The sequence below is a fragment of the Canis lupus genome, chromosome 3 (assembly GCF_003254725.2).
Source record: "Canis lupus dingo isolate Sandy chromosome 3, ASM325472v2, whole genome shotgun sequence".
In the NCBI taxonomy this organism is placed as follows: domain Eukaryota; kingdom Metazoa; phylum Chordata; class Mammalia; order Carnivora; family Canidae; genus Canis; species Canis lupus.
This window is the reverse complement of record NC_064245.1, coordinates 19,044,735-19,116,823: the sequence shown is the minus strand read 5'-3', so window position 1 is coordinate 19,116,823 and position 72,089 is coordinate 19,044,735. Positions and strand designations below refer to the sequence as shown.

The following is a 72,089-nucleotide window of genomic DNA, read 5'->3' as shown; positions in this document are numbered from 1 at the left end:
TACTACTTTCTCCTTCATTCATAATATTCAATTTACTACAATACTGGTTCTTGAAGTGTAATCCCCTTGACAGTAGCATAAACATCACCCAGAAACTTGTCAGAAAAGTGAATTCTCAGGGTTCACGCTAGACCTTCTACATCAGAAACTGCCTTTAAGGCCCACTAATACATAAGTTATGATGAAGTTTGAGATTTTCTGATTCAACCTTTCAAACAACTCTGGAATTGGTTAACTTTTCTCAATATCCCTGCCATCTACCTAATCAAAATGTTACTTTCCCTAGTCAGGACTTCAGAGTAGCATAACTGATTATCATAAGTATAAATATTACCTCTACTGCACTTTATTTTTCACAGAGAAGACCATCTATACTACCTCCATTTTAATTAATGACCTGATTCATCCTCTGTCACCTGGCATATATGAAGATCCAGTCAGAAATGCTGTGTCCTACTCTTGAAGACAGTCTGAAAGCTCTCCAATGTTCAGAATCCCCTCCAAACACTGGCACGTTTCTCAGGAGGATTCTCTGGGTTATAGCCAAAGGAATTTTTTTTTTAAGATTTTATTTATTTATTCATGAGAGACACAGAGAGAGAGGCAGAGATACAGGCAGAGGGAGAAACAGGCTCCATGCAGGGAGCCCGATGCGGGACTCGATCCCGGGACTCCAGGATCACGCCTTGGGCTGAAGGCAGTGCTAAACCACTGAGCTGCCCGGGCTACCCTGCCAAAGGAATTTAGAGTCCTGCTTTAGCTGCAACTGCTTCGATTAGCAGGCAGCACAATTTCTTTCATTTATTCATTCATCCATTCATTCGTTCATTCATTCAACAAACATTTAGCACCTACTACATGGCACACATAATGTTCAGTTCTTAGAGTCCAGAGGTAATACAGATATGAGATTTGCCTACACTAAGTTTCTAGTCTCACTGAAGGAGACAGTAAACTGGCACTAAGAGCTAAGAGGATAAGTGATATGTGGAAAAGTCTTCTGAGGGAAATAAACCATCTACAGCATATAGGGGATGCATCTTTACATAGAGCAAAGAGGAAAGGCCTCAAAAAGATGGGACCAGATATGTGAACTGCAAGGAAAGAAAGACAGGATAATAGATGCAGATGTCCTGAGACACTTTAAAACTTGATGCTAACGAACTACAAAAAGGCCAGTGAGGCTGAGAAGAAACAAATATGGACAAAGAGATGAGATGTGCTGTAAAACATGATAGGGCCTCCTAAATCAGTATAAACGGTTTAGATTTTATTCTAAAAGCAAGAGCTACATTACAGTAACTACCCTTCAAGCGAACAGACATGAAGGTGGCAAGAGTAGTAATGGACAACTCAACTTCAAGGTCAGAACTAAGAAAACACAGTTTAGTTTTATTGGGTCAGTACATCAGTTCAGACATAATAACAATCCAGGAAGCTTTTGTGGGCTAACTTGCTGAAGTTATTGTAATTTCTAATTTTCTTTCTATAGTTAAACACATTCCAAAATTGAAAAAAATAAGAAAAAAAACACATTAGAAACATAACGGATAAGGTTGGGGACCATCTCAGCAATTCTAAGCATATTTATAATTAAGTTACTTGTTACCGATACTGCTCCTCTGAAGTTTTTGTTGTTGTTGTTGTTGTTAAAGATTTTATTTATTTATTCGTGAGAGCCACACACAGAGAGGCAGAGAGAGAGGCAGAGACACAGGCAGAAGGAGAAGCAGGCTCCTTGCAGGAGCCCGATGTGGGACTCGATCCTGGACCCTAGGATCGTGCCGAGTCAAAGGCAGATGCTCAACCACTGAGCTGCACAGGTATCCCTGCTCCTCTAAAGTTAAAACTTAAACACTTCAAGTGTTTTTCTAAGTCTGTGATCTCTATCATTCAAAGAATCAATTACTGATGGTTTTCAATCCCACTGTTAGCTCGAACATGTCAACCACATATTGTTTTCATCTATATATTTTTAAGTTTTATTTAGCTTTTCCCTGTTCTTTTTATTTAAATGTGAATACGATCAGTAGACAGGTGTTTGGATTTGTCAAGCCTCCCTCTGGTTTTCTAGAAATAAGTAAATAAAATAGCTCTTATGTGATGGAGAAATAAATTATATAAATTAATTAATCTAGTATTTTCTTTGTACAAAATGTCCTTTCCCAGATTTTCTGCCTCCTTTTAGGTCACATTTTTTGCTGCCGGGAAGGGGAATCTAGAGGTATAAACGATCTGCACACCAGTGACTGGTGTAATTTACACGTCACCAGGCTAATCTGCAGCACGCAGTCCCATTTCTGGTTTCCCTATATGGGCTGAAGGAAATAGATAAAATACTTAATGATCTATCCACACAGGGCAGGGCTCTGGCTTCAACTCACTGTAAGTCACTGGCAAAGCCATGACAGAGTACCATATTTCACAAAGAAGCACGTTCAATAGGCATTTTCTAACTCACTTACAGCTATTTCAGCTGTAGCATTGTTTCCAATTCAGGAAATGTTTTCCAATGCAAGAGAAGAAAAAAGATATTTTTAACAACTCTGCAGAGAAAAACCTTGCTTTTAAACTTTGTTCTGCTCCTGATGTCAATGCAGATTGCCCAACTAATTAGGGCTCTAACTTCTCAGTTCAGAGCCCTAAGCTGTCCTGAAGACTTTGGCTTGACCTTGTTTATGATAGCTCAATCTATGAAAATATTCTAATTATCAACGAGGATAATTCTCAGCTAAATTTCTTCACTCTGACCCAAATAGTCAGTCTCTCTTTAAAATAATATGTAATCAGTAAACCATGGAGGTTAGGATTTGGGTCTCTGTAGGTCAGGCACAGGGTTTGACGCCTGGCTTCTGTGTAACTTTAGGCAAGCTACTTAGCCTCTCTGGGCTGCTCTGAGAGATAAAATACACCATGGCCAGTTATGGAAATTTCAAATAAACAATGAATATTTTTAATTTAAGTGTAACCTATGCCACATTTGACAAACCTCAATGTGGCAACCCTACTTTGAGCCTCAGTTTTCCTAAGTGTACAATTAATATAATATTGGGGGAGTTGTGAAGATTACATAAATTAATCCAGTTAAAGCATTTATTATGGTTCCCAGTACATAAGTCCTCGCCAATTCTTAGCTGCTGTGTTGCTGCTGTTAGCTTGTTCTTTAAGAAATAAAGGAAAGCAATATGATAATATCTAGACAGAATTCCTACATTCTGGGCAAAGAGGAACCTAAATATCAGGAGGAGACAAACTTAGCCAACAGAGGCTTTTTAGATGCAAACATGGGCCGGGGACTACATATTCTCATTTAGTCATACGATCTCATATACTCTGTTTTCAGACCCAATTATGGAGAAAAAATAACTGGGATCTGAGAAGTCCCATAACTTGCTATCAGATACATGGGTAGTAGCTAGACTTTGTTTTGTGAGATTCCAACACTCGGGCTCTTTTCTCTCTTTTGACCATTGTCCCAGAATAAAATAAAAGTATTATTACTCAAAAATAAAATTAAAAAAATCTTCAAATTTAAATCTAAAAAATCAGACAAATTCCTCTTTAGTGATCATCATGAGAAAAGTAATCAGAAATAAGTATACAACTCTTATGAGGGAACAATGTACCGTCACTTAATTTGTGACCTATCTCACAATGATCCCATAAAGGTGTGGCTTTTCGTATACTCTTTTCACAAATGAGGCGGTGCAATTTGGGAACCAGATGTCTCCCCTCTCAGCATGCAGATTTAAGTGTTAAAATCAGAACTAAAACCCAGGTCTACCAGGGCGGCCGTCACAAAATGCCAGACTGGAGGCTTAAACAACAGAAACTTATTTTTTCAAAGTGCTTGAGACTAAAACTCCAAGATCAAGGTGACAGCCGGTTAGTTTTCTTCTGAGGCCTCTACATTTAGCTGTGTTCTCACAGCCTTTTCTCTGTGCCCTGGGGTCCCTTCCCCTTCTTACAAGGACATCAGTCATATTCGATTAAGGCCTCCCCCTTGTGACCTAATTTAACCTATACTACTTCTTTAAAGACCTCATTTCCAAATACACCCACAATGTGTATGTGAACTCAACATAAAAATTCAGTTCACTGATACTAGGCTTTCTCATTTTGGCCCTATTGGTATTATTAGCCATGCTGCTATTCTGGGGGTACTTTAACAATTCTGTTATTTTTGGTGGTGGAAGAAATATGCAAAGTGTGATAAGAGATATACTGAAAAAGATCAATAACAAATCTACAAATACATGTAAGAATTTTCACAATTCAGTAACTTACGTATAGACACTTGGGATTTGGTCCACTATGATACTGTAACAGGACTGGGGACTAAGAGAAAAACAATCTGAGAGAAAAGTTAAACACGGCTGATGCGCTAACTAAATTCAAGTGCTAGTAATATCAGGAATGGAAAATCCCTTCTATACATGTACAAGGCAGAGACAACGATAGGAGTACCCTCTTATCCTAACACTTCTAAATTTGAAACTTTCTAAAGTGAAGGCAGTACTCTATGGGTCAAAACAACCTTCACATGTACATACGAATACCAGGTTAGATTAATAGCTGCTTACGCTGAATGAGTCAATGGATGATTCACTGGACTACAGCTTACTCCGGGTATCAGGTGGATTCTGTGACAGTCTGATTTGTTTGCATTTAGCAACAGTGTGAACCAAGGAAAGGAAGCTATTATGGTAGCAGCTGGAGAAGAAATCTGTAGAAAAGATGCAAAAAAAAAAAAAAAAAAAAAAATCTTTCAACACTTAGCGAACGTAGGTAGAGAGCATTTAATATGGACATCACTATAAATGATTTGAGCTTCAATATTGGTTTTTAAAAACACAGTCTGCACAGTGGTATTTTTATAGTCAGTGTCAAGCACAGTCGTTTTTAGTTACAGCTTGCATAACAGTTCGAGATAAATCAAAGTGAACTGTTCTGAAGAAAGAAAAATAGCACAGATTTGCTAATACTGTAATCATTGCTCTGGCCAAAGGCTACTTTGCACTGTGTCTACATAACACTCATTCAACAAATATTTATTAAGTGTTGATTATTTGCCAAATACTATCCTAGGTGCTGGGAATCTATCAATGAATAAAACATAGTCCCAACGCACAATATGCCTATAGCATCTCCTCGGGAGGAAAGCTATGGCAATACAGATTGCTAAGTGCCCCATGACATCAGAACCACAGGCTCTGTGTTCTGGAGGAGAGAGCAGAGTCTACCCTCATCTTGGTGAGTGGATTAAGGGTAAGTTTCCCAGAGGTGGTGGTAGCTAAAGCTCAGATGAAGGACCAAGAAAGAGACAAGGAGTTGGCAGAGGGGGGCCTTCTGAGACAACGTCTGAGAGTGTTGGGTATACTGAGCTTGGGAAGCCATTTAGCAGGACCGAAAAAAAAGAAGGGAAAGTAAGGAGTGTGGAGAGCTGAAGTGAAAAAAATTCTCAAGAGGATGTGTGCACCATGAAGAGGAGTGTGGATTTCACTCCATTTCACTCTGGGTGTACTACACAGAAATGGATGTAGTGGGAAGACCAGATGGGGCTGATGCAGTAATGGAAACATGAGACTACGGAAGTCTGAACAAAAATATAAAGTTGTCCAATTTCATGTGTTTCAAAGAGGTAATACTGAAAAAACCAGTGACTGGATGAGGAAGATAAAGAACTAAAGGTGTCTAGATTAGGCAATTTGTGAATCATAGTGTCATTAACTAAAGCAAGGGACAAGTGGGATTAAACATGCTCAGTGGTGTGTGGGAAATAGTCTTTCCCTTTTTTTGTTCAAACAATCTTTACCGGATACCTACTGTGTGCTTGGCATGGTGGTGAACACTGGATGTAGTGTAGTGGTACACAATACAAATGAATCCCTGTAGCTCACAGTCTATAATTTCCACAACTAGGTGGAAAGATCTAGGAAGTGGCTCACTACAGAGGTTTGGTGGGTTTTGGTACATGGATAGTATCCATAAGACAGGACAGATAATCCTTAGAAAATGTTGAGCCAAAAGGAAAAGAGGGTTTAAAGTTTTGGGGGGATATCACATGTGATGGACAAATAGAAGATGTGAAGCCTTGAGTCAAAACTGAGAAATAGTCAGGGACATATGAGAAAGAACAGAACAGAATATTGGCTACACAGCAGACTCGTCATTACCTGATCTCTGTAGAGAGCCACCCAGCTTACTAGGATGCAATTATCTAATGCCCATTCTCCGTGAATTGAGCCTCATTAATAAGGCTACATTTAACACTGGGAGCAGGAACAGAGATGTGGACAAATACTGCAGAGGAGATACGGAGAAACATGAGAGGAATGATTCATTCCTCTTATGGTATAAGAAAGAGAATGCTTTTTATTCCCCAGAAGGAAACTGAATTCTAGTCTACACACGATCTTGTAACTAAATAATGGAATAATCATAAAAATAAATCCATCAAACTAATAATTCCTTTGAAATTTTATATATTAGATTTTTCTTTTGTTTCTACCTCAAATGTTTCTGAAAAGAAATTCTTAGCCTCTTTATAATATTGATGAGACAAAATTTTATTAGTGCTGTGTCAGACAGTAATGTCCCAACTTGCATTTATTTGATTCAATCATCACAACAATCTTTTGATATTACAGTTTAAGAAACTAAGGTTCAGAAAAGTGGAGTAACTTGCCTAAGGTCCCATGACAATTATATTAGTGGAAGCTGGGTTTGAACCAAGATACGCCTGACTCCAAATATGTATTACAAGTGGATTTGTTCTGTGGCAATACCTCCGTGGAGATAAAAAAGCTTCGGGGTTTGCCTTTCAATGGGGAAGATCTGTATTATGTTCAGAATCAATTTTAATCTTGTTATAAAACCAAAGAATATATTATTACATTTCATTCATTAAAATTACATAATGCCCTCATCCTGATAAACAGATAACCTCCATAAATGTGAAAACAACTTCATACAGTATTTTTCTCCTATGAATTTTTTAAAGAGCTAATTTATTCATGAGCAAAAATGAATAAAAGCACCTCCTCACAGTAAGGTTGTGTTGTTAACATGAATCATTGTTTGCCTGATGGAGCTAGATAGTATCCACTGGGATTATGTTTTATTTCATGGGCAAGTGCCAATCATAGAAGAAAAGTTACATATTAAAAAAAAATGGTCACTGATCACTAGGTGTCAGTTCTATTTATGAGCAAAACCAGTACTTTCTGTGCTTCCCTTAAATCATTTAGATTTCTCCCTCCAAGTCTTTATTATATTATTCTCCTCTGTATAGCAAGGAGCCCTAATAATGCTTCCTCCTAGACGTATTTGCGTCTCTCTATCCCCCAACATCCCTCCCCCACTGCCAAAATGTTATGAAGTCCTAATCCTACTATCTCAAAATGTGACCTTACTTGGAAATAAGGTAATTGCAGATATAAATAGGGAAGTTGAAACGAGGTCAAAATAGAGTAGTGTGGGCTCCTAATCCAGTATGACTGGTGTCCTTATAAGAAGATAGCCATGTAAGAAGGCATGTGCAATTATGCAGCTGCAAGCCAAGCAACGCCAAAGATGGCCAGCCAACTACCAGAAACTAAGAGAATGGCATGGATCAGATTCTTCCAGAGTCTTCAGAGGTAGCATTGTCAGAGTGGCATCTTTATTTCAGAACTTTATCCCCCAGAATCGTGAGATAACACATTTCCATTGTTTTAACCCACCCAATTTGTGGTACTTTGACACAAAGCTGTTCCAGGAAATCAAAACATCCTTTTTTCCCCACTGTGTTTGCCATCACAGTCAACTTTGCAGCATGGAATACTCTTGCAACATTTACAATGAATAGATTCAGAAAAACTTATTGGTGAGAGGCTGAAGGGGAACTGCAGGTCACATAGTCCAATTTCCATACCTTAAGCACTTGTTTTGGAAGACTTCTTGACAGAGGATTATATGGCCTCTGCTTAAATTAATAACTCAAATGCCAGGAAAGGTACAATAAGAGATAGAGGAGATATAAACCATTCCCCATACTCATAGAATTTAATAATTTATACTGGACAAAATATTTCTAAGCAAATACTTATTAGAATATCCAAATAGAAATAGAATTTGGGGATATGTATGTATGAGAAAACCCTGTTGTGAATGGTTTCAGCAAAAAGGAAAATGATTAACTCACATAACACAACATGCCATGAAAAGGGTCAATTTTGGAAGTGGCTGGACAAAGAAATCAAAACATATCACTAAAATGAATCTCTCATCTCTCTTTCATCAAGATGGGCTCTTAGAAGCATGGGCTTCATCCTCTCATGGTAGAACACACAGATGAAGGACTGTCAGGCATTCCAGAACCAAACAAATAAGAAAAAACCATCAGTACCTTGGCAAAATATATTAATTTAATGAAGAGTACATTTGCCTGATTACACACTCACTTTTTAAATAATCACAGTGATTTCAAGGAACAAAAAACACACTCCTGGAGCACCATGAAAGTGTTAATGACCAAACTGAGAGAAAAAGTAGAACTTGCAAGAAAAATCTGGGTGCTCCTGACATTTTAAGGGGGATACTGCTGGGAAGGCAGCCAATCAATATCCACTAGATAAAAACAAATTCAATCAAATTATGTAGGTACATATATGTAAGGAAGACAATATTTATTCCTCCTGAGCTCCTTGAGAAAGTTTCATAGGCACATTTTTCCCAGGTCTGAAATGATAGAGAAAGATGATAGAAAGAATCTATACAGCTATACAAAATGACTCGAGTACTATAAGCAAATGTGAAGAAACATGAACGAGGTGATTGTTTTAAGGTTAAGTACAAGTTAGTAGGAAGCCAGGATGGAAAGAGAAGTATGCATTGGGTTAGAAAGGGCCAAGAAGGGGATCCCTGAGTGGCTCAGCGGTTTAGGGCCTGCCTCCAGCCCAGGGCATGATCCCAGGGTTCTGAGATCGAGTCCCACATCAGGCTCCCTGCATGGAGCCTGCTTCTCCCTCAGCCTGTGTCTCTGCCTTTCTCTCTCTGTCTCTCTCTGTCTCTCTCTGTCTCTCATGAATAAATAAATAAATAAATCTTGAAAGAAAGAAAGAAAGAAAGAAAGAAAGAAAGAAAGAAAGAAAGAAAGAAAGAAAGAAAAAGAAAGAAAGGGCCAGGAATGCTACTGGAAGCAGTGCTGCCTCTACACTGAGAACCAATATGGTTCAGACCAAGACTGGCTATAATTGATTCTCTAAGAGAGATTTGAAGGATAAACTGACGAAGAAACCAACTGGAGGTTACAACAATCTCTTAAAGTAAAATACGAAGACCTGGATTAGGACTAAGGAGGTGCCAGCGGAGCATCGACTTGGCACTCTGTAGGGCTCGTTGGCAGATGAAGGAGAATAGTAGGAAGTACCTCTAAAATCTCTTGAGTAATCAATGAGATAAGACAGTGCTTTTAACCAAAGGAGGAGCTGATTTAAGGAACAAGAAACAGTGAAGAAGAGATAATGAGTTCAGATTTGGATACATTGATTTTATGGAATATTTAAATACACTCATGTTAAAATACCCCAAAAAAATGTAGTTACAGAAATATACATCTGAAATTCCTGAGAAATCAGGAGATTCAAATATTGGAGTTCTTTCACAGACCAGCATGTAACTTGTAGTGAGAGCAGTCCAAAAGGCAAACTATATGGATCTTTAATTCCTCCTTTGCCACAAACCATAAAACTCCTGCACTGGATTTATTTCACTGAAAATTTCCCCCAACTCAGGGTGTTCTACATTTTTGTCTTTTGTGTCATTCTTTGTTTTTAGACCCCAAGCTCCTTGGGGTAAGGACTTTGTCATTAATTTAGCACAGCTGAATATATTACATGGTGCCATGCGTATTTATAGAAGTTTGCTAAGTAATGATGATTCAGATTTGGTAATCAGCACTTGAGATGATCATATGGTTATGCAGATCAACACTTACTATGCAAAAATCATTTCCTATAGGGGCAGATGTGCTGGTCTCCCTCTCGGTAAATTTTTAGATCCGTAAATTTCTTGCACTCCGAAAGTCAATTTAGGATTATGCCTTTGATTGTCTTCTTGTTGCCTAAGGAACCAAGGATGCAGCATTTTTCTATGATGCTAAGCTGCTGCAGGTAAATAATGCTGATGGATTTAGCAGCAATTAATTCTAATAATTTAAATGATACAAAATGCCTTTACTGATCTAACAGCATAGTGATTTCGCTTCTCCAAGTCAAAGACAGCAGTTGAAACACTTTAAAATATTTAGTATATAGTAGTACAAATGCAGTTCCTATGGTAAGGCATATTGCAATTCCATTCGGAATTGGAAAAAAAAAAGAATTTTTGTTACATTTTTTTGGAAGATGACAAGTGCTTCCAGATTTCCCTCTAAAAATAAGAGGGGGTGTGTTTCATAATCTCTGATTTCTTTTAAGATTCCAGAAACATCTGAACTGTTATTTTAAAAATATTGGTGAAGACTATGCATTAATTTACTCATACTCTATTAAGCAGTGATTCTATCAATCTAAGAGAGGTGGATACCAATCCAAATTAGTAAGAACGCAACAGTGGAATATGGTAGTAAGGTGGGGATAAGAGGAAAGGAGAGAGAGAGAAGTCTGGAGAATTGGAATTTTTATTCTATAATAACAAAATGCAACTGTGACAAAGCGTACTAGAAGGAAGCCTCGTGTTGTAAGGCAATTGTCATGCTTCAATCTTTCAATATGCTCTGAAGTGAAATTTTGCTGTAATTTCCTACCTGACCTCTCAGTTCTTCACCATCCCTCCTTATTTATCATAATCATCAGCACCTGCTGATTGAAATTTTAGTGATAGCTACTGATTTGATAGACAAGTTTAAGTCTGATTTTTTAAAATCTAGCAATTAGGCGACATTATATCACTCATCCACCAAAACCACCTCAACAATAACACAAATATGTTCAAGTATCCAATTATATTCTGGGGTGAAAATAAAAATAAACGCCACAACAGAGAGTATTAACAGCAATGAGGACGGTTCACAGCAATAGCTGCTGCAGGCACCAAACATGATGAAGTCTGAGTTTTAACGGTCTTCTCCTCACTCCAACACAGCAAATGGCTGGTGGGGAGGAAGGCAGTAAATGTGTTTTTTGCTTGTGTATGGGTTTATTTAAATTTCTCTTCTTAATGTTTATCTTTGGAATCAACTAAAGTAAAAACTGTAAAAAAAAAATCCTTTATTACTTACTAGAGTGATTTTCTTCTTTGTTGTCATTGATACTGTTTCACACAGATTCATGTGAAGGAAAAGCTTGCTATTTACATGTTTCTGGAGAACTTAGTTGAAAAATGTAGGTCTACCCATTCTTGATGGGCATAAGTGACTAAAAAGCAATGTGAAAATTCAGAATACCTGCTCCCATGTGCCAATGTGATATAGATTGTAGGGAGATATACTCAGAAAGTGAGGTTTGATCCACTCAATGCCTTTCTTCTCCACTTACCCCAAATTCATCAGATGGAAGATTATAAAAAGGCACACTTTCAAGATCAAAAGACAAAAACAGACAACCTGTGGGTGGCCCCCTAGAGTGGAGTGAGCTAGCCCACAAAACACCAGGAAAGCTAGAATATGACGCCGGAACAAAGAGAAGAAATCTGGCAACTTTCTGATCCTCCCTCCTGAGAACTCCATTCTGCTTATGAGACTATTTCTACAGTAAGGGTGAAGCAGGAGTAGTACACATTGCTCTTGTGTGTGTGTGCTTTTCTAAAGACAACTATGTAGGGAGCATCCATTGTGTCTGAGCACATTTAAATATGTCAATACATGCAACATTATTTTTTTTAATTTCATAAGCATTACATACATAAAAGCAGGAAAGTCCCAGTCTGTTCCTTCTAGTGACTAGAATGCTGGCATGGTAAGGAAGACCTCACAATACTTCAAAACTGAAAACTTTTAAACACAGTGAGAAAGCATTAATGACTTATTCAAGCTCTCAGATGAACAGTCTTAGGGGCTTGTTCAAAAGTCTTAGAATGATAGTTATAAATTTACACACATCAAGGTCATTTATTACCTTCCTTATTTAAAAAGATACAATCCATGACCCTGTAACAGGCTTACTTTGGAATACTCAAAAGCAGTATTATATGAAAACATACTTATTTTGTCAGATTCTCAGAAATACGAAGCTTCAATTGTCATTTGTACCAGTTAGCCTGCTGGGAATTAGACAATCTTGGATTTTATACATCACATTCTTAGCTTGTTATCATAGAAAAGAGGCAAGAAGAGGTGAAACTACTCTAATTTTAAAGTATCTTTGTATTTATTCTGAACCCCCTTCAAATTCCATTCATGGGTTATAATTGTTGGATAACGTGCCCTTGAATTCCTAAGCACAACATAACCAGATCTAGCTGTTTATTAGCAACTTGTCTTCTATACTATAGGTTTCATTAAATAAACATGCGTCCTTTCAGATGGAGAGAAAACTCCTCCTTTTCATCTGTGAAACTAAATCATTAATAAATGAATAAGCAGAGAATCATGTCCACTTATACAATCTCTGCTTATTCATTTATTAATTATTATTATCCCACATATATACAGGCAAGGTAAGAAATGAGACAAATTGTAAGGGAGATTCTCTCTCTAAAGGGGCCAACTAACCTGCATCTCTCAGTAACTGTTGCTATTGCTCAATACAGGCTCAGGATTGCTGGGTGTCTTGACTTTCAGAAGAGTATTTTTTGACTAACTCTCAGAGTATACAAGCAAAATATGTGTCTGGGATTAACTTCTTGTTATCTCTTGTACACAGGTTAATCGGCAAACAACAGCTTGTCAAGTTCACAAACTTAGACTAAATAATCACACCCGAATGCCATGTCAGGAAAAGAGGATTCTTTCTATCTATTAAAGAACTTGTCCTCCTTGGCTCTTGATCCATTTGTTCTCATGGCATATCTTCTTCACTCCCTTTCTCTTCTTTACCTTTCCTTCTGCCTTTTTCGATTTCTCTGCCTATCACTCAATCTTTCTCCTTTAGCTTTCTGACATTGCTTTCTTTCTTACAAATACAGACCATACTGCTACTCCAGTCCATGACCTATTACACACCCTTCTCTTGCAACTTTTCGTCTTTTTCCTGCATCCTCAGTATTTTCCTAATAACTCCTATTTTTGCAAAAATATGTTCCTCTACATTGTAAGAATCTTTCCTCTACCTCTACTTTACCTTTGAACTCTGATTATCTCTCATCACCAAAGTTCTTGAAAGGAGAGTCATGTTCATTGCTTTTACCTGCACATTATTCATTCACTTGTCCTTAAATGAAACAAACAGCCTTTAAGTTTCCTCTCCCAAAAATGTGTTTCTCTGTTTTAAGTTCTTTGACTTTTGTTTTGCATATGACAGCTTAGCGTTCCCAATTTTCCTTCAATCAGTTTCCTGCCTTCAATTTTTGTGGCATACCACTATCTTTCTACATATATTTAAATTTAATTTTGAGAAGTATTTGGCACAATTTTTATGATACTTAGTGTTTTCAATCACTTAACTAATACATGTTAATTAAAAATTGAAGAATGCATTAAGTCTCCTCAACAAATGGTACTGGGATAGCTGGGAATCCACATATAAAAGAGTAAGTTTGGACTCCTTTATCACACCACATACAAAAATTAAGCCAAAATTGACAGTAGACTTAAAAAGTAAGAGTTAAAGCTATAAAACTTTTAGCAGAAAGCATAGATGTAAATCTCCATGATCTTGTATGAGACAGTAGTTTCTCAGATATGACACCAAAAACAAAAGAAAAATAGATAAATTGACCTTTATCAATAAAATCCTTTTTGATGCAAAGGACACCATCAAAACAATAACAACAACAACAACAAAACAAAAAAAAAATCCTATAGAATCTGAGAAAATGTTTTAAGTCATCTATCTGGTAAGGGACTTATATCCAGAATATATAAAGAATGCTTATAACTCAACATAGACAAATATCCCAAATTTAAAACTGGCAGTAAATTTGAGTAGACATTCCTCCAAAGAAGATATAAGTAAATGAAGATACTCAACATCATTAGGCATTTGATGTTAATCAAAACCACAATGATACACCACTATGCACCCACAATAAGTTTAAAATAAAGATGACAAAAACAAGTGTTGACAATAATGTAGAGAAACTGGAATCCTCATTCACTGCCGGTAGGATTATAAAATGGTACAGCCATTTTGAAAAACAGTTTGGCAGTTGTTTGAAATGTTAAGGACAAAAAACAAACAAACAAAAAAAGAAATGTTAAGGACAGAGTTACCATGCAATCAAGCAATTCCATTCCTAGGTGTACATACCCAAGAGAATGAATGTAGATGTTCACACAAAAAATGGGTCCACAAATGTTCATAGCAACATTATTCTTCAGTTAAAAGGTACAAACAATCCAACTGATTAGTGGATAAATAAAATGTAACATATCCATACAACACAATATCATTATTCATCAATAAAAAAAAGAGTACTGATATATGCCACACCATATATAAACCCTGAAAATGTTATACTAAGTTAAAGAAGCCAGTCACAAAAGACCACCTATTCTGTTACTCCATTTATAGAAAATGTCCAGAATGGGTAAATTCATCACTATTCTACTGTTAATAGGATTGAGAATTAGTAATTCCTAGGTGATACGAGGACTAGAAAATAGGAAGTCACTGCTAATGGGATTTTTTTGGATTATGAAAATGCTCTAAAATTAGCTAATGGTGATGGCTGTACATCTTTGTGAATATACTAAAAACCATTAAAATGTCTATTAAAATGTCTTTTTTTTAGTGTGAATGTGTTGTTATATGAATTGAATCTCGATAAAGCTATTAGAAAAAACATGCATTCGAACGTAAAGAAGATAATAAAAATCCCTATGAACTCAGTATCCAAAGATGATTGCTCTCAACTTAGAAAAATAGGACAGGCTTTAGAGTCACCTAGACCTGGATTCAAATCCTGTCCTTTTCATTTACTTACTCTCTTCAGTGCTCTGCGGACCCAGACTCCTTCCAGGATTTTTGACTGTTATCTTCTAGGGCAAGAGTTGATAAACTTTTTCTGTAAGGCTCCAGATAGTAAATATTTTAGCCTTTGTAAGCCATAACATCTCTGTCTGAACTCCACTCCACTGTTGTAGCACAGAGCAGTCACAGGCAATATGTAAATGAACTGGCATACTGCATTGGGATTATTACAAAAAAAAACTCTTTATACAATACATAGGAGGGCAGATTTGGTCAATGGACCATACTTAGTCAATCCCAGCTCCACAGTCTTATGTCCAGACAGCAAAACAAGAAAGAAGGTAAGGAGAAATCTGCCTCTTCAATGCTCAGCCTGTTAGTTATACATATTATTCTGCTCACATTCTCTTGGTGAGAACACATCAAAACCATAAAAGATCGTAACTACCTGTAAGAGGGTCTAGAAAATGCTGATTAAGCATTCACTTTCTAGCTTCAACTCTTACTATGCAAGGGAGATGGATCTGGTGGAGAGTTACTCATCTTTAACACATTCTATGGTGCTGTTGTGATGATTAGTAATAGCATCTGTAAAGTGACTTGAACATGAAAGCATTCAACTTATACTACAGTTTTTCTCATTCTGATCATGTACATTTTTAACAAAATTCTAATCTCCTTTGGGCACAATTTCTCTGTCTTAATTGTGCTTTAATTATTATTCTCTTTCCTTAAAATGTGTTCTACTTTTATTATCCACACAGACCCTTTCTCCACTCTTTTTTTCACTCCATCCTAAAAATCTCTTAATACCCAGTTTGTAAAGCTAGCACTAGTTTCTATATTCTATGGCCTCCCAAGTTCAAGACTTCTGAATCTTTTTTGGCTCACCTTTACACACATATTGACTTCCCATATACATTCCCACCATTTTCCCCTATTTAACTTAGTATTCCTTTCTCTCCAATCTTGTTTCTATTTCCTACTGTCACTTGTATTCATTTCTTAAGGGCTTTTGTAACAAAGTACCACAAACTGTGTGGCTTAAACTAACAGAAATTTATGCCTCAAGGTTCTAGAGGCTAGGAGTCCAAAATCAGTGTGCTGGCAGGGCCATACTTACTCAGAATGGGAGAATCCTTCCATGACTCTTCCTAGTTTCTGGTAGTTTGTTGACAATCTGTAGGGTTCCCTGGCTTGTTGGTGTAACATTAACCAATGCCTCTGTAGTCACATGGTGTGCTCCCTGCATGTTACTGTTCACATGACCATCTTCTTATGAGGATATCACTTATATTGGATTAGAGGCCCACAATACTCTAGTACGACCCCATTTTAATTAATTACATCTGCAGTTACCCTATTTCCCATAAAGAAAGCCACATTTTTGAGGTACTAGGAGTTAGAGCTTCAATAAGGCTTTTTGGAGGAAACACAATTCCACTTATGATACCATGGCTCGAGCTTGCATTATCTATTTGCTGGACCACTATGATAGCCTTTTGCTTGCTTTGTTTTCTTTTTTCTTAATACTTCATTATTTTATTTCAATATTCCCTTCAAGGTCAGAAAACCTTTTCATTTTTTAAGATTTATTTATTTATTTGAGAGAATGAGCACATGTGCACATGGAGGGAGGGGCAGAAGGAGACAATCTTTACGCCAACTCCCCATTGAGTGCAGACTATGGCGCAGGGCTCCATTTCATGATCCATGAGATTGTGACCTTGGCCAAAAGCAAAGAGTTGGACTTTTAACCAACTGAGCCACCCAGGTGCCCCTAGAAAACCTTTTCTAACACAGCATAAATATGACGTACTAGGTTTTGAATTAGAAGTTCAGTAGCCTTTGGTAAATAACTTAACTCCCTAAATCTCAGCTATTTCCTGTATTAAACAAAAATAAATAGTACTTACTTCATAGCATTGTCATGAGGGTTAAAAGAGGTCATGCAGGAGACCATACCTACCATATATAATGCTTCAACTCTTACTATGCTATAGTATAGTATACTTATATATAGCTTTCTATAAGTATAGTCAAGGGTTTCCTCAATAAATAGTGTGCCTGAATTTACAACCTTAATTATATAATTCTGTTACTCAAAAATGTCAACATCATGGACTTGTTTTATTTCTTTAAATGTCCCATGTAGAGAAGCATTGCTTTGTCCCTAAGAGACACTTAATAATCATTTGCCTTGTGAATTTTTGAAGTCATGGTATTGAATAAGAAACTACTAGTCTTCAAAATAACATAACTCTAAGCAAAAGAAAAAAAGTGTGAGGAAATTAGGTCAAAGAGAGAAATAAGAAAATAAGTATATAGGGCAAGGTTGAATTCATTAGAATTCTTCTTTATGAGTCATACCAACAATGTTTAGCTTATATAAGAAATATGTACAGTACTTCAAAGTTGGCTGTTGAAGGTAAAAAAATCTGTTTTGTATTTAAAGTAAGCAAAAAGTTCCTTTAAATAACAACATGGCATTGAGGAATCTCAGCGTTTTTTTGTTTTTACCCCAACAGCAATCTGCTTTTCATGTTTGTACACACAGTACCAACTCAACATTCTTTTCTCTGAAAAACTGCATGGAAGGCTACATAGTATTAGTCTCCTATCTTTTACCTTCTAATATATGATAACCTGAAATCAACTTACTAAGCTTCAGAGCCAAAAGAAGACGTAGTGATCATTCAATATCTTTTTACAAGAAAATATTACCTGGAATAATTATGTGATTGAGATCATGCTGCTAGTTAGTGCCCAAATGGAGATTAGAAACCAGGACACCTGTCAAGTGCTCATTCTTCTTTCCCATACATCCTTGTAGTCAAACTGAAGATAATGAAGAGGAAATCCATGGATGATCCCTAGGGATGAGAATTCTGTATGGAAACCCTCCTACTCTAACACAGTGGTTGCGGCGTGCCCATCTTGTAGTCATCCTACACAAAGAACACTACTAATACTGCTTGCAAAATAAATAAGAAATCTGTGCACTTATCAAGGCTGACATTATGGACTTACAAGCAGCCAATTCAGGAAAAAAAAATGGGAAAAGGATGATTAAAATCTTTTCCTTCTCACTCTGTATGCAGTGTTTCTCAAACCTTACCATGTGTGTAAATCACCTTGGCATTTTGTTAATAAAGACTGTGACTGAGAAGGTCCAGGAGAGGGCCTGAGAGTCTCCATTTCTAGCAAGCTCCTCGGTAATGATGATGTCTATGATCCATGGACTTACTTGGAATGGTAAACTCAAGAAAGCAGGTAGATTAAAATCTCTCTGGTGTCTGTGTAGTATCAGCTTGGTCTGGGGGAACCACAATGACTGTGGTAGTGCTTGCTGTCTCTTGCTCTGCTTTGGTCTTTAGCTCTATTCTACTTTAACACTACATCCGGGTTTGTTTCTTTTTTTTCTACACAACTAGAAAAAACTTTACAGGAATGGGTCATGACTCGTATTTCTTTGACTCTCCAGTGCCCACCAAAATGTTCATTACTTAGAAAAGTTTCAAACTGATTATAATTGTAAAGAAAAAGAATATTTGAAAGAAAATGTACCCTGAAAGAACAAAGTCCTTCTTAAACACTATTTTCTTGGCTGTAAAGTGAATCATCTTATAAGCTAGCCATGCTATATGTGCTATGACATTAGAATCAACATCATATTGTAAAATATGTGATTTATCTTATCACATATATTAATCTACAGTATAATAGTGTTTTACTTATTTTGGAAAAAGAAATATTTAGTAAGTCCATTTATAATTTCATTTCTACCTGAAGCTGAAATAGTAAATCATGACTAATTATATACAAAAAGTATTTTGTATATGATTAAGTTCTTACAGAAAAGTTATTAACTAAAAGTCAATCCATTTGAAGTAATTAATATTTTGGAAATTTATATTCAAAGATAAAAACACATTTTTATATAATTTACCCATTCAATTATTAATAACTTAATATTCATTGACAATATGCCCTAATCTTGGAATAAACAGGAGTTCTTTTTTGGAAGGAGGCAAATTTTTTTAGTGAAATTTTTTCTGGCAGGTGGAATGTCTTGATATTTTTCTGACCCAGCCTGATCATAAAATGATATATACTTGAAAAAAATATTCTAGTAATCCATTAAGTTTCCCAAGTCTTCTCTTCATTTTCTGCTATCTCAATATTCTCTTTTGGGTACAGAAAATATCCTCATACTTGGAAATTTTCTTTTGCAATTGGTAACTGGTCTCACTCTTCAATATACCCAATGGTCAGTGATTTGGCTTATAATTCCAATAATTCTTCCCTGTAACTTTCAATGTATGAAACTCTACCATTTTGCTTAAAAAAGCTAATATTCCCAAGTCAAGAATGTATTGATTTAATGGAATTTTTTTTCAATTAAGTTTTTATTTCCAATATATTCAACATAGAGTAGTATATTGGTTTCAGGTGTACAATATAGTGATACAACAATTCTGTATTACTTAAGTGCTTATCACGATAAGTGTATTCTTTTCCAAGGAAATTTATTAACACACATTAACTGGAGCTAGAGTATGTTCAAGGCACCATATGACAGGTGCTCGATGACACGATCAAGAACTCATATTTATTTCTCAATCAACCTTTCATAACATAAGCCTTATCCAAATGCTGGTTCCCTTGTAGTACTGCGATGGTAGCCAGAGGTATCTGAGGTTAATTTATTGACTTTCATAAGAAGAGAATATGTGAAAGATAAAAACTTCATTCCTCTCAAAATCTATGACAGAGGTCATTTTCTACTGAATAGACAGCTTGAGTCACAGGTTTGTCCTGGTTCAATGATACTTAAGAGGGAGATGCCAGGCATTTGAAGAGTCTCATTAGAATTCCTTCTGGAAATGAGGATTTGTATATGTCCTTCAGGGGCGGGGCGGGGGGGGGGATTCAGAGCTCAGTTTGGAAGGATGAAGACAATGTGGGATTATTCCACAACATACGGATTTCATAAATCTACCTTCTTTCACAAGATTCAAGTTTATGAGGCAATACATTTGTCCTGCCTTTTATTTGTACTGTCTTCTGACAATCAGTTGAAAGTGGTCAATAAAGGGGATCCCTGGGTGGCTCAGGGGTTTGGCGCCTGCCTTCGGCCCAAGGCATGATCCTGGAGTCCCGGGATCGAATCCCACATCGGGCTCCCTGCATGGAGCCTGCTTCTCCCTCTGCCTGTGTCTCTGCCTCTCTCTCTCTTTCTCCCTCATGAATAAAGAAATAAAATCTTAAAAAAAATAAAGTGGTCAATAAAAACCTAATGAATAGCAAACAGGTGACAAGAGTGGAGGGGAGGGACTAGTTTTGCAAGTGATTATTCCATTAACACATATATTTGTGTTCTAAGAATTTTTCTATCTCATCAATCTTCTGATACAGGAAAAAAAGATTTACATATCTAATACCCCCTACATTTCACATATGCTGTATGTTCATTAGTCCCAAAGGAAAAGATGCAAGCAATATTTATTGCACAACAAAGAAGAATGCAGAAATTGACAGTCTAAGGTGTCCATCTACATTTGAGTTATAGAGAAGAGGACAAAAATGACCCTAACTTTTTCATACACAAAAATGGAATGAATTAGAGGTATTCCCTAGAATAGTGGGGTATCTCAGTGTCAACAAAGGATGCGAGGTCACTGGGGAAAAAAACTCTGCCCTTGAGTTCTTGTCTAGCACAGGAAAAACATGTATTATGACATCGGGTGACAAAATTGTACTCAGTTTGTATGGGAACTATACTCTATCTTATTTGGGTGACTTTAACAACTTTGGTTCTGATTTGATATGCAGCACTTGTGAATCCATGTAAGAATGAGTCATGTTCTAACAGATTTCTTTTGTATCTTGTGGTTAGAGAGCTGCACTAAACTGATAGACAAAGATCTTGGAGAAAGATGGGCTTTTTTTCCCCATATACACTGAGAACTGAATCTGTGAAAGATGACCCTCAAAAATGATCTATTGTTTTTCAAGAGTGACAGTCAGAAAGGTGAACCTCAGTGGTGACAGGAACATGGTAGGGACATCAGCCAGCAGCATCAGTGCCTTTGTCCTTGATCATAAAGTAACAGGTAGTGAGTTAGGACTAAGGAATGCTGGCTCCTGACAACTAACTTTACATTTAACTAAAGAGAGTGTAGGACAAAGATCAAAATGTTCTATCAAAAGAAAACAATCTCCACAGACTGGTGACTAAGGCAACAAGTACTGAGGTTGTTGAGGGTATTTATCAGAATAAAAAATTGCTGGAAATACTCCCTTAGCATGTCTAACAACATGCTCTGCCTTCCTTTTGACTGTTTTGTTGTTTACTTTCTCCCTTAGCTTTCTAAGAGCAGCAGGGCCACAGAGGGTGTCTGGCCTTCAAGAAGAGAGAGAGCGGTGGGGGCTGGGAGCATGGTACAACAATTAGTTAGTGAAAATGCTAACCTGGTCCCCTGGTCCCAGGAGTCAAGCTGAACTATGAGAAACAAGTGAAGTCGACTATCTTAGACTTTTGTGATGCTACAGGGCAGAATAAAAATCCTCCTTCATCTCCCACAAGATTAACTTTTCTCCCCTGAGCATTTTCAAGAGAGACTGACACAAGATAGAAAAGCCAATAGGGTGAACGTCCTTATTTCTTCTCTGAGCATCTTTTCTTAGTAAGCTCAACTGGATTAACAGTCTCCCCAGCATAATTTTAAGGGAAAAAATATATGTATCTATCCACATAAAGAGAATGAAACTAAGTACAGAAGGCTGGAGGGAAGTGAAGCACAAATTAAGAGGGAAACTAAAGACAGTTAATTCCGTCTCTTCTGGGACAATTTCCACATAACAACAGATCAAGTAAATGATTTTGCAAGCACCTCTCTAGAAAAACTGATTTGGAACCTGTTTTTCTCCTAATTCTTTGGCAGTAGGTGGCTTTCCTCAGTATCACCTATGTATTTCTGCTCCTCTCAGCCACTGTCCTGACATCTTCCTAAAAAAAAGTTCACTCTATAATGCATCAAGTTTCATATATAATAAAAAGAGCAGTTGGGATTGTTATAAGCTTACTGTTTGCCAGAGAGTTTTTAAAGTGTTTTACATTATTAACCCATTTAATGTTTGTAACATTTTGGAATGGTAGCTCCATTTTACAGATGAGAAAACCACGGCACAGATTATGAAACATGCTTAACAGAGGAAAAAAGAGAGAGCGGAGACAAACCAAGAAAGAGGTTCTTAACTATGGAGAACAAACTGATGGTTCCTAGACAGGAGGAGGTAGGGGGTGATGGGTGAAACAGGTGATGGGGATTAAGGATGGCACTTGTGATCATGAGCATCGGGTGTTGTATGGCAGTGCTGAATCACTATACTGTATACCTGAAACTATGATTGCACTGTATGTTAACTGGAATTAAAATAAAATTTTTTTAAAAAGTAAACATGCTTAAATCATACAGTTCTAAGCAGCAGAGCTGAGATTCCATCTCAGATAGATTGGCTTTAAAGCCTATCCTAGTAGCCACCACCATTTATAACCCAAAGCCATTTATATATCATATTTCCCAGTAAAATGTTTCCTATTTTGAAGTGTTGTGCATTTTTTGTCATATTTACTCCTTCTAAAAAAAATTGAATGTCATTTTTCCTATTCTTCATTTCGGTTTTTGCATGATTCTCAAAAATAAGACAACACATTTCTTAGTTTCTTCAAGGTTCTGGGAGATTGAAAGCTAGAATTATTGCATAAATAATTACTAATTTCAATTTAAGAAGTAAGAAGTTTTTGTGCTTGCCACAAATATCAATTGCCTTATTTTTTTACATTTGAATGCATTAGAAAAAGTGCAAAACAAAAATCTAAGTTGAGGAAAGAAGAGATCCCTGGTGGTCTTATTCCAAGTGTATGTTCTTGGGAAAATCATGAGGGTTTCAATTCCACCATTTGTAAATAATGGAATAAGGGTAGCTCAAATATTCAAAGAAGCTTCTAGAACTAAAATTTGCTGAGTTTGTACCTTACTGGGTTTGTATATTGCTGGAACTTTTCCTCATTTTTTTTTTTTTTTGTAGCAAGAACTTCCTTATTTAGGACGTTTAAAAGCAGACTGTACAACATACAGCAGAAAACTTTTCTGCCTAACCTTTATTCCAACCTCTATTTAGTTGTTTCAAAACATGCCCTCATTTCTAAGGATACTATATAATATTCGTTTATATCTTTGGAAAGTGAACCACTTCTCTGAGAAATCCTGATTTCTCGATACTCTGCTAAATATTTTTAAAAGTAAATTATTATTTGAAGGAAAATAAATAACAACTTCTTCCAGCAGGCCAAAGAAGCCACAATCACGCTAGGGTTTATGATGACATAAACTTTTCCTAGACACTAAAGCAAGACATTGCTCCTAGCACTCTACCATCTGCTGCAGATATTTTAAAATTCTAAAGCACTAACAATGATGCAATTTGCTACATTTTGAGCTGCATTTTACAACTCTCTCTTTGCTGAATTACTATTGATGACATTAAAACCCTTTACAAATCAAGACAACACATTTGCTTGCTATTGGCACCAAAGAGCTGTCAGCTTCTCTCTTTCTAGGAGTCTACCTGCCACCTCCTTTGGGGTCAAGCAATGTTTAAACCCTCTTAGAGAATGAGAAGGAGACACATCATTTTCTACATTACTTATTACTCATGAGAGAAAATGCCCAGGGAGAAGACAACATGAACTTGAAGAAGGAGTAACTGGGAGGCAAAGTGAGCAATTTATTATACTTTTTAAAAATCTTCTCATAGATAAGCAGGGGCATTCTTCAGATTTCTGGAAACAAAAGACTAAAAGTTATTAAAGTAAGTTATCCAACACAGGAAGGTCAGGGAGCAAAAACACTTTTTCCTGAGTGCAGATGTAAAGCTTAGAGAAAATAAGTTGCCTGAAAGAAGAAAAAAATGGGGATCCCTGGGTGGTTCAAATGGTTAAACATTTACCTTCAGCTCAGATCATCCTCTCCAGGTCCCAAGATTGACCCCAGGTCCAGCCCCAAGTTAGACTCCCAGCTCAGCGGGAAGTCTGCTTCTCCCTCTGCCTCTCCCCCCTGCCTGTGCTCTCCCTCTTTCTCTCAAATGAATAAATAAAGCTTTTAAAAGGAAGACAACGACAACAAAGAAGATGAAGAATGAAGAAGAGGAGGAGGAGGAAGGTGGGATGAGTTAAGATTTAAATGTTTGATAAGGATTTAAAAGGTTTCTTTTTTCACTTGAAAGTTGAGCAAGTAGGAAAGCTTTGTAGATAGGTAGATTTTTAAAACCTCAATTTCAAATTATGTTCAGCCAGCAATAGCATGCTCTTTGGCTCTCTGCAAAAAAGTTCACTTAGAGGGGCAAGAAGAATACAAATCGCCAATGATTATGAAAGAAGTTCCAGGTCAACTCAACACCTGATGGACTGTGGTTATCAGTTTCAAACTTCAGAGATTATTACCAGCTGTTACTTTCTAAAAGTACCTACGATATTCAAACATTTGCCCTGGAAAAATGACATCTGTCAGAAAAATTAATGGGATAAATATGTCTTCATTCATTTTAAAGGATATATTTTATAAGAGATTTTCATCTAATTGAAAACAATCATTGCTGGCATTTGTGGTTATCTTCCTAGCCCTTTCTTTCTTTTTATATTAGTCTCTTTAAAAAGATCTTAAATTCAAAGTCCTCATAGTTTTATTATGTTTCATTGCTGAAATAGTTTTAACGTTGTCATCCCTGTTCTAAAACCTACATCTACAGTAGTCCTGGAGCAGTAGACATATGCTTATTTACTAGACAGAAAGTATATTTGAATTTTGGTATTAATAATTGATGGATACTCGTCAAATTCCCTTTTCATTTTTTGTAAACAAAACATTATTTTACCTGAGATATGTTGAGAAATATTCTCTAAGTTTCAAGAGAAGAAAAAAATGAATAGTTTATGTCCTCTAACATCCTTATTCCCAAGGTTCTGCTGCATCAAGTGAGGGAAAAGTAGGTGACTTAACAAGCAGTGCTGAGGGCTGAGTCACCAAGCTTGGAAGCTGCAAACTGTCATCTTATTTTTATGACTGAACACTTAATGAAAGAGTGGCAAGGTTACACGCAGGTGGCCAGGCAAGATGCGAATGAATCACTTGGGGAAAAGGCACATAGTCTGCCACAAGAGCAAGGTATTTGAGAAAGATCATCTATCACATGATTCCTACACCAGTCCTCACCCAGACAGTGTCCCTTCCCCTGAGTCCTGGCCCCCACATAGTAACAGTAGGAATGATAACAGCAAGAATATCCACTGTTCATTTACACACTAGTTCCCAAGGTAGACACTTTCCATGTATTATTTCTAAACACTAAACTACTACAAATTGAGTGTTATTGCTTTTGCTCATAAATGAGAAAGGGGAAGCTCAAACCAGCAGAGCTGTCTACGATCCTAATACTAAAAAGAAACTGAGCCGTGTGCCTACCTGTGTTTGACCTCAGGACCCTCTAATATCAAAGCCCATACCCATGTCAACACACTTTGCTGCTCCATCTGTGTTTGTCCACAAAATTGTTTCTTGGAAGAATGTACTAATAAAAGGGGATCTACAGATTTAAATTTGAGTCTTTAAAACTCGGTTATTTATTCATCTACTCAGAAAAGGAAGCAGGAAACAAATATAATAGGCAGATGAAATATAAATTTAATACGCAAGCAGACTCATTAAATCAAATTTCGATGTCATATTACATCCTGTAACACTTATTTTAAATGTATCACCTAATATACAGGATGGTCTTAAGGAATCAAATGAAGCCCTTTCCCCTCTCTTTTACTTCCTCACATTATAAATGCTGAATGAGGCAGAGAATAAACTTATTCTAATTTTTTGATCAGGATTTTGGTTAGAACCAAATCATACAGTGCTGAGGGTAAGAACAAAGTTCAGATGAAGGGAATGAAATAAGGAAGGCCTTTCCATATTCCATAGAACCTGAAATTCTATTTTATAAGCCTGGACCTACCCCTGACTAAATAGGAGAAGCTAGTTTCTGACTCCTGGGATTCTTCTTCCCTAGTCCTGAGGCCCAGAAGGAAATGCTTCTGGCTTCGCAGAACTTGTCATATGTAATGCATTAGTAATAATAACCATGCAATCACTGCTAGTTCAAAATGCAGTCCTAAACATTTTCATCAATACACAATTGTAATTTTAAATGATTCTACAAGTTTTACTGAGCTATGGTTTCTAGCTTATAATCAAAGGCGGCCAAATTTGACTTCAAGAAATATTCCAATTACTTGGAAAATTCATGAACTCCCTAGAAACATTACTATAGAGTGACAATCTGAGGGAGAACCCTACAACTTCATAGAATAAAGGGTCCGTAATTATAAACAGAAAGATCCCCCTCAAAGCAGTGCATGCAGAAATGAAGGCAGCTTTCTCTGTAAGTGCTTTCCAAGAAAGGGACATTTGAAGTTGAACAATCCTTTATCTTTCATTCTGTTTTATTTTACCCTTGTTTTTCTTTGTAATTACACTATAAACAGCTCATTGCAGAAATCTGTTAATACGCTGCAGATGGTAAGGGGATCGTATGGTGGTTTATTCTTCAGCATCTTGGTCACTTACCTCATCAAAATGGGTCCCAGTGTTACTTTTAAGAAGAGGTATTTATTTTCTAACAACTTTTCTATTGTTCACACACACAAAAAAAGTTATTCCTCAGGATGACGCACCAGAAACCCAACACCTGGGCTCTCTTTTTCACTTCCCTTGCAATTGTATTTGACTGTATACAACATATTTACTTTTTAAGTGCTTAAGAATGTTTTAAAAAAAGAACACTAAAAAGCTAAATAATTTAGTATTTACAAAATAATTTGAATGTCTTGCTTCTCAATATATGATTTCAATATCTACTTTTTAATCTTTTGGTTTTATTTAAAATTAATGCTCTTCCCCCAAAATATCAGTAACAAGCTATCAGAGTAAGCTGAGTAACAGATTTCAGCATTATCAGCAAGGCAGTTTTTGTATGCCTTGCCAATATCTTTGTAGGTCTCCTTGTTAATCATTTTACTTTATTATTTATTCCATATATATTTCCATGAAGAGTTCTTAACTTGATGAAAATCTGATTTCTTGATCCACAATCAAATCTTACTATGGCCAGCTGCTATGTCTTCATAACTGTGAAAATATTATATCTCTTTGCAAGTTGGCTCTAATACAAGGAAGGTTACTAAACTAACCCAATTAAATTGAGCATATCTGCAAGTTTAGATGATTATTGCTGTTGTCTGTGAGGGCTGGGATCCAAAGTGATGGATTGCTGGCTACCCTAGTGAATTCTAAAGGGGAAAAATATCCCATTCTGGATTAGCTTGAATTGGCTTACATAAAGGTTTTATGATGCAAATTGGAGATATTGGACTTAGTAACAACCTACACTATCTGTTATATTCTCCTGTCTCATAGTCACAGGAAGCTTTCTTGAGTATGACGCTCCATCCTCATTAATAAGCTCTGTGTTGTACATCTTTGTCTGATATGAAGCTGCCATACCTTGTCACCAATTATAGACTCTGAAAAGACCCATCTCATTATAGTACTTAAATTGCTTGTTCCTGAAGGGGATGCTTGGTATGTCTCTTCTGCCTCTTGCCAACAGGAAAATCACCCTTGAAGTGAATAGATGTCAGTCAAAAGCCACAAAAGAAGAGCAAAAAGAATTAATAATAATAAAAAACCTGGCGAGAATATTTATCAGCTTATCGCACAGAAAAAAAATATAGATCAGACAAATAAAATGCAAGGGTAAAAGAGACTCTTTTAAACATTTAATCACATGAAATGTATCTGTCCATGAATTTGGGACCAAGCAAATATTTTGAACGTGAATCACACATGTGGACCAAAGTAGACTACTTAACATTCTGTCATTGTCACACTAAGGGAAAGATGTAATGTTAGCAAACACTTTTTCCCTGCTTCTCATTGCATCACTAGGTGATAGGAAACCTAGCCTCATTCAAGTGAATTCTTATCCTTGGATGGTATCACTCTGTATTGCAAACCTGGTCCACAGGGGGTTTTAGATAAATTGTGATTGATCAATAAATTGAGATATCAATTAATATGAATTGCTAGGTCAACTGAAGAAGAAAAATACTCTTCTACTAAAGGAAAGTGAACATATTAGTCTTGAGCATATGCAAAACACATCTGAAATGTATTCAAAGGACATTCATCCCCAGGTACAATAAAAACACTATTCCATTTATTTATTTTTTTAATTTTTTAAACTATTCCATTTAAAAGAAAAAATCTTCACAAATTCCCCTTATTAGCAATCAACCTCATTACAATCACGTGTAGGAAAAATGTCTATACTTTTACTTTTGCCTCTTTGCCTTTGGAATGGACAAGTTTATTTACAAGTTAAGGCAGTAAAGACTATTTTAGTGATGGGGACTCTCCAAAGGCAATCTAGTTCAAGTATCTGTCCCACACTGTCCCCAGAATTGAGTCAACCAAGGGAAAATGAAAAGGCTTTCACAAAAATCCTTAGAAACTAGCATGCTGTCCCCAGCTCAGCCCCTGGAATACAAATATATCCTAGTTCTTTACAGCATGTATCCAAAGTGTTTGTAGGTCTTATGATATCATTCAAAATGTAAGTCTCGTTTGGAAAGAAAATGTTCAATATTAACACCATCAGACTTCTCTTTAATGGGAAGGTCAATAAATTATGCCCATTCATTTAAGAAGTCCCCTCCCGCTAGTTAACTATATGCTCAAATGCAATAAGAACGTGTTTTTGTACAATATCCGTTTGTATGTATGTTTGTGTCTATACACAAGCTTTCAGAGGAAATAGAGAACAAAATAATCACATCAAATAGAGAACATGTATGTTGAAAAAAAATACTTGGTACGGCACACCTGTACAAGACATAAGACGTATTTCTAGTTCCAGATGTGGTATTACAACCACCATTTCTCACGGCAGTTTGCAGTCTCGTAATACATGATCTGAAGCTGTTCATGAGAGAAACCTCCACTGTTCAGTTCTGGACAAAAGACTAACGGAATTCTAGCATACTCGCTGAATTCAAAAGAGCCTCTGCTAATTGGCGTTTAGGAGCATTTGGCCTTTTTCAGCAGATCTGAGAAATGAGTATATTGCTATCATTATCGCTATCTTGTTACTACTCCTTTACAAAGTTTATTATAAACTGTAAAGAACCAAACATTTCTAAGTTCTTATTACTAACCCAGCTCCTCAAAGAAGAAGTGTTATGATCCATAGACATTTTGATATTTGACTATTCTTTTCCTATTCTGTTATTTAGATATTTTTAAAGGGAACTTATTTCAGTATAAATTCACAACACATCTTGGATTGAAGTTGAAGTCACGTTTCCCCAGGTATCAAATAAACATAAAAGTCTAAGTGGTAAATATGATCAAGGCAAAAAAGTTAAGCACATTTTATCTTTATTTAGTACAAAATATATAAGCTCTTTCTCTGAAAAAGTTTACCTTCTCTATCAGATTCTGATTACAGAGCAATTTCGATACAGGGAACACATCTTTTTATCTGTGATGTTGGTAGCAATATATTGCCAAGTGAAGAACATTGGAGTCACTGCTAGCTTATTCGCTGTGTAAATCAGGTTTGAAACTATAAGAAAAAAAGCCAGAAAGCATTTTTAAAAAGCCCTTCTCTGAAAAAAAAAATGCCAAGTCAAAAATTAAAACAAGAAATAGCACTAGACACCCTCAAGACACACTCAATTTTTTTAAAGAAGGCAAGCTGAGTAATAGGAGGAACTGAGTTGACTTCACTGCACATGACTCAGGTGTCTACACACAGTCCCCAGGCGCCAAAATTTGTACTTGAGTTTATAAAAGAAACAACCAGTGATACTATTTTTTCCCAGCCTATGTGGCTCCTAATCATAAACTTTGGTTTTGAATATGAACATGGAGATTCTCCTTTCCTTTGGTTCTCTTAAAACCCTGAGCTCTGTCTTCCTCCTCAGCTCCCCAGTGTGTCCTTGGTTCTCTCTCAACAGAAGATATGCTATTACAGTCCCTGTTTCACTAGTCTCTCATATTCTACTACATGCTGCCTTCTGTCCCTAACACTTTCCAGAAATGTATACTTCCACTAGGGAGAATTAAACTGTCTTCAAGATTAAAAGATTCACCTACTGATGTTTGCAAATCTTAATAATGAAATGGGACATTATTAGATATCTAATACCATAAAATACTCAGAATAATGTCATTCAGGTTGGTTTCACTTTCTGCTTACATCTAAAAACTGGAATTACCTTTTTTCCAAAACATAGGAATAAATTTTTAGATAGTTTGGTAGAGTTCAGTAATTTTATAAAAGATAGCTCATTTTAATAGCTCTCTTAGGGTTTATAGGTGCCTGGGTGGCTCAATCAATAAAGCATCTAAATCTTGATTTTGGCTCAGGTGATGATCTCAGTGTTGTGAGATCGAGCCCTGCATCAGGCTCTGTGCTGGGCGAGGAGGCTGCTTAAGATTATTTCTCTCTGGGATGCCTGGGTGGTTCAGTGGTTCATCTGACTTCAGCTCAGGGTGTGATCCCGGAGTCCCGGATTCGAGTCCCGCATCAGGCTCCCCCCAAGGAGCCTGCTTCTCCCTCGCACTGTGTCTCTGCCTGTCTCTCTCTGTGTGTCTCATTAATAAATACTTTTTTAAAAAGTATTTATTTTTTAAAAAGTATTAAAAAAGTATTAAAAGTATTTCTTTTTAAAAAAGAAAAAAAAGATTCTTTCTCTCCTTATGCTCCTGCCCCTTCCCCCTGCTCATGTTCTCTAAAAAAATAAAAACAAAAAACAACAAAGTATCTTAGGTGATATTATTCAGACAGACAAGATGAATCACCCCCTGTGTTCCTGCGGGAAACAAATGACACTACTGTGCACTAGCAGCCCTGGGTGACAGGATGGACAAACAGCAAGAGGGCTTGAACCTCTCATCTCCAAAATGTAGGGTCATAAACATCTTTAATAACATGGTTTTTAGTATCTATGAGAGTAACAATTTATATTTATTTTTTAAAGATTTTATTTATTTATTCACAGAGACAGAGAGAGGTAGAGACATAGGCAGAGGGAGAAGCAGGCTCCATGCAGGGAACATGACTTGGGACTTGATCCCAGGACTCAGGGGATCACAACCTGAGCCAAAGGCAGACGCTCAAACACTGAGCCACCCAGGTGCCCCTACAATTGATATTTTTAGAGTGCTGATTATTATGTTTTAATAGTAAAGAGAACTGCAAACATAAGCACATGGGTATCTCCCTGAAGCAGTGAACATTCATAAAGAACAATTACTAAAAAGCTCTCTTTGCTCCAATCTGGCCATCTTGCTCTGTTTTATGAGACTGACGCGCTGCCCACTGCGCTAAGAAGGCGGTTCTTGCTCTGTTTTAAACAGTGAGTCACATTAGGTAAATAAAAACAGAAGTTATCTTTACTCTCCTCACACAGGTAAAATCCAGTCCATACTGAAAATGTTAATGAATGTTTTTACTCTGAGGACTTTCATGAATACAATCTTCCTCTCCCACTGCAGGAGTAAAGCACCATCTATCTGATCAATCAGGTATACTAGCTCCAAGGCCAGGCTGGGCCTTTGACTCTTTGACTACAAAACTGGTAATCAGAGATTCAATTACATGTAATGTAAACAAGTGAACACCCTATCTGAGAAACAATTTTTCTCTTACTCTTTAATATTACTAAACAATTCAAACTAGTTTGCCATTACTTTAGTTTATTAGATGCTTCTAATAGCCAAAACATAAATGAAATGAACTAGTAGCTTTTAAGTCCCTGTTCAGAACCATTTTTTTTTCAGAACCATTTTTAATTGAGATAGTGACTCCTTGCTGAGAATTCAAAACCACCTTCCTTTTTTAAAAGAAAAAAAAAGGAATTTTCTCTCAAAGGGATGTCTACCTCTAAAAGCTTTTATAATTCTATATAGATTTCTTTTTTGTTATGGCTCATTAATATTTACTTAAAAATCAGCCAGTAAAAGCAAATTGATTATTTCCCTCAAAAATAGACAAAGGGATTTAATTTAAAGTATAATTTAATACTTAGTAATGATCAAAAAATTTTTAAATCCTACAAAGTAGCCCAGAACTTTTCCTTTACTAGATAAGTAGATGAACTTTCAAAATTACTTTACTATTCACATAGCATTCAACTCAACATTTGCTGGAGTACAATAAGAATCATTTAGCCAATGTATAAAATATTATGCAAATGTTCTTAACATGAGGCAAGTTACAAGAAATCAAGTACATGGGGGTGAATACTCATATTTTTGCTTTTAAGGAAGAGATTATCCTTGGTTTCTGTCAAGAATAGCCTTAAGAACACTTCAGCTTCTTAAGGTTGATTCTTTTATTAATTCTGCCTTTCATTTCTACAGCTCCCCAGTTTTGAATCAACATAACTAAAAAGATACTCATAATTTTCTAAAGTTATGGCAGCAACCCATTTCCACAATCTTAATTATATCCAGATGCAGGTTCCAGCCTCACAGGAAATAAATAAGAATGCCTTTGGAAGAATGAAGAAAAAAGTTGTCATAAAGCCCATGAGCTTTGCAGAAGAAGCATATCCAACCCTCAAATAATAATCACATAATTGGCAATTCATGTAGAGTTGAGTGTATTCATTCAAAAAACTTTTCTACCTAAATCTCTTGGAAACCTTGATTTCTTACAAAATGATAGTGAACACTTGATGAGAAACACTGGTTAGTAGGTGACCTTTTGTGAAATGATACTTTATGATGGGGGAAAAAGGTGTATAATGGGCTTCAGAATTACAATCTACTCATTTTAATTACTTTAGAAGCAAACCGAACCTCAACAGCCCTTGCTTGGATCGATACCGTATAGAATTACTACAAAAACTACTGGACATAATTATCAGCCCAGTTAGTTGGGAAAGTATCAAATGTTACTCTTACAAGGTATTTAATAAGGCAAAAAATGGCCATAAAATTTTAGATTAGCATCTATGAAAAAAGTAAATAAAAATATTAGCTTTTTAATAAATGGATGCTTTAGGTATCAGAAATATTATTTTTGAAAATGTCAATTTCCTAAAATACTAAATAGAAAGCAATTTTATTTTTTTAAAGATGTATTCATTCAAGAGAGACACAGAGAGGCAGAGACATAGGCAGAGAGAGAAGCAGGCTCCATGCAGGGAGCCCTATATGGGACTCCATCCCGGGACTCCAGGATCACAACCTGGGCCAAAGGCAGGCACATAGTCATTGAGCCACCTGGGTGCCCTATATTTGTCATTATATATTTTTTTTTCATTTTTTGCTTATTTGCCATATATATATATATATATATATATAAAGAATATATATATTATGACATAATAATATATATATTCAGTGGGGGAAAAGACAGCCTCTTTAATAAATGCTGCTGAGAAAACTGGACAGCCTATTGCAGAAGACTGAAACTGGACCACTATCTTTTACCATACGCAAAAATTAAGTCAAAATAGGGTACAGACTTGAATGTAAGACCTGAAATCCCAGAATTCCTAGAAGAAAACATAGGAAACAAGTTGTTTGACACAGATCTTGGTGATGACTTTTTAAAATATTTTATTTATCCATTCATGAGAGACACACAGAGAGAGGCAGAGACACAGGCAGAGGGAGAAGCAGGCTCCATGCAGGAGCCCGATATGGGACTTGATCCCAGGACCCTGGGATCATGCCCTGAGCACAAAGGCAGACACTCAACCGCTGAGCCACCCAGGAGTCCCGTGGCTATGATTTTTTAAATCTGATATACATAATACAAAAGCAACAAAAGTAAATAAACAAATGGGACTATATATAATAACTAAAAAGTTTCTGCACAGCAAAAAAGAAACCAAACAAAGAAACCCTCAACAGAGACCACAAAACAAAAAACGTCAACAGAATGAAAAGGCAACCTACTAAATGGAAGACAAGATTTGTAAATTATGTATCTGATAAGTGACTAATACCCAAAATATATAAAGACTCACACAATGCTTCTGTAGGAAACCAGGTGATTACCAAGTAAGCAGAAGATTCTAAAGCAGACATACAGCTAGCCAACAGGTACATGAAACGATACTCCACATCATTAATCATCAGCAAAATGCAAATCAAAAACTGCAATGAGATATCACTTCACACCTGTTAGAATGGTTATTATCAAGAAGACTGGAAATAACAAGTGCTGGCAAGAATGTAGAGAAAAGGGAACTGTTGAGCCCTGTTGGTGGAATTATAAACTGGAGCAGCAAATATGGAAGGAAGTATGGAGGAAGCGCAAAAACTTAAAAAATAAAACTACAATATAATCCAGCAGTTCCACTTCTGGGTATTAATCCAAAGAAAATGGAAACATTAGTTTGAAGAGATATATGTACCCCCTTTATCAATGCAGCTCTTTTTTTTACAATACCTAAGATACGGAAATAACCTAAGCATTCATCAATGAAAGAAAAAAATAGTGATATGGGTGTGTATATATACATACACACACCCAAACACAAAATAAAACATTATTTAACCATAATAAAGAATGAAATTTTGCCATTTAGGACAATATGGATGGACCCTGTGGGCATCATGCAAAGTAAAATAATGATATAGGTAACATTATCTAATTATGTATAATTAAATATATAATATATTAAATAATATATATATGTGTGTGTATATAAGCAGCTTATAGATAAAAAAATAGATGGGTGGCTGTCAGAGGTGAGGGATGAGGACTGGGAGAAATGGGTGAATTGGGCTCTAGTTTAAGTAAGTTGAATTTAAAAAATAAATGAAAAAATACATATATATGTATATAAGAAAAGATAATATGTACATATGGTGGAGTTAAACAAAAGGTAGTCTGAATTCCTTTTTGTATTAAATGAAATCAGTATGTAAAGCAAGGTGTGGCCCTATGTAATGCTGTCTCCTATTACAGTAAGTAGTTTTTGCTTCTGTGAGAATAAAACACCTGCCCAAGCCGTTTTTTAATGACACTAACTCCTGTTCACAAAGTAATCTAGGATGCTTTTTTGCTTATTTGCCCCAAACTCACTCTTTCACATTTTCACTCAGTTGCCATTATTTCCACCCTTAAATTCTACTGATCTTATAACATTTGTGTTTCTGTCATCTCTGGTCTCTCTTTGAATTGTCGAGCCCCAGGCAATAGGAAATCTTCAGTTAAAAATGGTAAATGATGGGCTGCCCGGGTGGCTCAGCAGTTTAGCGCTGCCTTCAGCCCAGGGCCTGATGCTGGAGACCTGGGATCGAGTCCCATGTTGGGCTCCCTGCATGGAGCCTGCTTTTCCCTCTGACTGTGTGTCTCTGCCTTTCTCTCTCTCTCTGTATGTCTCAAACGAATAAATAAAATCTTAAAAAAAAATGGTAAATGACTGAATAAACTTAAACTTAGTGGATTGCTACTATGTGACTCTTAAGGGAAAACATTTTCATTCTTGACCAAAACAACTAAAATAAATTGATGCAAAGATAGAGAAAATAAATGGCTAACTCTAAACACCGGTAATATTCTGTAAAGTGCCATCTAATAGAACTTTCTGCTATGATAAAAGGGCTCTCCCTGTAAAGCTCTATAATATAGTTGCTAGCCACACACAGCTACTAAACATTTGAAATGTGGCTAGTAGGACTAAGAAACTGAATTTGAATTGTTACTTGTTTTTAATTAAAGCAAATTTAAATAATCTTATAAGGCCACTGGCTATCATTTTGGACAATGCTGTTCTATAACATTAACCATGACATGATGGTAATTTTGTTTGATTCCAAAACCTAGTATGTTCATTATAAGAAATCTAACAGAATGAGGAAGATGCTTACATATACATATAAAATACACAGATTTTTATACTCATTTCCTAAGAGATTACTGAATGTTATTTATAATGTTCCTTAGCCAGATTTATGTAAATATACTTCTAGAAATTAAGGATTTCTAAATATCTGGTATAAGATTTTATCTTCCTCACATTTACTATCTAACTCAGAGAGGTTTAAAAAAAAATCTATCCTACATAAAGCATAATGATAGAATATACTCATTTTTAACATTTTGTTACAGAAAATTTCACATTTTTTTAAAAAAATTGTCTAATGAATCACTATATACTGCTATATATTGATACCTTCACCAATTTCTCTCAAAATCCAGATTATTTTAAAGCATATCTCTGACATCTAATTTCATAGGCCAGGCTATTAACTGTGACACTATGCTATAGTAAGAAATGGAATTACTGAATATGTCTGAGGAAGGAAGACACACAGTAATTATTTCTTAATAATCTAATCTGTTAAGAATAATAAAAATTGGATTAAAAAAAACACAAAGCCAGGGTGCCTAGGTAGTTCAGTTGGTTGGGCATCCAACTGTATTACTGCTTCTCCCTCTTGCCTGTGTCTCTGCCTCTCTCTCTCTCTGTCTCTCGTGAATGAATGAATGAATGAATGAATGAATAAATAAATAAATAAATAAATAAATCCTTTAAAAAAAAAAGGTATACATCACTGTCTCATATCAACAAATATCCACAGCCCAAAACATGAGTAAGCATCTAAGAGTTGTGGTTCTTTTTTTTTTTTTTTTTTTTTAGAGTTGTGGTTCTATGCTAAGTGATGAGTGAATGAATTCACCCATGGAAAAGAGACATAGACACTATTGATAACCAATGTGACAAAACTTCACAAAGATGCAGAAATTCACAAAGTAAAAAAAATAATAATGAAAATAGCAAAATTTAAAAGTCTCTTTTTAGATCTCTCCTTCCATTCCCCTACTTCTCTAGGTCAAAAAGGATAGCCTCCTCAGATTCAGAACATTCTCTGAGAACAGAATGTCTGCAGCTCTTTGAAGCATGGATAGTGACTTTTCTGGCACAGAATGTCTGACGGAGGTGGATTGCATCTTTTTAAATCAGTGTCTGGCAGAAAGAACTGTCAAGGTCTTTGACACCATGCAGTATTCATCATCATTCCTCAATGTCCTCAACAATCTTTATTTCCCAAGGTTTACTTTACAAAGTTTTTGTTTGCAGTTGATTCTTTTTTTTTTTTAATTCTTGAGTTATTCTCAAACGGTTTTCAATTTCCAAACATCTTTCTTCTTCCTACTTTTGTAACTTCAAGAACATGTTATCAGTAAATTTAATTACTATGTCTCAAGCTATAGAATGAAAATAAATACTTTCATGTCAACAGAAGTGAGGAATTAATGTATAAAGTATGATTGCTGAGGTTCAGTTTCTAGGGTACTGTTTATATTGAGGAACAGTGCCTGGACATTATAAAGTCTTCTATTTTTGGAGACGTGCTACTCAACAATACCTTATAGCAAACCTTTACTGGTTGTTAAGAATGAGGAAACAATAAATGTGTTCAGAACATTTCATCTCTTCTTAAATATAACTGACTGAAAGGCAACACAAAGGAAAAATAAAATAAAAATCTTAAACCACAGTTTAATCCTGCAGTAGAATAACAGCATTTTTAATGAATTAACTGGAGAAGCAACTATACTAGATTGTCAGGCATATGCCAATAATGTATTATGTTGAGTAAAGTCAAGGGAAGTACCAAATCACATAGCGTTTATAATATAAAGAGGTTTATTAAATTAAATTCACATATGTAATATTAAGGTACCCAGAAAATTATATCCATACTTTAATATATCATATATAAATTATACTTATATAAATAATATGTAAATATTTATATAAACATGAAATATAAAATATTAATTTGTATATAAATCATAATATATTTACATATGTAAAAGTTTAAAATGCACAGAAGACAGGATGGGAGAAATTTTTGCAGATCATATATTGATAAGTAACTCATATCCAGAATACATAAAGAACATTTATAACTCAGTAATAAACAACCAAATTTTAAAATGTATAATGGATTTGATAGGCATTTCTCCAAAAAAGACATGTAAGTGGGGAGTAAACATATGAAAGGATGCTTAATATCATTAGTCATTAGAGAAATGGAAATTAAACCACATGACATAACACTTCACACTCACTAGAATGAGAAATTGGAACCTTCATATGTTGTTGGTGAGAATAAAAAGTGGCACAGTTATTTCAGAAAACAGGTAATTCCTCAGAATAGTAAACAAAGAGTTAAGATATGATAACCAAATTCCCATTCCTAGGAATATACCCAAGAGAAATACAATACATACATTCAACAAAAACATGTACACATATGTTCATAAAATTTTTCATAATAGCCAAAAAAGTGAAAATGACCCAAATGTCCATCAAGTGATAAATGGCTAAAAAATAGTATACAGTGTGATATTATTTGGAAATAAAAAAAGAAACAAAATACTACAACACAGATGAGCATTTGAAAGTATTATATTAAATAAATGTAGCTAATCACTGAAGACCATAACATGTATGATTTCACTTGTATAAAATATTCAGGATACACAAATCTATGGAGACAGAAAATAGATTATTGGTTGCCCAGGGCTGGTGATGTTTGGGAGGGATGGAGAGTGATCACTAATGGATCCAGATTTCCTTTTGGGGGGCCAAACATGTTTTAAATTTAGATTGTAATAACAGTTGTATATCCTCTGAAGACACTAAAAAACACTGAATTGTTCTACACTTTAAAAAGAGCCTATGGCAGGTGAATCAATACATTATAAAACTGTTAAAATATATAATATGAAATTATTTTGATCTCATACCTTGATTCAAGAAAAAAGTAGAAAGGGATGTAGGTGCTTTTGATTTACCTGTGCTATGTTTTTTTTTTGTTTTTTTTTTTTGTTTTTTTTTATGCACGGTGTTAAGATTTCTTCAATGTAATTATCTGTATCTAGTAACATGTTTTTGTTCTATTAAGTTTTAAATAGTTCAGACTAAAATTAAATATTTAAAACATTTAAATTATAGGGGTAGGTGCTTTCACATGAATATTATTCTTCATAATGCCCTAAGGTATGCCCACTTTGCTTTACAATAAAATCGAGACTTGGGAACTGAGTTAAGCAAAGCTACAAAACTAATAAGAAGTAATAACAAGATTTGAACCCAGAGCCATCAGTTAACAATATCTCATACCACACCATACTGCCTATCTATCTATCCAATAAAGCAATTTGAAAAAGACACATTAAGGAAAATTTGTCCACATTTCTAATAACTTTCATTTAAAAAATATTTAATGTCACTCTGAAATAATTTGTACTCACGTCCTTTCAGACAGTTTATCTTCAACCTTCAAAATAGTTTGGCATCAAAACATCTCTGGCTATTTAGCATGGCAGGATCTTAATTATCTCTAGCTTTCTCAGGGGTAGTTGTTAAATCTTCCACTTCTCCTATTTAATGTCTGATGGCTTGTCAACCTCTGCTTCCATCTTAATGCTGAAATGCTACAGCACACGACTCACCCTGTTTCCTCCGTGTCCGTGGCTCCCTAAAGCACTATACTTTCATAGCATAATGCAGACAACTGGCCTTCCCTCCAGTTAGTCTCTAACTCCCTAGTTGCCAACCTCAAGTCACATTAGAATCACCTACAGAATTTTAAATATATTAGTTCCCCCAGAAAAAAAAAAAAAGTGGTTTTTTGTTTGTTTTTAGTATACCTTCTTAAATGTTTTACATTATTTTTCAGTTTCTTTTAATCTAAGGTTTTGTCCTTCAACCCATTATTTCCTTAGAATTGATCTGTTACAGACCCAGACCACTTCACTTACTGAGTTTTCCATAGCTTAGCTCTTGCATGCTCTGGATACAGTTAAGTGTGTGTCTCTGCTCTCTGTGTTTCCTGTAAATTAGAAGCTGAATACAGAAGCTCTGTTGGACTCAAATTTGGTCTTTCTGGCAAGTTGGTGGGGAGTGTTGCGTTTTTAGACCAGGAGGCATATCATTTTTGTCTTCCTCTCTGTGATCTCAGCATCCATTGATCCTCAAGGCATAGACTATAATTCATTAAGGATTGCAAAATGGTGATATTTGAATTATCATTTTTTTTTATTTGTTACTTGAAACATATAAGGAAATACTTCTCCTTATCCACCATTTGGAAAAATACATGTTTGGTTATTCTTCTCTGTTTTTAAGATCGTGGTTTCTTATCATCTTTTGAAGTAACCAAGTACTCATTTTAAAACTTAAATTCATATATTTAAACATATTTTATGTGCTTCAATCTATTGTCATTAATTTTTATAGAGTCAGATTGTCCCATCTTTGGCCAGTAGAAGTCTCTTCATGTTAGCTCCTGCATTCCCTTGATGTGGCTAGTAATCTTTGATATCTTTCATTCTTTTCCAGTATGAAAGGTGATTCAAGTTAATCTTGCACATTTTCTACCTGAGACATGGAATCATCCATTCCTTCAAGACATCTTGATATCTCTTAGAATATTACCAGATCGCAATCTGAGGATGAGAGAGGCTACTGATTTTTTAATTATTTCTAGGTGTTTTTAAGTAGTAAAGAGATATAGTAGAAAGAGATATCTAAGTTTTAAGTAGATATTTTAAAGATATTTCAGTAGCAAGAGATAAATAAATAATTTATTGTTTAAATATAGTATTTCCTAAGTTTATATTGATCCTTTTAATTCAAATACAGAACAATGGGGATTTAACTTCCTATCACTGTAACAATTGCTTTCAGACATAAAGTGTGATAGAATTAGAATATTCCAGAATTATTCATTGGCTCTATCTAACCATATAAGTCCAAAAACCCCAAGGAAATACTACTAAAGCTATCACTCCAATATGATCATGAGAAATAGCTAATTTTTTTGTGCTTGCAATCCACATTTTCCTGCATTTTCAATAAACATGTTACATTGTAATTAATTGAATAGTTATTAAAAGTCAAATAAAAAAGTCAAGTATATCCCTTTTAACTTTTATTTAATCTTAATTCTACAATTATGTATTTTTTGCTCACAACCTGGCCTATGTATGGACATACATAGTCGTGGTTGTTTTTAAGATTTTATTTATTTATTTACTTATTTTAGGATGAGAGAGAGAGAGAGGAAGCGAGTGGGGGCTGGGGCAAGGTAGAGAATTTCAAGCAGACTCCATGCTCAGTGTAGAGCCCAATGTGGGGGCTCAATCCCATGATCCATGATCATGACCTGAGCCAAATCAAGAGTTGGATGCTAACTGACTGAGCCACCAAGGCACCTCTTCATAATCTTTTTTAGAGGAGTATTTTCATTCAGTAAAAAATAAAACAAAACTTGTAAAAACACTAAGTATCAATTTAAAGGTTAAATCTGTGAACTTGACATTCCCTGGATTTTCCTGGAGATTTTCTTTCATAAATATAAGCTGTATCTCAATATATAAAAGAATGGATGCTCTTATAAAGATGGTTATACACACCACCTAAACCCTATAATTTCATAATATATGTATGGAAAACCCTGTGCCATTTGCCTTTGTGCTTTTAGAAATCTTAAGAAAAGTCCCTGAAAAAAAATCCCCTGATATTTTAGTGTTTACTCCCATAGATCAGTCAGCAAGGTAAGCAGCAGCATCCATCCTCAACAGGTCTTTTCCTTCTTATTTAGCTCAGCAGGTGTATTTCATTTTATTCTGGGAGTGAACTAAATACCAAAAATCTTGCCGGACACAGTACATTTCAATGGTCTCATCCTGTCTCTCAGAGATTCTTTGCAGTTTGCTTAGTTTTTTACACACCCTACTCTGATCCTGCCAGCACTTTCCCAAGGACAGACTGCACTCTGTTAGTGTATACGGGCTCCACTGTTGGCTCTAAGTCTCAGCCTACTTGAATTTTAATAGAGATTCATAGGCAGTTGTTATGAAACAAACACCATAATGACACCCAGACAGGCTGCAGAATTATTTTTAGGCAGATGATGTGTGTGGCCCATGCCTCAGGCCCACCAAATGATAATAATAGTAACACTATGCAGTAAGCAAAGAGAACATTTTTCATAAAAACTGCATAAATCATAAAATGTTTCCTGCCATCCTTCCGCTTCCTGCTCTCCTTGCTCCCACTGCCCTCCTTCCTCTCCACACCATCAGGAGTTGTAGGGCTTAGTATTGACTACCTTGCAGAATCCAATAACCACCTAAAGAAAAATGAATCCATAATTTTGTTTCAGTATTCATTAGAGAAAAATGGGGAATGGTCTTACACACATGCAGTAAAAACTCCCAACTATTGTGTGGTTTTTAAAATTAAAATTAGATGTTTGTCTTTTTAAAATGGGGTCAGAAATTACTTCCTCCATATTTGACATCTTTCTTCATATATGCCACTACTGTGTAAGTTAATACACAGTAGTGGCATGGGACCCAAATTAATGCACTTCAGAAACGAGCTGTCATGCTGAAAACACAGAGGGAAAGGACCACTCTTGGAAATTTAAGAAATGTTGCTATCCTAAGGAGAATAAAGAAGTCCTTTATGAAGAATGCTATGTTCGGCTATTGATAAATTTAGATTGCCAACACTGCTTCCAAATTTTAGAAGTCAGGGAGCCCAAATTTTGGTTTCATCTAGTAGTTAAAGAAGCTAATTTTTTTTTTCTTAAGCTCCCTATTTGCTCTTCCATGTACTATTGAGAACTGCAAGATTGGCTAAATATGGAAACCATTTAAAGGAATCTTATTAAAAACCCAACTTCCTAAAATTGAACCTTAAGTGAACTCTAGCATCAGAGGAAACCAGCAAAGTGAGACGAATATGTAGCGTAGTGCAAGACAGAATAGAGGAGGTTATAGTATGAAGATTCGGGTAAGAAATATTTTAAACCTGTACATTTAATTTGCTACAGTTTTGTAAAAACAACAACAACAACTATACCTCAGAGGGGACAGGTGGTACAACAGACTCAGGTATATCTGGGTCAAAGTCCTGGCTCAGCTCTTCGTGGATGCCTCACCTTGGGCAATTTTTCTTTCTCTCCCCATTTCCCTAGCTATGGAAAATCACGAGCAAATAAGGAACAAAGCAGTGGGGTTTTTCCTAACTAGAAACTGAGTGAAAAAACCAAAGTAGCGAGCTATAATAAAACTATTTTAGCTGAGTCTGCTTCTTAAACGGATTATATTGATGTTAATTTTTATTTCATACATTCAATTTTGTTTTCTTCTGTCTCCTCAATTTTTGATTCCTAGGCATTCCTATTTTTTGTCCTTACTTGAATTCTATGTATTTTTCAGAGGTTTCTTGTTTTATGCCTATCTCTAAGTATTTCATTTCCTATCCATGCACAGTTACTCTTACTTATACTTAATAATAAAAAAACAGTAATGGATTTCACCTCTCTAGGTATCAATTAAAGGCTCATCCTACCTAACTTAAAATTATCTCGCAAAAGGCATAAAAAGGTGATATCCTGAGGAACATACATTTGTAAGCTTTGTCAGACCCATCAGAGGAATGGAGAAAGTAAGTATGTATGCTGCATCCTCTTCCTAATTCCAGCTGTTGACCCAAGTTCCCAAAAACCTTTAGAGTTATTATGGCTTATTGTGGTGCAGACCATCTTCACTCCTATACCTTCAAAGGCTAAGTTCTCTGCTAATTGCACCACTGTGTCTTAAACCAGCTTCTCTAATATTAAACCTTATGTTAAAGCTTTCAAACAGAGGAAATAGCCTCAACATGAGTGGGATGATAAGAAAATACTGATGATCTCGAAACATCTGAAACTCATTTGGACAAAGCTTATCGACATTCACCCTATAAAAAGTACACACCAATGCTTACATCCCAACACATGTTCTGTATTCTGAGAGATCATTTGCTGATACAAGCCTTCTTTCAAAATCCAGGACAAGACAACCCTTCTGAGTTCAGTGGTGTCCTCCACTTTGTTGATATTCAAGTCCAGAGGCAGAAGAACTCCCTATGCTTAGCTTTACCAAAATATATAAACTCTAAGTAGAAACAAATAAATTAAGCAATAAAAATTTGTCAACAAATTAAAAATAATTAACATCAAGACAAAATCCCTGGCTAGTAACTACTTTCAATTAAGTCAGTGAAGATACAAATTTATTTGCCAACTATTGCCCACTGCATTCTTGTTTTGCTCCACTTCATAGGAAGGTTCACTTGTTTAATATTTTTAATGGCTCTTAGTATACTATATTTTGGTTTTTGATGCTCTTTTAAGTCTTCCTGAGTAGACTTTGAGGATTTTGAGAAAAGAGGTTATGTTTTCTTTGCTTCTGTGTCTCTGAGCACCTAGTCTAATGACTAGAAAGTAGTAAGAATAGCAGGATAAAAGTAATAACAACTACCACTTTTGGGGAACCTATAATGTGCAACATATCTTATATATATTTTATATATTATATCAGATGTTCCTTATTATAAATCTACATATAAAATGTAGATTTTATAAAATCTGTCATATAAAAAAAATCTCATGGAGGATCACTAGCCTCCTCATGTTCACATAGCTTATAAGGTGATATTTTAAGCCCCAGTTTATCACTAAATAATGAATAGTGATTTTTTATTAAATGAATGAATATATGTATAAATATATGAACACAGGGATGCATGCACATACTCTCTCATATATATCTGTATCATCTTATTCTCTTTATCCTTTATATATAATGGACATATATAAAGAGGTTTAAGTTGGAGGCAAGGAGAAATTGGATTATCATCTTATCTTTTTTTTTTTTTAATGTACTTAGAATAATAGCTCACCATGGAATACAGGTAGTTATGACTGGTTGCAAAAGAAAGACATAATTACCTTGGCCCATATTCTATCCATAAAGGCTCCAGGTAAGGAGAAGAAATTATGAAATTTAGACATAATTTGGGAGGGAGGATAATTTTCAGATTCAAAATCTGACGATTCAAACGATTAGAATGGGTGTTCCTGGCTCCTGAAGGGAGGAGGAGAGGACATTGACTAGCATGGAAAATGCATCATCAGACAAATCTTTTCCTGTTAAAATCCAAATCAAAAGACAGTCTCACTGAGGCAATAATTCATTTTAGGAGATGAAATAAATTGTCTTAACCTAAAATACTATAATCACTCTTGTGAAAAGGAATGACAATATTGCCTGAGACATTTGAAAAATGCTTCCTCCTATCCTGGACACTTTCTTCCAGGGAAATGCTTGTCAAATCATGGTTCCATGTCTGTTTTCTGTCCCATTAAATAGATAGATAAATAAATAAATAAATAAATAAATAAATAAATAAATAAATAAATAAAGTAAAGCACAGCTAGCAGTTTTAGGAAGATAACACTCATATGCCTCCTGGCTATATTCTTCCTTCTTAGACATCTAAAAACAACCAAAAAACCTGCATTAGAAAAAAAAAATTGAGAGTAGAAAGTAATTTCAACAAATGGTATAAGACTCATTCCCTGAATCACAAATTATAGACCCCAAAGGGTCAGAACTAAGAAACTTCTGTTTCTTCCTTCTTAGGACCAGCTCTCTCGGCAGTTTTTAGAGCTGGGTGCTAAATACATTCCATAGTAGGACATAAAAAGAATCCAAAGGCCTGCAAGCATAAACAACTTTACGAGAGCTAAAGAAGTTATCTGGGGTTGCTTACCCTAAATTTCTGTTTGAGGACTTCAGCTTTAAATAACAGTGGAGGAAAATATATTTCACCCATTCAATGCAGCAAGACATAGTCTATATGCAAAGAATGGAAAGAGTAGATTTAGCGATTTTATGCTCTGCCTTAATCTCTCTATGTGCAGCCCTCTGCTGACTGTACTTTTTAAAGAAAATGCCCTTTCAGAGTATCCTCCATTTGAGCAAAAGAAATGGTTCTATACTTCTACTTTCTTGCTTAAAGTTACTAATAAAGCTGAACAACATAATGTTCTATGGTATAAATTCAATGAAAAGCAAAGCAAAGTGAAAGAAATGAAAATTTACACCTCATATGTGAATCAAAAGGAAGAGAAGAATGTCATCTACAAGAAAACAATGAATTGAAATTGATGTCTTAAATTTTAAATACAGGACTTTTTTTTAAGTACCCAGGAACATAGTAGGTTTGTAATACCTGTCATTGCTTTCTGAGATCTTTCTACAGGTACATAATTTAATCATTCCACCTGAAGTGTCAGGCACATAAAGGTATTATTAGTTAAGAGTGAATAGTAGTTTAATTTGAAATAGGAGACTTGAATTTTGCTTTTAACTATTAAAAACAGATAAAAATTAAAGTGAATAATTTTATAGTTTTAAATAACCACATTTCTTGCTATTTTAACTTTAGCCAAGGAGATCTTCCAAAATGTATGACAACATTTATTTTGAGCTTTATTATTAAGCTTTAACTTTTGTAGCAAGATAAGTGCAATACACTGCAGAGACTTTTAACCTCTGAAATTCTTATTGAAAATCTATTTTAGAAACAGATATTGAAATCAATTTGGTAAATGCAAATTCAGTAATTACTACACAATGAGTCCTTAGGCATATATAGAAAGATACAGTTAAGCCCCAATTCCTACTATCAAGAATCTTATTATGGATGAATGGATAAGATACACATATATAAACACATTATATATAATATGTTAAATGCTAAGTTAGGTGTATGCATATGGTTTAAAAAGAGTAGATGAAGAGAGTAATTCAGAGTGGCAGAAGTTTCTGAAAGTAGTGGTAGCTGAGCTGAATTCTAAAGGAAAGATAAATGTTTATTCTGTAAATAAGAAATACAAGTAATTCCTGGCAGACTAAAGAGATATTGAAAAAGTGAAGTATGAAGCAGAATTATATAATCTTCTAATTATATAACACAAATAATTTTAGAGTATAAAGAGACAAGAGGAGTGAAGGATAATCCTGTAAAAAAATGTTGAATGTTCACTCAGTACCACAATACAGTAATAGTAACTAAGGCCTGGGGCTCTGGGGAAGCTTGAATTTGAATCCTGATTCTAAATATTTACAAGATACATGACCTTGAGATACACCTTAACTCCCTGTCATACAGTTTTCCCATGTGTATAATAGGATTAATAATAGTACCTAGTCTGTAGGACAGCTGTGGGGATTACATTAGGTAAGATATGCATTTAGATTTAGATATAAATCTAAATAAAGGTGTAGAACATTACCTGCCTGATGGTAAGAACTCCACCAACAATAGCTATTGTTATACATGACACTCTACTGACTACTGAGGATACTACCCATCAATTGTAAACAAACTCTTCTAGTAATAAATGAAAATAACAGTATATCAATTATTTTTTAAGACATTAAATAAACATCAGTAGTATACTAGGATGTTCTACATCTATTTAGAAAGTACAAGTGATAATTACCACTGTAACTGCTAGGACAAGTTTTAAAAAGAGCATACACACACACATACACATACTTATATATTTAGATATATATGTATAAATATACTTAAGACTTATGGGGATAATGTAGAAAAAAGAAGTCTAAAATAACTAGCTTCCTTTCTAGAGAGAAAAAGACTTTTTGAAGCCAATATTAGTATCATTTCCCTCTCTGTGAGCATTAGCCATTTCTGAGAATAAATGGGCAAGAAATGGGTCAGTCATGAGAAAAAGAACTTTGATGGACTAGCAAGAAAGGCAGCAGAGGTTTGTTTGTTTTTTAAGATTTTATTTATTTATTCAAGAGAGACACACAGAGAGAGGCAGAGACATAGGCAGAGGGAGAAGCAGCCTCCAGAAGCCTGAGGCCGGATTCAATCCCAGGACCCAGGGATCATACCTTAAGCCAAAGGCAGATGCTCAACTGCTGAGACACCCAGATGTCCAGGCAGCAGAGTTTTTAAGATAGCATGAGCTTGTGCAAAGGATTGGAATCTACTATATCCCCACACTCAGTGCTGATTCTTCTGGCCAACTGATGCTTCGCCCAAAAAATTTGGTTTAGAGTATGGCACCATTGGATGCTATGGGCTGGTTTATAAATCAGAGGGAAAAATACATATTGCAGTGCTTCAATCCCAAATTTTCCCTGAAAAGTACCTGTAATCATTCAGGATAGATCTCACTCTGAAGACTTTTGAAACTGAAGGTAAAACGGAAACTCGAGCTGCAACCCAGACACAACCCACCTGAATTCCTATTTGGATCAAAATAATCAACTCTACCTTAGCTGCCTGACAGAGAAAGGGTTGTGCCCTCTCAGAGGAAAAGAATTCTCGCACCAAAGTCTTTGGTTCATTTAAATATGCAGTAATCCATATGTAAATATGCAAAAATGCAAACTATGCAAAAATGACAAAAAATGAAAGAGAAAAATAAACCTGTAGAAACAGATCCACAAATAAATTACACATTGGAGTTAGTAGAACACAGGCTTTAAAACTGCCATCATAAATAAGTTAAAGAAATTAGAAGACCGATAAGATAGAGAAAAATCTATCTCCATAGAAAAATGGAATCTCTAAGAATCAAGTTGATATTCTAGAAGGGAAATTTTTTTTAAGACCTGAAATTAAGTATTTATTGGATATGGAGCTTAATTTCCAATTGAATATATATAGTAGAAGGAAGGTCAATGAATTTTAAAGCAGATCGATAGAAATTACCTAATTGAAACACAGAAAAAAACACCTAAAAATTCTAAGAACAGTTCATAAAGGACATGTAGGACAAAAAAAAAGCTCCTGGATAACCAAAGACCCAAAAGAAGTAGTGAAATAATTTTTAAAATGAAAAAACAAAATGTTGCAAAGATACAGGAGTAGGAGGACCCTAAGGTTGCCTTGTCCCACAAATACAACTAGATAACACTCACATCGGTATAAATAACCCTTAAAATGACCCAAAGACTGGCAAAACAAACTTCATAATTACAACATTGAAGAGGCTACATCAAAGAAGGTAGAAGGATGGAAACACAGTCTGGCAGTGACACAGACTACGGTCAACCTTGGTCAAAAGTGAGCTTGCAGTGTGGAAAAGGGTTAGAAACAGAACCTGCATGGGGAAGACAAATCCCCATAATATTTCACTCTGAATGTGAGAGCCAAATTTTGTAAATTCTTACAACGAGCAGGACTTAAAGCCTAGAATTTAAAAAATCAGTAGGCTTGGTTCATGTAGATACAACATGGCAGTTTTAAAAAATGCCAGGGGAATATGGGAGGGAGAATGATTTGCTCATCTCAGGGTATAGTTCAGAGAGACAAAGACGGCAGAGAGACCCCTCCAGGAACAAAGGAATTGGCAGGAACCACTTCCCTCCCCCATCTCCCACCAAAAATAATGGCTACCTGCTAACTGTGGGGAGCCCACAGTTACTACCGAAGCCCTAACTCCTCATGATTCAGTGAACCCAACCTTCCAGGTCATATTTTCCTCAGTCCTGGTGATGCAGGATGCCTTCCCCAGCAGATTGGCACAAACCTCACCAATACCACATTTCTAACCCGTGTGTTTTGAGGGGCCTCAGTGTGGCAGCAAGTTTCATTTTGCAAGCAGACTAGCACACACCTTGTTAAAACACACCTCATACCAACCTGGAACAAACAGAGCCCAAACAGATAAAGGGATCCTCTGTATACAACTGGGCTGAAGGAAAAAGCAGCCAGGACACAATAGCAGTGCAAGGCAACAAACATAGGAAACATTCCCTGAAGTGCCAGGTCCTAGGGAACAGTAAACACTACAGGGCATTACAGGACCTCTTCTTCATAAGGACATTACCTTTAAGAGCAGAAGACATAGCTGACTTTCCTAATACACAAAAACAGACACAGAGAGATACACAAAAATGAAGAGACAGATATCCATCACAAATGAAAGAACAAAAACAGCAAGAGACTTAAGCAAAAAAAGTTAAAAGAAATACACCTCATAGAGAATTTAAAGTAATAATCTTAGAGGTACTCAATGGACTCGAGAAAAGAGTGAAGAACATCAGTGAGACCCTTAATAAAGAGATGAAAAAGAACCAATCGAGATGAAGAACACAATAAATAAAATTAAAAATACTTCAGATGGAAGAAACAGTAGGCCAGAGGAAGTAGAGGAATGAATTAATAATCTGGAAGACAGAGTAAAAATATTGAGAAGAGATTTAGGGAACTCAGTGACTCCATCAAATATAATAACATTAATATTGAAGGGATCTCAGTAGAAGAAGAGAGAAAAGGGAGCAGAAAATTTATTTGACACACCAATAGCTGAAAACTTGTCTAATCTGCGGAAAGAAACAGAAATCCAAATCCAGGAGGCACAGAGAACCCCAACAAAATCAACCTATGGTTGATTACACCAAATGCATAGTAAATAAAATGGCAAAAAGTAGTGATAAAGAAAAAAATTTAAAAGCAGCAAGAAAAAGAAGACAGTTATAAAAAAAAAAAACAAACACACAAAGCTATCAGTTAATTTTTCAGGATAAACTTTGCAGGCCAGAAGGGAGGGTCATGATCTATTCAAAGCGCTGAAAGGGAAAAAATATGCAGCCAAAAATACTCTAGCTAGTCAGGATATTATTCAGAATAGAAGGAGAGAAAAGAGTCTCTCAAACAAAAACTAAAGGAATTCATGACCACTAAAGAAGCCCTACAAGAAATATTAACCAGGACAAATTGAGTGGAAAGGAAAGATCCTAACTGAGAGTATGAAAAGCAGGAATCACAAAATCAGTAAAAACAGTGTATCAGAAAATCAGTCAATGGATCCACAAAATAAAGGGATGTAAAATATGACATTATATACTTAAAATGTGGGGTGGGGGACAGAGGAGAAGAGTAAAAAAAAAGATGAGTTCAAACTTGAGCAACCATCAACTTAATATAGACTGCTATATGCAAGAGACATTATACACAAACTTACTGGTAACCACAAATCAAACAACAGTAATAGATATTGCAAAGAATACAAAGAAAGGAATCCAAGTATATCACTAAAGAAAGCCAGCAAACTATGAGAGAGCAGAAGGATAAGAGAAAAGCCACAAAAATACCACAAAGGAAGGAACAAAATGGCAAAAAATACATATCTATCACTAATTACTTGGAACGTAAATGGACTCAATGCTCTGATCACTAATACAGAGTAACAGAGTAGATAAAGAAAAAAGACCCCTCTATATATTCCCTACAAGAGACTCATTTCAGACCTATAGATACTAGTGGATTGAGAAAAAGGGGATAGTGAAACAGTTACCATGTAAATGGAGGTCAAAATAAAGCCAGGGTAGCAATATTTGTTTTGAACAAAATAGACTTTAAAACAAAGACTGTAACAACAGACTCAAAGGGACACTATATAGTAACACAAGGGAAAATACAACAATAATATTTAACAATTGTAAATATTTATGCACTGAACATGGGAGCACCCAAATATATAAAACAGTTAATAACAACCAGAAACTAATCAATAATAAAACATTAATAGTAGTGGACTTTAATACTCTATTCACATCAATGGACAGATCATTCAAACAAAAAATCAACAAAGAAATAGTGGCTTTGAATGATACACTGGACCAGATGGATTTAACAGATACATTCAGAACATTCTATCCTAATACAGCAGAATAGCCGTTCTTTTCCATGCACATGTAATATTCTCCAGAATAGATCACATATTAGGCTACAAAACAAGTCTTACCAAATTCAGAAAGACTAAAGTCATGCCACGTATCTTTTCTTACACAACACTATGAAACAAGGAATCAACTATAGGAAAAAAATCTGTAAGGACCACAAATACATGGACGTTAAATAACATGCTACTAAGTAGTGAATGGGTCAACCAAGAAATCAAAGAAAATAACACTTAATAGAGAAAGATGAAAATACCTGAAATTAGTATTATATTGTATGCTAACTACTGGAAATTAAAAATTTTTTAAAAACTACAATGAGATAGCGCTTCGTACCTGTCAGAATGGCTAAAGTCAACCACACAGGAAATAGCAAGTGTTGACAAGGATGTGGGAAAAAAGGAATCCTCAGCTACTACTGATGGGAATGCAAAATGGTCTAGCCACTGTGGAAAACAGTATGAAGGTTCCCCCCAAAATTAAAAATAGAACCCTAAAATTCAGTAATCATGCTACTGGTATTTATCCCTAAAATACAAAAAGACTAATTCAAAAGGATATGTGTACTCCAATGTTTATTGCAACATCATTTACAAAACTCAAATTAGGGAAGCAGCTCAAATGTCCATCTATACATGAATGGACAAAGAAGTGGTACATGGATTATTATTCATCCATATGAAAGAATGAAATCATGCCATTTACATAGACATGGATGAAGCTAGAGATCATATTCCCTATGTTAAAATAAGTCAGAGAAAGACAAATACCATATGATCTCACTGATATGTGTAATTTAAGAAACAAAAGATACGGAGAAAGAAACAAACCATGAAAGGTTTGCATGGTTTGTCTCTCTCTCTCTCTCTCTGTATCTTTTGTTTTGTTTCTTAGAAACCAACTCTTAAGTTTAGAGAACAAATTGACGGTTACCAGAGGGGAGGTGGGATGGGTGAAGTAAGTGATGGGATTAAGAGTATATGTATCATGAGCAGCACTGAGTAATGTATAAAACTATCAAATCACTATGTTGTACACCTGAAACTAATATAACACTGCATGTTAACAATACTGGAATTAAAATTAAGGACTTAGTTTAAAATTTTTAAACAGGGTCACCTGGGTGGTTCAGTGATTGAGTGTCTGTCTTTGGCTGAGGTCGTGATCTCAGGGTCCTGGGATCGAGTCCCACAGCCTGCTTCTCCCTCTACCTGTGTCTCTGTCTCTCTCCATCTCTGTATCTCTAATGAATAAATAAAATCTTTAAAATTTTTTAAACAAATAGCTACTTAAGATGCTCAATGAACTCATGTAAGACAAGCACAAATAAAACTATATTTCATTATAATCAAATTACCAAAGACCAAAATTTTTTAAAATTCTTAAAAACAGACTGAGAAAACTCTTTACACAAAGGAGAACAACAAAGGATGACTGAGATCTCATCAGAAAAAATGCAAGCCACATGTTAATGGAATGTCATCTTTAAAGTGATGATAGAAAAAGAAATGGATGTCAAAACAGACTTCTATACCTAGCAAAAGTCTCATTTGAAAAAAGACAAAAGGAAGACGTTTTCTAACAAAAGCTGAGAGACTATATTGTCTGTAAAACACACAAAAGGTATAATAAAGGATAATACTAAAGAAAGTTTGTCAGGCTGAAAAGAAATTATCACACAAGCTACCCATTTCTGTTTCTCTTCATGGTTCCTGTGAATTCAAATTATCATGTAGGGTTTTTTCCTTACCTCACTACAGATTTGTTTCCACCCATTTGTTCTATTATTGTTGAATGCATTCCTATGCACTATAGGCTCAACAATAAAGTACACATATATATTACTTAATAATGGTGTATATATATATATATATATATACACACACACACATATATACACACACACATTTTATGCAATTAATTTTTAAATCAATAGAGAAAAAAGAAAAATATATACAATTATACTTACATAATTGCCTACATAATTACATTAAGTGGTGCTTGTTTTTTCATGTGATTTTAAATTATTCTCTGATGTCATTTGCATTCAGGCTGAAGTTTTTTTTTTTTGTTTTTTTTTGTTTTTAGTGTTTCCTATAGAGTGGATCTGCTAACAACAAATTCTCTAAGGTTTTGTTAGTCTGGAAATGTCTTAATTTTACCCTCATTTTTGAAAATAATTTTATGCATATATAATTCTTAGTTCAGTTTTTGTTTTCTCTTCAACACTTTGAACACGTCCCTTCACTGCCTTTTGCTTCCATTATTTCTAATGATAAATTAACTGTTAATCTTATTGGTATTCCCTTGTATGTGGAAATATTTCTCATTGCTTCCAAGAGTTTCTCTCTGTCCTTGTTGATCAATATTTTGACTATAATGTGCCTGTGTGTTGATCTCTTTTTATTTATACTATTTGGAGTTCATGGAGCTTTCTGGATGTTGTGAATGTTTCTCAACCAACTTGTCAAGTTTTAGCCATTATGTCTTCAAATATTGATTGACTAATTGCTCCTTTTTTCTTTCTCTTCTCTTCTGGCACTCTCATTATTTATGACACTCTCAATTACTAGTGTCCCACATTTCTCTGAGACTACTCATTTTCCTTCATTCCTATTTTCCCTGTCTTCATATTCCTTAATTTGTATAGATCAGTCTTTAAGTTTACTGACCCTTTCTTCTGCCAGCTCAATACTGTTGAATCCCTTTAGTGATTTTTTTCATTTCAATTATTCTATGGTTCAACTCTGAACTTACACTTTTAAAAAATAATTTCTATCATTTATGAAAATTCTCTATTTCAGGAGATACAGTCAACATATCTTTAATTCTTTAAACATAATTTCTTTTCTATTTTTTTAAGCCATTTATACTATTTGCTTTGTGGTCTGCTAAGTCTAATATCTGGGCCCTCTCAAAGGCAATTCCTATTACTTGCTTTATTTTTGTATAGGTTACACTATATTGCTTCTTTACATTCCTTGGACTTAACTTTTTAATTTACTCTTTTGCATTGCTTATGCAGATCTTTTGCCATTCAAAAGTATGAATTTGATATGGCTCAGAAAAATCTCTATCAAAGAGAAACAACTCAAAAATTTAAAGTCACATCTTGGGACGCCTGGGTGGCTCAGCACCTGAGCATCTGCCTTTGGCCCAGGGCATGATCCTGGGGACCCAGGATTGAGTCCCACATCAGGCTCCCTGCATAGAGCCTGCTTCTCCCTCTACCTAGGTCTCTACCTCTCTCTCTCTCTCTCTCTCTGTGTGTGTGTGTTTCTCATGAATGAATAAATAAAATGTTTAAAATAAAAATAAAGATAAAAAATAATAATAAAGTCACATCTTCATATACTACAAATTATTGTTGTTAGAAACTTATACAGAAAAAATTATAAAATTCTATTATTTTAACTTCCATGAGTTTTCTCCGTATAGCATAGATCAATAGACAAATTTTCCGACACCAGCACTTAGAACATATTCAGTGTTCCTTGGGATATATCTGGAAACATTTCTCAATTCAATTACATTCCTAGCCTGTTTTTCATTCCAGATCCCCAAATATTTATTTGCATCTCAAATTTTATATGGCATAATAAACACCTCATTTGGTTACATTCCTTGACACTAGAGCTAAGCTCAGATGGTGACCAGGGGTTCATGATTCACCCACACACACACATCTATTTCAGACATTTAAGTTCATTATCTTGATATTTTGAGGTATTTTGTCTGTGCATCAAATGTTGCTTTATTTCCAGGATTTCATTTTTCTAATTGATTTTATTTTAATTTAAAAAATCACAGCATATTTTCATCAAATTTTATTTAGGAAAAAAATGATTGATAATAATTGCAAGTGATAAAAGTCATTTGATTACCATACACATGTCTCTATACAGTATTTAACTTGGCAATATCCTAACAGACATTTTTTTGTTCATCTATGAAAAATTATTAATATGAATTATCCTTTGTGTAATTCATTCAGGGGTAGTGTAACAGTTTTTGGAGTCCTGCCTAGTAGCATTCTAGTATTCTAGGATTTCTATAATTTAAGTTTTTCTAAGACCAATAGTTGTCAATTTCTCAAGAAATTCAGGGAAAAAAAACTCTGAATAACAAGAGAAACTATACTTAGATTAAAAAGATAGCATGAAGATCCCAAGTCTTTCCAAATTAATTTATGAATTTAATGCAATTACAAAAAATTAGTAACTTTGTTTTTTCATATCTGACATGATTGATGAAAGGATTTTTTAGAGGATATATATGAGAGAAGAGCTATGTGATATTTAAGAAGTAACAATGCTTATGTAAAAATTAAAAACAATAAAAAAGTAAAGCAGAAACAGATCAATAAAGATAAGGAAAAGATAAAGTTATTCAATAACTAAACATATAATAAGTATACACCAAATCACTAGAGAAAGAACTCAGTAGCATTTGAAAAATTGTTAACCATTAGGAAAAATAGACATGAATTCCCATGTCTCACCATACATCAAAATTCTAGGTGAATTAAAGATCTAAGCTAAAAACACAAGAATAAATAGAGATGATAGTTAAGTAATTTGGAATAAAGAAAATTTCATATATGACACCACCTAAGTAGAAAGTATGAAGGAAAAGACTGCTGGATTTCACTGTACAAAAATACAAAGTAAAAAGCCCCATCATAATTGTGATGGAATCTAAGGGCAAAGAATCAACAGAATTACTATGTACGTATTTCTCACAAATCAAGAAAAAGTCACCAATAATTACCTGAACAAAGGAGGAACACCAAAAATAAAAGAAGAAATACAAAGGGAAAACATTCCACAACACCAATAATTAATAGATGTGATTTACAACAATGAATTTTTTTTTCAATCTAGAAAAGATATTTAATGAGGCTCAGCATTTGGAGAAAATAAGATCTCACAATACCGAAGTGAATACAAGTCAGGACTTTTAAAAATGAGAACTGACTATATATACCAAAATGTTAAATATTTATTACTTATTGATCTTGTAGTTGTATTTCCAAAAATCTACCATAAAGAAACAGTCATGAAAGTATGAAAAATATAGCCATAGGAATACTTTTAATTACATAGTAAAATTTAGAAGTACTTTCCACCTCAGCAACAAGTCTTACCTGGTATCAACAGCTTGTGTGCCCTCTAGCCTTAAAAGAACTGAATGATTATATAATATCCAGTACACAGATATAATAGATAGGTAACCATTAAAAATAAAGCCCCAGATGATATTAATGGATTGCAATATGAAAATATTTGTGTTAAAAAATAATATAATCCAACTAAAGTCTGTGTATCCAATTAACAGTGGGAAATTATGCATGTGATTTTTTTCTCCTTTTGCCTACTGTATTTACTAACATCTTATCAACATGTAAAATGAGGGAAAAGAGTTATTGTAAAGAGTTATTGTTAAATTAATTATTAATATATGCCTTCTTTATCAAGCCTTAAATTTCTGAATAGTGTTTCTATCTGTGCTTTTGTGTCAGAAATTTGGATAACAACAGATCTAATCTCAATTAAATCTTGCAAGGATTTTGTCTTGTTCATCTTCCTGCCCACCTGAATCATAGTACAATGTTTTAAACAAATTTACAGGTACCTTCTGTTGGATTTAATACCCTTCAATTTGCTTTTACCCTTGACACATTCAACTTAATTCTCCCTTTAGTAATAGTCAAGTCCCTAGTGGTCGGGAATGAGATGGCTTCTCCATCACTTCATTCTCCCTTTTGTTTAGCTAGAGATCTAGGCAATGATTACAGACTTAACAACTCCACAGCTATTCTACTGCTTCAAGGGTGACATTTTGTTCCTTAATTAGAATATAAGCTTCTGGAACACTAGAACAATGCCATGTTTTTAGATCCTTTTTTCTTCTAATGATACCCGTGTTTTACATAGGATAGACAAAGGTGGAAGTTTCTCGGGGGGAAAATCATGAAATGGATCAGAAAATGTCATTAATTCTTTTGGAACATTGTATCTCCACAAAAGGGATTTAGCACTCATTCTTTTATCTGTGTTCCCTTGGTACAAGTTAAGATGTGTGTAATGTACTTTTACATCTTTATCATAATTTCTTGTAACATAACTTCCACCTCTGCCAGAAGTAAATGGTTTGAGGTCAGGGCATTTGCTTTACTCACTTCTGTATTTTCAATCTCCAATACCTCAGAGCATACAGTGATCACTCCATAAATGAATTCATGAACTAATGTGTCGATGATCATTCTAGTACTAGCTCTGATACTTACCAACTCCGTAACTTTAGGATGGTCAACTGGGTATTTGAAATTAATTTTTTTCATTCTTGTAACGTAGATAATACTATCTACTTCATAAGATCACTGGGAGAATCAAATGAGAAAAGTTGGACATGTGTTATTTCCAAAAAATTATATTAAACGCTAAGTAAATACACAAAATGACTCTATTATCATTGCTGAACCCAACCAGACTTTTCATGTATAAAAGATCCTATTTTAGGGATCCCTGGGTGGCGCAGCGGTTTGGTGCCTGCCTTTGGCCCAGGGCGCGATCCTGGAGACCCGGGATCGAATCCCACATCGGGCTCCCGGTGCATGGAGCCTGCTTCTCCCTCTGCCTGTGTCTCTGCGCCTCTCTCTCTCTCTGTGACTATCATAAATAAATAAAAATAAAAAAAAAAATTTAAAAAAAAGATCCTATTTTATACATGAAAGTCTTACCCTGGTGTTAACAGCTTGGTGTGCTCTTTAACCTTTTTAAACTTCCTTCCCAGCCATGCTATCAACAACAGTGGTACACTTTCACATCTTTGTAAAGAGATCATACTCTAATTCCCAATAGTTACATATGAAGAAACTTGGCAGTTTTTCCTGAATATTGTCCTGTTCATGTTTGTGACTTCACAATTAAAAGATGTGCCTAGGTTAGAGTCTAACACATATGAGGTGCTTAACACATTTGAATTTAAAAAATTTAAGAAAGAATTAAGAATAGGAACTGTTAAAGTGCTCTTCATAATCTCTCCCAAAGTATGGAATAAATATCGGCATAGTTTGCAGCATCAGGGACGCAATGAAAATAATTTTTTTTTGAAAATAATTTCTATGAGTTGTACTAGGAGAGCTGACCTAAGCAGTTTTCTAGGTTCTATTTTCCTAGTCTTTGTCCCGGAACTGAACTTCTGGCAGGTAGGAAGTATGCTCTAGTTATTCACTTTTATCCTGTGGAAGGAAGACCATGGGATTTCAAAATTAATTTTGACAGATATGACAAATGGGGGTTGCCATTTCACACCTAGAGCGTGAATATTTCAATGGCAAAGAGTCAGCAACTGTTAATTAAAAATGGGTATTGTTAATTGGGCCCAGTGTTGTGGTTTTGTCAGCAGCTTCAGACCCTTTCAGACCTATTTCAGTGGATCCTTATGGTCTGATAAGATAAATGTCTTTTCTTTCTGGGGTGGATGATAGCAATTATGACCCCGATTTTTTTTTTCTTCACTGTTTTAGTTGTATAGGTGTGTTTAATTTTATAAAGTGGAGAAACTCACAGGGACTGAAATTTGTCTCAACACTCCTCCCTTTATCTCAATCCAAAATATTCCTTATACACAACAATATAATTGATATTTATTCATTTCACACTCTGGTACAACAGAGAGATGGGCAATAATTTGGAAGATTCTTTTCACACCAAAAGTGAAAATTTGCCTAAAATATAAAAATATTTGAGATGAAATAAGAAAGATTCATTTTAAGTTATTCCTACTTATTTCTTACCATCAAAATGTGTCATTGACACAATGTAGTATTTTCATGCACAAACAGTATTTCTATAGACGAAGAAAAAAAATATAGAATTGTGTATTAGAACAAAATATTCACTGGGCCAGTATTAACCCAATAATTCCATTTACATCAACTTAGCAAAGCTTAACAAAAAGTCTGAAGCTTGCATTTGGAAATTAGATTTGATTTTTAAATTATTCCCAAGTAACTTTAGGATTATGTAATAACATCTCCATGTCTCTAATAAATACAGGCAAGCTAATCAGTGTGTATGTGGAGGATTTTTAAAGGGGAGAGGGCAACACAAAGATCTGGTTACTGTATACAACTTTTCCCTTTCAGTTCTTCCATTTCTCCAGTATTTTCTGATTCATTTACAGTGGGAGCCAGTGGCCAAAACACTACGGAAAGAAATACCCCAGAGCCATTATGTGTGCACACATTTGAGGACAAAACATTCTTCCTAATTACTAAGTATCTGTGAAGCCAAATAAGTGTTATTAATAAAATAGGAGGCAATCAAGTTCAACAGTGCAAATGCTAGATGCCTTGCCTAGCCCCCAAACTAGGTAAATTCCTCTTAATTCTCTCATAGATCCTTTTAGTATCTTTATCAAAATTTTTCACCATTTTTCATTGTAAACACAGCCTCATACTATGCTGAAAGCTCTGTGAAATAAAATACCATATTGCCTTCATTTACTCATGGCTGTGTATAACTAGTAGCTCGTATGGTATCTGTACAGCGTTGGTATTCAGTAACATCTTGTCAAAAGAATGTACGAATGAAAGAAGAATGAAAGAATAAAACAACGATGGGAACTCTGGGATACTGTTTTAGTCTGAAAAACTTAAAAGCTATAGGTTAGTTTTATCACTAGCATTCTTTTCTCATAATCATTACCTGAATCACTGGAACAATTACACAAATATGATGAAAACTATGAATTATACTGCTATCTTGAAGGATTTGACCTACATTTCAATCCAAGTAGAACTAGGTATTCTTAAAATGCTTAAAATTTTTATTAACATATTTTGTCCAAAGCAAAATGAAACAAAGCACTAACACAATGAGTAAATAAAGAAGAGTCTTATGATAAATAAAAGCTATTTCTCTGCCAATTTGCGATAATAGCGCCCAGATTTAAAACATGATCTTTCTCTCACACACACAAATACAACAAACACACTCACAAAAATCAGTTGTTCCTTTTCATTTTACTCTGTGGTTCCACAGTTACAAATAAGAAGCAATATAAACAAGCCCTTCCAAATAGGGCTTAGGCATCCTGGAGTTATCAAAGTAATATTTCTAGTATATCATCTAAAATTACTACTAGTCCTAGAGGTGTGTATGTTGTTAAATACCTACTCAAATTCTGGCCTCCTGCAGCTCTTAACAATAACACCATTTAATGCTGACATAAAGGGAACTTTTTTTTTGATCTTAGTATTTGCTAGAAAACCACTAACTAATTTTTAATTCACTACTGACAGCTATCAAATAGTAATAACTGTAAATCTACATCAAGCTGGTTTGAGTTCAATCTTTTCATCTCCAAGGGAAAGATTTCACGTCCTATTACCAATGTCCTGAGCCAAAAGAGACTCCAAAATAGACTTACTCATAACTGAGCCCTAATAACCAGAAATATGGTGATAAATGTTGAACTGAAAAGGTAGGATTTCATAAAGCTTTTGTCTATAATCCTCAAAGTAGGGTTGGTTCTGTTGCAGAGTTAATTAGCATACATGTGGAAGCAGTTTATGGATGCAGTTTAATCCCAAACAAATGTGAAAATAAGCTCACATTGTTTTGTAGAATGATTTACATTCATTATCATCTACTTAAAAAAAATGCTCTAAAAAATCATTATTCCTTCCAGAAAATTGGAATAAAGCATTTCCATATTTGTACTTTTGAAAATTATGTATTTCCAGAGAAGGTCATATTTCCTCAAATCAAAATAAAGTAAAAGCTTTGTCTAAAACTATGGTTTCCAAACTTCATACAGAGACAGATTACTGAATGACACAGATTCATAAAGTGAGTCAACAGATTTAATTGACTGTACATCATTACAAAATCAAACTTGATTTAATCATTCCTATGAAAGACATTTTGAAACTTCATTAAATGAGATCTCTATAAAAGGCTTGTGACAGAAATACTAATACTACAGCAAATAAGAAGGCTTAAATTGTAAAACAGCTTGTAAAACTATCCCCTTATCTCTGATTATGGTTTTCAGTAGACATGATCTGACCAGAGATATAGTTTGTACCTTATAGTTTTAATGATGAATCATATTGTGAATAAGTTTGACTATTCATCAGAATCTAGAATCAGGAGAGAGGAGCAAGACGGCGGAAGAGTAGGGTCTCCAAATCACCTGTCTCCACCAAATTACCTAGAAAACCTTCAAATTATCCTGAAAATCTATGAATTCGGCCTGAGATTTAAAGAGAGACCAGCTGGAATGCTACAGTGAGAAGAGTTCGCGCTTCTATCAGGTAGGAAGACGGGGAAAAAGAAGTAAAGGAACAAAGGCCTCCAAGGGGGAGGGCCCCGCGAGGAGCCGGGCTGAGGCCGGGGCGAGTGTCCCCAGGACAGGAGAGCCCCGTCCCGGAGACGCAGGAGCTGCACCGACCTTCCCGGGCGGAAAGGGGCTCCAGGGAGGTGGAGCAGGACCCAGGAGGGCGGGGATGCCCTCGGGCTCCCGGGACAGTAACAGAGCAACTGCGCGCCAGGAGAGTGCGCCGAGCTCCCTAAGGGCTGCAGCGCGCACAGCGGGACCCGGAGCAGCTCGGGGGGCGGGGGCGGCTCCGCGGAGGGGCCTGTGGGGCGGGAGCAGCTCGGGGGGGCTCAGGGGCGGCTCCGCGGAGGGGGCTGCGGGGCGGGAGCGCGAATCCAACAGCGCAGGCTCCGGAGCACAGGGCGCCGGGACACAGCCCAGGATCCCGCCTCCCCCGGGACAGGCAGAGGCCGGGAGGGCCCAGGACACCAAGGACGCTCCTGCCCCAGCTGAGCAGATCAGCGGCCCCGCCCCAGAGCCTCCAGGCCCTGCAGACGGAGAGCTCCGGAGTTCCTGCGGGGGCTGAATCCAGGTTTCCAGAGCGGCCCCGCCACTGGGGCTGTTGCTCCTGGGGCCTCACGGGGTAAACACCCCCCACTGAGCCCTGCACCAGGCAGGGGCACAGCAGCTCCCCCAACTGCTAACACCTGAAAATCAGCACAGCAGGCCCCTCCTCCAAAAGACCAACTAGACTGACTGACAACTTCCAGGGGAAGCCAAGGGACTTAAAGTACACAGAATCAGAAGATACTCCCCCGTGGTTCTTATTTCTTTTTTTGTTTGTTTGTTGTTTGTTTGTTTTGCTTTGCTTTTTGATTTGCTTCCTTCCCCCACCCCCTTTTTTTCTCCTTTCTTTTTCTTTCTCTTTTCTTCTTTTTTTTTTTTTCGTTTTTTTTTTCTTCTTCCCTTTTTTTCTCTTTCTCTTTTCTATCCTTCTTTCTCTCCTCTCTTTTTCTCTTTTTCCCAATACAACTTGCTTTTGGCCACTCTGCACTGAGCAAAATGACTAGAAGGAAAACCTCACCTCAAAAGAAAAAATCAGAAACAGTCCTCTCTCCCACAGAGTTACAAAATCTGGATTACAATTCAATGTCAGAAAGCCAATTCAGAAGCAGTATTCTACAGCTACTGGTGGCTCTAGAAAAAAGCATAAAGGACTCAAGAGACTTCATGACTGCAGAATTTAGAGCTAATCAGGCAGAAATTAAAAATCAATTGAATGAGATGCAATCCAAACTAGAAGTCCTAACGACGAGGGTTAACGAGGTGGAAGAACGAGTGAGTGACATAGAAGACAAGTTGATAGCAAAGAGGGAAACTGAGGAAAAAAGAGACAAACAATTAAAAGACCATGAAGATAGATTAAGGGAAATAAACAATAGCCTGAGAAAGAAAAACCTACGTTTAATTGGGGTTCCCGAGGGCGCCGAAAGGGACAGAGGGCCAGAATATGTATTTGAACAAATTCTAGCTGAAAACTTTCCTAATCTGGGAAGGGAAACAGGCATTCAGATCCAGGAAATAGAGAGATTCCCCCCCTAAAATCAATAAAAACCGTTCAACACCTCGACATTTAATAGTGAAGCTTGCAAATTCCAAAGATAAAGAGAAGATCCTTAAAGCAGCAAGAGACAAGAAATCCCTGACTTTTATGGGGAGGAGTATTAGGGTAACAGCAGACCTCTCCACAGAGACCTGGCAGGCCAGAAAGGGCTGGCAGGATATATTCAGGGTCCTAAATGAGAAGAACATGCAACCAAGAATACTTTATCCAGCAAGGCTCTCATTCAAAATGGAAGGAGAGATAAAGAGCTTCCAAGACAGGCAGCAACTAAATGAATATGTGACCTCCAAACCAGCTCTGCAAGAAATTTTAAGGGGGACTCTTAAAATTCCCCTTTAAGAAGAAGTTCAATGGAACAGTCCACAAAAACAAGGACTGAATAGATATCATGATGACACTAAACTCATATCTCTCAATAGTAACTCTGAATGTGAATGGGCTTAATGAGCCCATCAAAAGGCTCAGGGTTTCAGACTGGATAAAAAAGCAGGACCCATCTATTTGCTGTCTACAAGAGACTCATTTTAGACAGAAGGACACCTACAGCCTGAAAATAAAAGGTTGGAGAACCATTTACCATTCGAACAGTCCTCAAAAGAAAGCAGGGGTAGCCATCCTTATATCAGATAAACTAAAATTTACCCTGAAGACTGTAGTGAGAGATGAAGAGGGACACTATATCATACTTAAAGGATCTATCCAACAAGAGGACTTAACAATCCTCAATATATATGCCCCGAACGTGGGAGCTGCCAAATATATAAATCAATTATTAACCAAAGTGAAGAAATACTTAGATAATAATACACTTATACTTGGTGACTTCAATCTAGCTCTTTCTATACTCGATAGGTCTTCTAAGCACAACATCTCCAAAGAAACGAGAGCTTTAAATGATACACTGGACCAGATGGATTTCACAGATATCTACAGAACTTTACATCCAAACTCAACTGAATACACATTCTTCTCAAGCGCACATGGAACTTTCTCCAGAATAGACCACATATTGGGTCACAAATCGGGTCTGAACCGATACCAAAAGATTGGGATTGTCCCCTGCATATTCTCAGACCATAATGCCTTGAAATTAGAACTAAATCACAACAAGAAGTTTGGAAGGACCTCAAACACGTGGAGGTTAAGGACCATCCTGCTAAAAGATAAAAGGGTCAACCAGGAAATTAAGGAAGAATTAAAAAGATTCATGGAAACTAATGAGAATGAAGATACAACCGTTCAAAATCTTTGGGATGCAGCAAAAGCAGTCCTAAGGGGGAAATACATCGCAATACAAGCATCCATTCAAAAACTGGAAAGAACTCAAATACAAAAGCTAACCTTACACATAAAGGAGCTAGAGAAAAAACAGCAGATAGATCCTACACCCAAGAGAAGAAGGGAGTTAATAAAGATTCGAGCAGAACTCAACGAAATCGAGACCAGAAGAACTGTGGAACAGATCAACAGAACCAGGAGTTGGTTCTTTGAAAGAATTAATAAGATAGATAAACCATTAGCCAGCCTTATTAAAAAGAAGAGAGAGAAGACTCAAATTAATAAAATCATGAATGAGAAAGGGAGAGATCACTACCAACACCAAGGAAATACAAACGATTTTAAAAACATATTATGAACAGCTATACGCCAATAAATTAGGCAATCTAGAAGAAATGGACGCATTCCTGGAAAGCCACAAACTACCAAAACTGGAACAGGAAGAAATAGAAAACCTGAACAGGCCAATAACCAGGGAGGAAATTGAAGCAGTCATCAAAAACCTCCCAAGACACAAGAGTCCAGGGCCAGATGGCTTCCCAGGGGAATTTTATCAAACGTTTAAAGAAGAAACCATACCTATTCTCCTAAAGCTGTTTGGAAAGATAGAAAGAGATGGAGTACTTCCAAATTTGTTCTATGAGGCCAGCATCACCTTACTTCCAAAACCCACCAAAAAGGAAAATTACAGACCAATATCCCTGATGAACTTGGATGCAAAAATTCTCAACAAGATACTGGCCAATAGGATCCAAGAGTACATTAAGAAAATTATTCACCATGACCAAGTAGGATTTATCCCTGGGACACAAGGCTGGTTCAACACCCGTAAAACAATCAATGTGATTCATCATATCAGCAAGAGAAAAACCAAGAACCATATGATCCTCTCATTGGATGCAGAGAAAGCATTTGACAAAATACAGCATCCATTCCTGATCAAAACTCTTCAGAGTGTAGGGATAGAGGGAACATTCCTCGACATCTTAAAAGTCATCTATGAAAAGCCCACAGCAAATATCCTTCTCAATGGGGAAGCACTGGGAGCCTTTCCCCTAAGATCAGGAACAAGACAGGGATGTCCACTCTCACCACTGCTGTTCAACATAGTACTGGAAGTCCTAGCCTCAGCAATCAGACAACAAAAAGACATTAAAGGCATTCAAATTGGCAAAGAAGAAGTCAAACTCTCCTTTTCGCCGATGACATGATACTCTACATAGAAAACCCAAAAGTCTCCACCCCAAGATTGCTAGAACTCATACAGCAATTCGGTAGCGTGGCAGGATACAAAATCAATGCCCAGAAGTCAGTGGCATTTCTATACACTAACAATGAGACTGAAGAAAGAGAAATTAAGGAGTCAATCCCATTTACAATTGCACCCAAAAGCATAAGATACCTAGGAATAAACCTAACCAAAGATGTAAAGGATCTATACCCTCAAAACTATAGAACACTTCTGAAAGAAATTGAGGAAGACACAAAGAGATGGAAAAATATTCCATGCTCATGGATTGGCAGAATTAATATTGTGAAAATGTCAATGTTACCCAGGGCAATATACACGTTTAATGCAATCCCTATCAAAATACCATGGACTTTCTTCAGAGAGTTAGAACAAATTATTTTAAGATTTGTGTGGAATCAGAAAAGACCCCTGAATAGCCAGGGGAATTTTAAAAAAGAAAACCATATCTGGGGGCATCACAATGCCAGATTTCAGGTTGTACTACAAAGCTGTGGTCATCAAGACAGTGTGGTACTGGCACAAAAACAGACACATAGATCAATGGAACAGAATAGAGAATACAGAAGTGGACCCTGAACTTTATGGGCAACTAATGTTCGATAAAGGAGGAAAGACTATCCATTGGAAGAAAGACAGTCTCTTCAATAAATGGTGCTGGGAAAATTGGGACATCCACATGCAGAAGAATGAAACTAGACCACTCTCTTTCACCATACACAAAGATAAACTCAAAATGGATGAAAGATCTAAATGTGAGACAAGATTCCATCAAAATCCTAGAGAAGAACACAGGCAACACCCTTTTTGAACTCGGCCATAGTAACTTCTTGCAAGATACATCCACGAAGGCAAAAGAAACAAAAGCAAAAATGAACTATTGGGACTTCATCAAGATAAGAAGCTTTTGCACAGCAAAGGATACAGTCAACAAAACTCAAAGACAACCTACAGAATGGGAGAAGATATTTGCAAATGACATATCAGATAAAGGGCTAGTTTCCAAGATCTATAAAGAACTTATTAAACTCAACACCAAAGAAACAAACAATCCAATCATGAAATGGGCAATAGACATGAGCAGAAATCTCACAGAGGAAGACATAGACATGGCCAACATGCACATGAGAATACACTCTGCATCACTTGCCATCAGGGAAATACAAATCAAAACCACAATGAGATACCACCTCACACCAGTGAGAATGGGGAAAATTAACAAGGCAGGAAAAACAAATGTTGGAGAGGATGCGGAGAAAAGGGAACCCTCATACACTGTTGGTGGGAATGTGAACTGGTGCAGCCACTCTGGAAAACTGTGTGGAGGTTCCTCAAACAGTTAAAAAATATACCTGCCCTATGACCCAGCAATTGCACTGTTGGGGATTTACCCCAAAGATACAAATGCAATGAAACGCCGGGACACCTGCACCCCGATGTTTATAGCAGCAATGGCCACGATAGCCAAACTGTGGAAGGAGCCTCTGTGTCCAACGAAAGACGAATGGATAAAGAAGATGTGGTTTATGTATACAATGGAATATTACTCAGCTATTAGAAATGACAAATACCCACCATTTGCTTCAACGTGGATGGAACCGGAGGGTATTATGCTGAGTGAAGTAAGTCAGTCGGAGAAGGACAAACATTATATGTTCTCATTCATTTGGGGAATATAAATAATAGTGAAAGGGAATATAAGGGAAGGGAGAAGAAATGTGTGGGAAATATCAGAAAGGGAGACAGAACGTAAAGACTGCTAACTCTGGGAAACGAACTAGGGGTGGTAGAAGGGGAGGAGGGCGGGGGATGGGAGTGAATGGGTGACGGGCACTGGGGGTTATTCTGTATGTTAGTAAATTGAACACCAATAAAAAATAAATTAAAAAAAAAGAATCTAGAATCAAAGTAAATATACTACAGACTGAGTGGCTGCCTTGAGATTCTCTGAAATAATCTAACTGGGATGCTCAGAAGAAAAATGGAGTCTCCATTTCATGATCTTCTTGACCATTATACCAAGAACCAAGCCAAAACTCAAGTGATCCATAGATAAGGTAGATGAGGCAATATCTACCTATGGATATCTTATTTGTAAAGCACTTGATCAATTTACATATGCTTCAAATATAAACCTTTATTCAATTAATAATTATTTAGAGTACTTACCAAGTGCCACACATAGGACCAAAGCCTTTGATACAATGGTGAACAAGAAAGTATGACTATTCTTTGGAAGGCGAGAGCCTCATGGGGGAAATAGTTATATAATATGAAAATTATTAATGGGGGCATAAACATTATAGCAAGGAAAATTACAGAGTGGTTATAACATATAGGAGAGCCACGGCTCAGGGGTAGAAGTACAGGAGTGCATTAGGGGTGACTACAGTTTACTGAGAATGAATAGAAGGCAATGCAAGAAGAGGAAGGGAAACACTGAGAATAGACACTGTCTGGCAACAGCTGGAATCCTGAGTTTGAACATGGGAGATTAGTGATACATGACGCTGGAGCAAAAAGTAGGAGTCAGTCCTGGAACATACTATGTACTTTGAACTTTGTCCTTTGTCTTAATTCCCTGCCCACTGATGCCACTCTTCTGTGGCATTTGTTAAATGTTCACTGTTCAACAGCGCACTTAGCACATATCTCATGTTAAAATTATCACCCTCTCAGTTGGAATTTTGGCTATGATGGATCTCTTTTAGAGCCCATCTAAAGGTGCTGGTTACAGTAGTTTCAAAATGAGGCACTCACCCTTTCTTAATTTCAATAATCTGTTTCCACAATATACACCCATAGAAACCATTGCAGTATGTTGCTAGTTTAAAGGCATAGTGCTTGCCCAAATTTATCATGCCCAAACTTTATCATGTTTCAATATTAAATTTTACCAAATCACTTGATTAATTCCATTTAAATTTTACTTTCTCTGTCAGACAACTAAAATATGATTACCTTTGGTTGGGAAATATATAGAGTGGGCTAAGAACAGGAGCATGGATTTAAACAAGTTTGATTTCTGTGAAGTGCAAACTGCAGAATTTGATTTTAAAAACTCAATCTCCTCAGTTCAGGATTATTTATTGCAATCAAGTTTGGGTGTTTAGTACGTCCCACTTCCATGTGATGCTTCTCAGATTAACCCTTTTGACCCTATCATGAGAGCATCGGGAGTATCATACAGCACTCTGCTTACAGAAGTGGGATAATGCAAGAAAACAATTACACGCTAGTGATATTTTTTATAGAGAATATACACCAAACTGTTATTATAAGCGGTCAGTTTGAGAGTTTTTAAGAATACATTGATCCTTTGATTCTCTTTTGAGTCAGGTCAGAATAAAAGAGGAAAATCTGCTTTTATCTAAACTTCATGGGCATTCTTAGAGTTACAGGAAAACAGCTGAGTTTTGTGAAGACAGATTCCTACCAACAGATTTGTGTGTAATAATCTTTCTGGCTTCCTCTTTTAGGCAATAGAATGAGAACCTTCTGAGAAGGCTCCCAACAGCTGTCCTGGATTTTTAATCTCTGTCTTCCTTTCAGAGGTCGAATGCAATTTCCAAATTCACATGGACACTAGAGACACCATTATTTGAGTGGTGCCAACTAATAAATCAAGGTTTTCTTTTGAAACCACTAGCACTGCAATCCCCTATTATCTGGCTAACCATGCTGGCAGACCCAAATATTATAAATGACACATACCTTTTTTGGTAATTTCTTTTCTTTCTGACGTTCCATAAATTCTCTTTATTAAAGGGGATTTCCTCCGAGAACTTAGAAGTATAGCACTAAGAATTAACTTTTTCTCCACTTAAAGAACACTTTAAATCAGTAACAAATCTGTGGCAGTTTTCTCATTTCTTACCTTCCTAAGTAGGAAGGTAACACCTGTTTCAAATTCAACAATAATTTGGATAATGAATTTTCATTTAATTTAGACTAGAGCATTAGCTGATTTCTCTTTTACCCTCTGAATGTGAAAATCCCTTGGAACTTCCAAAGTGAGTTATTTTTATTGGTAAAAATTGGTGAGGGAGGTGTTTTTGCCACAAGGCTATATAAAGTAACTTCTATTTCTTTTCCTCAGTTTTTTACCACTATGACTCAATAGAAAATACATCTGAGATCAAGAGTCCTGAAACACATAAACTCAGAGAAATAAATAGTTTTTATGTATATATTTTTTCTCATTGACCTCCATATGCTAGTGATGTTTTTGTTTTTTAAAGACAAATTTAATCACATCATTCCACTGCTAAAAATCTTTTAGTAGATAATCTCCATTGCTTTCAGAGGGAAAAAACAATCCTCTTCCTGATTATGTGGGGGAAAAACAGTTCTCAATGCACTCAAATAATTAATAAATAGAAATATTACTAATATAACCTATTATGCAAAGGCACTACTCAATTTTAAATGAATTGAGAAAATGATGGTCTTACATTACATACTCAAAAAAAAAAAAAGGCTAATTGATCTTTGGTCACAGTAGCAATTAACGTATAAAACTAATTTTGAGCCCATCCTTATCAGGCACTTATATTACTATCAGTAACCATACTTCTGAAAGCCAAGCGATCAGTGACTCAGGTCTCAATCAGCAACAGCCTCCTTCTAGTGACCATGGTTCTTAGGGGTAAGAACTGCATTAGTCATTCTTTCATGGCTTTCTGAAAGCTTGCCAATCCCAGAACTCTATATTTACTCAACACCTGACATTGTGTTGAGACAGACTATGTTTTATAAGAACAATTCTTCTTTGTTTATTACCCAGCAGTACGTTCAGCCCTTTGTTTCAGATATTGAATGGCGGCCTCCTCCTTTCAACAAGACTAATTTATTTAATCCTCACAACAGTGCTAGAGGTAGGGCCATTACTGTACCTATTCTAGAGGTAAAGAAATGAAGTTTAAGAGACATTCATTCGGTAACTCACCCAATGTCCTTCAACAAATAAATAGTACAGGAGAATCTGAATGTAAATCATCTGGTTCCTGAGTCCATGCTCTTAACCACTATTGCATATAGATGCTCTCAGTTTTTTAAGTGCTAACCCTTCGTTTTTACTTCTCAAAATGCCCCAACATTCACCATTCACACTGGTCTTAACAAATTACATACCTACAGTTTCCTGAATGCTACATGTCTGCCATTCCCTCTGATCACTTTGTATATACATCACTACCTTAGTGGGGTGGGGGGGGGGGGAAACTATCCTTCCTACCTCCATAATGCCTAGGATGATACTTACATCAACATTTACATTTACTTTGTTAATGTAACTATAAAACAAGTTTTATATATGTGACATTAAGATACAAAAAGATAAATAATGTGTTCCACAGTTACAAAGCCAAGTATTAAGAAAAGCAGCACTAAAACATGTTAATACTGACTTACAGTCCTGCTGTGTATCATAGGAAGTATTTTCTGACATCTTAATCACTTGGTTCTTTCTCTCAAAACTCTCTCTGCTTCCTCTATATTCTGTTTATTTTTTGCCCTCAAAATGGGACATACTAAAGGCCTGACCAAAATAAACCAAGAAGAGGTTTCCTATTTGGAGCTTACACATCATAAAAACCCCAACTTCCATTTGTCCATTTCCTCCTGAAAAGCATCTCTAGATTATTGATTTATAGTCATACTGTAGATATGACAATGGTACCTGAGTCTAATTTAGCAGTCCAGAGATGCTATCTGCAACCCATCTGGTACACTGGAAAAGTTGGTGTTCAGTAAATCAAAAGGTAACACTGTTAACTATGTCTCACATTTGGTAGTATTTTTTCCTGCGATAATTATTTCATTA

At 35.8% G+C, this 72,089-nt stretch overlaps 1 long non-coding RNA gene across 1 annotated transcript; it reads right to left on the bottom strand.

Annotated features, from left to right (window-relative positions):
- Positions 1-29,595: 29,595 nt before the first annotated feature.
- On the bottom strand, positions 29,596-59,563 carry LOC125754838 (uncharacterized). The gene is made up of 3 exons (XR_007409723.1): positions 58,528-59,563; positions 58,075-58,167; positions 29,596-29,789 (listed from the first exon to the last, which is right to left on the bottom strand). It is a non-coding gene; the product is annotated as an uncharacterized LOC125754838 (long non-coding RNA).
- Positions 59,564-72,089: the final 12,526 nt, after the last annotated feature.